This window comes from Tenrec ecaudatus, chromosome X (genome assembly GCF_050624435.1).
Source record: "Tenrec ecaudatus isolate mTenEca1 chromosome X, mTenEca1.hap1, whole genome shotgun sequence".
Classification (NCBI taxonomy): domain Eukaryota; kingdom Metazoa; phylum Chordata; class Mammalia; order Afrosoricida; family Tenrecidae; genus Tenrec; species Tenrec ecaudatus.
In genome coordinates this window covers 71530275-71602363 of record NC_134548.1, presented here as the reverse complement: position 1 = coordinate 71602363, position 72089 = coordinate 71530275, and the positions used below count along the sequence as shown (strand labels likewise).

The 72089-nt window shown below is 41.5% G+C and overlaps 1 protein-coding gene, 1 non-coding gene and 1 pseudogene across 2 annotated transcripts; all 3 read right to left on the bottom strand.

Annotated features, from left to right (window-relative positions):
* Positions 1 to 31475: 31475 nt before the first annotated feature.
* Positions 31476 to 38157, bottom strand: MAGED2 (MAGE family member D2). Its single transcript, XM_075539230.1, is given in 12 exon segments — positions 31476 to 32383; positions 32776 to 32890; positions 33941 to 34003; positions 34312 to 34354; positions 34447 to 34526; positions 35203 to 35297; positions 35780 to 35859; positions 36125 to 36188; positions 36312 to 36620; positions 37219 to 37368; positions 37371 to 37754; positions 38089 to 38157. Coding segments are annotated over 12 exon segments (1812 nt in total). The 5' UTR covers positions 38134 to 38157; the 3' UTR covers positions 31476 to 31999.
* Positions 33065 to 33192, bottom strand: LOC142435501 (small nucleolar RNA SNORA11). The gene has a single exon (XR_012781546.1). It is a non-coding gene; the product is annotated as a small nucleolar RNA SNORA11 (small nucleolar RNA).
* A 4469-nt stretch (positions 38158 to 42626) lies between the features above and the next one.
* On the bottom strand, positions 42627 to 45978 carry LOC142433415 (septin-7 pseudogene; annotated as a pseudogene).
* Positions 45979 to 72089: the final 26111 nt, after the last annotated feature.

The following is a 72089-nucleotide window of genomic DNA, read 5'->3' as shown; positions in this document are numbered from 1 at the left end:
TTTGTTTAATAGCAAATGTAAAACTTTATAAAATTATTTTCAGATACTATTTCATTTTCCATCATGAATTTTAAGTTTTATATCTATAGTTGGAATTAATTTTTACCTAAGCCAAAAGGTTTCATATAAACAAAATTATATCCTCAAATGTTAAATGTTAATAGGACAAAATATTACATCCCTTTTAAACTAACACTGTTAAACAAAGGACGTATCATTCAAGATATTGGTTTTACTAAATCTGAAAATGCCAAATACCTATTGCCATCAAGTCAATTTCAACTCAAAGCGATCCTCTAGAACAGAGAATTCTACATAGGGTTTCTGAGATTGTGAATCTTTATGGTAGCAGACAAGCTCATCTTCCTCCCACGGAGTGGCTGGTGGTTTTGAACTGCCAACCTTTATTTATTTTGAGAATGAATGGTGTCTTTTCTGATCACAGCATGCATGTGGAGGCCCAGTGTGACTAATACACACTGAAGTGGTTTTACTCTCCATCCTGGCTGCAAGCCAATGTCAAAGGGCACTATGGGAGAACCCGCCCTTCCAAAAGTGCAGTCACACTGTCACATAGGTGCTGGGGGGTGGGAGAGAAAAGGGTCTGGTATGTGTCATGTACCTTCTGGGCCAGATTCTTCCCCCAGTACCCTGCCAATATAACCTAACACGATCGCCATCTCAGGAAAATAGCTACACATCAAAAGCAAAACAAAAAACTACAGTGTTTTATTTCAAAAGCAATGGCACTGCAGTCCCTAGAGCAGACAGTGCCAGGCCATGGGCCATGGGTTCAAGCCAACACGGGTCCCTCCACTCTGATCCTGCCAGTCTGGGGTTCACCCTCATCTGAGCCAGGAAGGCTGGACAGCCAGACCGGACCAGGGAGGACATCAACTTATTCTTTTTTGTCTTTACTACTCCCAAAAAGAAGAGCTTAGAGAAAATAAACCATAATCCCCAACTCTGGAGCCACAATTGTGACCCTTCTCCAGAGGGGTGAGAGGCCACCCCAAGCCCAGAGGAGGCTTGGGCTTAAGTGCACCTGATGCCCAGTCCTGGGCTGGCTGCCCATGTGGCCAATGGCAGCTGAGGGTCACAGGGTTCCCACCCAGGAGGGGGCCATCAGGACAGCCAGCCAGTGTGGTGGAGGTGTGTGGGCACACACTCACCGGATGTCCCCCCAGAGTGGAGGGGCTGCTGCTTAGAGAGGACACTTTGTATAAAGGGTTCTAGGTTACCACGGCCATGCACACTGGTCCACCAGCCCCCACCCTTGTTATCACACCGAGTCCACACGGGGCAGGAGAGTCCTACTCCTTCAGAGTACATGCTCCCATCTGGCCTGTCCACAAGTTGGTGCTTTTACCGGCTACTCACTAGGGAGGAAGACTGCTCTTGTCTTCACATCTGGCCTTGTCTCAAGTAGCTGGCTGGTCCAGGGAGGGAGGGGGGGCAGTGGAAGACTCTAGTGTCCTGGTCAGTAGAGGCCCTAATCCCAGAGGCTTGGCACCTGTGGGAGCCACAGTGGATCCTGAGGAAGTCTGCCTAGTTGCAGCCTGGTCCTTGTTGTAGGGAGGCAAGAAAAGGTCTTTCTGGAGGAAGCTCTCCATCCCCAAGTGGGAGCCCAGAGCTTACGTGCTGAAAGGGCTGCGAGAGGCAGCTTGGGCAGGGAGGGGTTGTTCCAGGGCAAAGGCCCGGTGTTCCTGCCTGGAGGATGCAGCAGAACCTACCCTAAGGGCGGGCCTGGGAAGTAGCCATGGGAAGGCTACATCCCCTCCAACAATTGTTGCTCTCTGATTTTCTGATATGGGCTATCTTTAAGGGTGTTGGGTGGTATCTCAGAGTTGTTTTAATTTGCATTTAGCTGATGGCTAATGATCAGGAGCATTTTCAGGTATTTTTCCCATTTCTTCAGGGTGTTAACTGTTTTCTTCTTTTTGCAGCCTAGACAGGTATTGTCGATTTTAGTAATAAGCCCTTTGTCTGTTATGCCATTGCTAAAATTCGTCTCCCAGACCGTGAGTTCTCTTGTTACTCTCTTGGTGAAGTCCTTCTATGCACACAGGTGTTTTATCCTTAGTATATACCACTTGTCAATTTCAGCTTCATCTCTGTGGGTACCCTTCCCTATTACAGTTAGCCTATATATTCCCTGCACCAAGGTTCTTAGGTTTGTCCCGATTCCTTCGTTGATGGTCCTGATATTTTGGAGTTTTACTTCTAGGTCTGTGATGCACCTTGAATGTGTTCTTGTGCATGGGCTGAGGTAATGGGCTTATTTCATTTTTCTACATGAAAATATTCATTGTTTCCAGCACCGCTTGTTAAGGAGGGCATCCGTCTCCCACTTGATGCTTTTGGGCCCCTTGTCAGAGATCACTTTTCGATATGCTTGGCGGTGATTTTATTTCTGGGGTTGCTGTCCTTTTCCAATGGTCTGAATACTCGTCATTGTGGTTGTATAGTAGTATGTAAACTCAGGAAATGCAAGACCTCTGACTGTCTTTCTTCAGGAGTTCTCTGCTAATTCTGGGTTTCTTCCCTCTTCATATGAAATTGGTGGTCACTTTGTCCAATTCTTTGAAGAAGGTTGTTGGTATTTGAATTGGGATAGGATTAAATTTATATAGTACTTTGGATAAGATTGACACCTTTACTATATGAGTCTTATGATCCATGAGTGTGGGGGGAGGTCAGATGCTTACAGACATCCTCCCTGAAGACAGTCAGTCACCAGACTACTGCAGGCCCAGATCCCTGCTGTTAAGGACAATGGACAGGCCCACAGTCATAATTTGATTCCTGTAGGTGGAGTTCACACCCTACTGATAATGGTCTCTATCAGTTGAGCCAGGGAACAGGTCACACCGGCTCTGTGACATCCAAAGTTGGGCTGCCATCCAGTATCTATGTTCCGCCCGTCTTGCCACATGTATACCCCCAATCCCTCCTCTTCCTATTGCCAAGATACCACTATATCACCGCCTCTCATTACTGTATTACCTATAGCATAACCCCTTCCTGTGATGTATGTCTTCACCTGTAATTAGGGGGTTTGCATGTCCCCAGAGAATATAAAAGCCTTGGTTAGCATTAAATCTCTCTCTCTCTCTCTCTCTCTCTCTCTCTCTCTCTCTCTCTCTCTCTCTCTCTCTCTCTCTCTCTCCATGTGGACCACCAAGCGGGGCTGAGGTGAGCACTGCTACCATGAATTGTGTCTGACTCCGTTATTTCAATCTCTGTCTTTGATCTCTCATGCTCTCTATGACTTTACTATAATCTTTACTTATCATCACTGTACAATTGAGCCGACTTGCTCAATTGATGTGTTAGGGGAAGGTACCCTAGCACACGAGCATGGGATATTCTTCCATTTGTGGAGGACACTTTTGGTTGCCTGTAGTAGGGTTCTGTAGTTTTCCTTGCATAATATTTTGGGTTTTTGGCTTAGACACATCCCTAGATATTTCAGATTGTTCTTGGCTATTGTGAAGGATACTACCTTCTTGATTTCCTCTTCTGTAGTCATTTCCAATGTATATAGCAATCCAATAGACTTCTATTGTTGATCTCTTCCACATTCTTCTATCACTGACAGTACTCCTGTTGTGGGGCTTTTGGGTTTCAATGTATATAATTATGTCATCTGCAAATAGCAATAGTTTCACCTCCTATTCTCCCGGTGTGATACTTTTAATGTTCTTCCACTACCTTATGTTGTTAGCTAGGACCTCCAGTGCAATGTTGAATAGAAGTGGGGGCAAGGGACATCCTTGTCTGGTCCCCTTTTTCACTGGGATTGTTTTAATATTTTCTCCATTGACTATGATGTTGGCTATTGGCTTTCCATAAACAGCTGTATTAACTTGAGGAATTCTCCTTCCATTCCTGTTTTCTAGAGTGTCTTATTTAGGAATGGGTGTTGGATATTCTCAAATGCTTTTTTTACGTTTATCAATGTTATCATGTGATTCTTATCCTTTTTCTTATTAATTTTTATTATTCAAATAGTGATGGGCTCTCAGATCTTAGACTATCCCCGCATTCCTAGAATTAATCCAAACTTATGTTTTATATACTTCTGTATTCCTTTGGTCAACATTTTCTTAAGAAGTTTTGCTTCTATGTTCTTTAGAAATATTGATCTGTAGTTCTTTATTCCTGTGGGACCCTCGACCTGTTTGGGTATGAAAGTTATACTGTCGTCCTAGAACGAGTTTGGAAGTTTGCTATCTTTTCCTATGCTCTGGAATTTTTTGTGGGGCATCGGTGTCTGCTCTTCCCTGAATGCTTCTTAGAATTCTCCTGTGAAGACATCTGGTCTTGGAGCTATTTTAGTTTGTAGCTTCTTGATGACTGTATCTATTTATTCCTTTGATATGGGTCTATTAAGGCTCTGGACCTCTATCTGGGATAGTCAAGGGAGGGATGGTTTTTCCAAGTATTTTCCCATGTCCTCCACGTTGTTGAATTCATTAGAATACAGACTTTCATAGTACTTTGTGGCTATCCTTTTAAATCTCATTGGGGTCTATTTGAATCCCCAGTTTCATTCCTCATCCTAGCTATAGATGTTTGCTCCTTCCTTTCCTTGGTTAAGTTTGCCAACAGTCTGTCAATTCTGTTGATACTTTCTTTTTTTTTAACAATTTATTAAGGGCTCATACAACTCTTATCACAGTCCATACATATACATACATCAATTGTATAAAGCACATCTGTACATTCTTTTCCCTGATCATTTTCTTTTTTTTTCTCCTCTTTTCTTTTTTTACATTTTATTAGGGACTCATACAACTCTTCTCACAATCCATACATATACATACATCAATTGTATAAAGCACATCCATACATTCCCTGCCCCAATCATTCTCAAAGCATTTGCTCTCCACTTAAGCCCTTTGCATCAGGTCCTCTTTTTTTCCCCTCCCTCCCCACTCACCCCTCCCTCATGTGCCCTTGGTAATTTATACATTGTTATTTTGTCATACCTTGCCCTATCCGGAGTCTCCCTTCCCCCCCTTCTCCGCCGTCCCTCCCCCAGGGAGGAGGTCACATGTGGATCCTTGTAATCAGTTCCCCCTTTCCAATCCACTCACCCTCCACTCTTCCAGCATCGCCCCTCACACCCTTGGTCCTGAAGGTATCATCCACCCTGGATTCCCTGTGCCTCCAGCCCTCATATGTACCAGTGTGCAACCTCTGCCCTATCCAGCCCTGCAAGGTAAAATTCGGATCATGGTAGTTGCGGGGAGGAAGCATCCAGGATCTGGGGGATAGCTATGTTCTTCATCAGTACTACCTCGCACCCTAATTAACCCATCTCCTCTCCTAAACCCCTCTATGAGGGGATCTCCAATGGCCGACACTTGGGCCTTGGGTCTCCACTCTGCACTTCCCCCTTCATTCAATATGTTTTATATATATATATATACACACACACACACACACACATATATATACATATATATATACACACACACACATATATATATATACATATACACACATATATGTTTTTTTTTGCATGATGCCTTATACCTGGTCTCTTTGGCACCTCGTGATCGCACTGGCTGGTGTGCTTCTTCCATGTGGGCTTTTTTGCTTCTGAGCTAGATGGCCTCTTGTTCACCTTCAAGCCTTTAAGACCCCAGACACTATCTCTTTTGATAGCCGGCCACGATCAGCTTTCTTCACCACATTTGCTTATGCACCCAATGTCTTCAGCGATCCTATCATGGAGGTGTGCAGTCAATGATATGATTTTTTGTTCTTTGATGCCTGATAACTGATTCCTTCGGGACCAGTCATCACACAGGCTGGTGTGTTCTTCCATGTGGACTTTGTTGCTTCTGAGCTAGATGGCTGCTTGTTTATCTTCAAGCCTTTAAGACCCCAGTCTACGGCCATACCACCCTGAACGCGCCCAATCTCGTCTGTTGATACTTTCAAAGAACCAGTTTTTGCTCTCTTGACTTTTTGCACTGTTCTCTCTTCCCACTCATTTAACTCTGCCCTGATTTTCATATATCTTTTCTTTTGCTTTGGAGGGGCTGTTCTTTTGACCCTGTTCTAGTTGCTGGAGGTTTTGTGATAGTGTATGAGTCATAAGTCTCTCCTCCTTTTTAATATATGCATTAATTGCTATAAACCTTCCTCTGATAACTGTTTTTGCTGTATCCCATAGGTTTTAGTATGTTATATTCTCATTCTCATTAGTTTCTAGTAATGTTCTAATTTCTTCTGTAATCTGGGCTAGTACACATTCAGGTCACAGAGATCATTATTCATCCTCCAGCTTTTTGCACTGTTTTTCTGGTCGTCTTTTGATCTCCAGCTTTATGGAATGATGGTTTAAGAGGGATGTCTGAGTGATCTCTATGTGCTTGAATTTACTTAGGCTCAACTTGTGTCCCAACATATTTTTGAAAATGAGTTATGTGCACTTGAAAAGAATGTGATTTTTTTAAAAAAAATTTGGATGGAGAGCTCTATAAATGTCTATCAGGTCGACTTGCCTAATTGTAGTGTTTAGCTCTGTAACCTTCTTGCTAAGCTTCTTTTCCAGTCATCTCTCATTCTCTGATAGCGGTGTATTAGAGTCACCTACTATGATTGTTGAGTTTGTAATTTCTTTTTTCATCTTGTGAATGGTTTGACGAATGTCACTGATCTCTCGTTAGGTGCATATATATTTATTATGCTCATTGTTTTCTGATCTAATGATCCTTGGAGCATTATATAGTGCTCATCCTTGTCTCTTGTTGTGGTTTTTATGTTGGGGTCAGTTTTGTTGGAGATTAGGATGGAAACCTCTGCTCTCTTTAAGTTGTCATTTACCCAGTATGTTTTCCACCATCCTTTTATTGTTAGTCTACTTTTGTCTGCAAACTTAAGATATGTCTCTTGCAGGTTGATGGGTTATGTTTTCCGAGCTAGTCTGCTAACCTATTTTTTAATGGGCAAGTTCAGGCCATTGACATTCAGAGTTATTACCACCATCTGTGGATTCATTGCTGTCAACTCATACCTTTTGTGTTGGGTGTTTTCCTATCTCAATTCATATAAGTGTGCTGTGTTTATATGGAGGAGGTTTCATTCATGCCTCCTTTTCACTCTGAGGCAATGCTAGCTTGGCAATTATTTTGGTGGATTGACTTCTGGATGGAGTTGCGCTATATGGCGGTCTCCTGCTTGTGCTTGGTGGATGTTGGTATTCTGATCTTAGTGAGTCAGCAAGGATTGTCTGCAGCACTGTGCTTCTTATGGCGTAATCTATGAGTCTTTCCTTCTATGAGAAGACTTACCTTGTTGACTATTGTAATAGATAATTTGACAGGACAGTGGATTCTCAGGTTGGTAACTTTTCCTTTCATCTTTTGGAAGATGTTATTTCACTCTCCTCCTCTTTGTGGTATCTGTCATAGGTGTAAACATATTTTTACCTGAATATCATTGTATACGACCACCTTTTATTTCTCTTCTTGCTCTTAAATTTTTCTCTTTCTCCTTGTAGTTAGGTAATTTAACTATTATGTGCCTTGATGAGTTCTTCCTGGGGTTCAATCTAATTCGTGTCCTCTTTCCGGTATAAGTATTTGCTTCTCATTCATTAACGTGGGGAAGTTTGCTTCCAGGAATTCCCTTATTAATTTAGCTGTTGACTTTTCAATTCTGTCATGTTCTGATAGACCAATTATTTGAATATTGTTCCCCTTCATAGCATCTGATATTGTTCTCAGGTTTTATTTTGTTTGAGTGTCTTTCCTGTTTGTTTGAGTCTGCCTGATTGTCCTCGAGATTGCTGGTATGATTCTCTGCCTCTTCTAGCCTGTTGGTTATGTCCATGATCTTCTGTTCTGCTTCTGTTACCTCCTCCATTAGTTCTTGTATTTCCCTTTGGTGTGTGTACTTCTTCCCCTCTATCATGGACTTCATTTCCATTTTGTGGACTCAATCTCCTCTTTCATTGTGTCCTCATTCTGTGTTGGTTTCCTTATATCCTGGATTACTCAAAGCAGCATTCTGAAGGTTTCTTTTTGTGGCAGATCAATTTCTGATTCTTCTATGAGAGTTGATAGGTTTAGGACTTCCTCTACTGTTGTGTTATGTTTTTTCTTGTTTAGGGTGTTGAAGTATATTGCTCTTTGCATGTTATTTTGGAAAAACTGGGCGCCATGATCCTGGGAGACTGAGAAATTCTGAACTCTTTCTTTGTGTGACTGGTAAGAGTGTTTCGACGACTGTGGCCTACTATGGTGGTGGGTCGAACAACTATGTGGGGTGCTGCAGCAATACAGTGGCCAGCTGTGGTGGTAGCATCAGAGGATGGGATGAAGCAGGCGAATATAGGTATGCCACTGGGCTAGGTTGGGGCTGGCCTACAGCTCTGGGGTGGGCCTGAAGGACGGGCATGGACCTGGTCTGGACTGTCTGGTCACAGTTTGCTGATTTTTAAGGACTCCGTGGAAACCCAAACTGGTAGAGCCAGCTTTTGCATTGGGATGTGGCTATCAGAATTTGTTGGCTTTTCCTGTTTTGTTATGATAAAATCCTTAACTGTGCTCTGTTTATTTGAGTATGGCTGTCTTGCTATGTTAATATTATTCTAATAGAAAAAAATTCTAGTTGATTACATTCAAAGTTACACATAGGAACACAGAAAGGAATTCAAAGTGTTTATTAAAATGTTTCTCATTTTTATAATGGCCTTTTGGGGTGCCCTGGTATTTGGGTTGTGCCACTATTCCCCACCCAGGGAAGCTGGGCCAGCTGAGTGGAGCGGGTTAGAGGCTGATTTGATCTGAATTCTCCCTTGGCTGCACTCCTGTGTCATTCCTGACACTGTCCCGCACAACACTGCAGGTTGTGCTCTGGGGAACTGCATTCTGTCATAGGCAAATATCCCAGCGGCTCTGCAATTGCTGCACATTAGTGTCTAGTTATCTAATCTTACCCACGATGGCAAGTGTGGAATTTCAGAGAGGGGGAAAGAGGATGGTTGATGTAGCAACTCCGTTCCTAAATGGGGAGAGAAGTTCAAAAGTCTTAGCCTGCAGGAATAAGGTGAATACCAGAGAGGAACTCTGGTGTAAAGTTTTGTGGCTAGTTCTTGGAGGCTTTCTGTGGGCCTTGGATTATGGTCACTTTTAGACAGCAGCCTGAGGAAATTACTGCTCACTCTGAGACTCCGTTCTTGGAGGCGCTCTGTGAGCCTTGGATTATGGCCACTTTTAAACAGCAGCCTGAGGAAATTACTGCTCATTGTGGGAGTCAGTTCTTGGGTGCAGGAAGAGGTGTTGGATGCCATCCTGCTGGCCCTGGCATGGGGTTAGTGGAGCCTGCAAGGTAAACACAGTGAACTTTAGAGCGTTTCAACAAGTTCTTGACTTGATTCATGGGAGAAAATCTCAGGGGGAACCTCTGAACCAGACCCTAGTACAATGAATCTATTTTTAGCATCCAGCCTCCCAGTACTGGCCTCCTTATCTCTTATTTTCTGGTCTTACAACAGGAGTTCTGGGTGGGTGATTCTACCTGTTTACCATCTTGACTCCCTCCATGATTTCTTGAACTGTGGTGATTATTACACAACTCTTCCTTATATGATTGAACTATTAGATTTAGTTCTATGTGAATTATATGTCAATACAACTACTTTCAAAAATGATGAATAAATAAATATTTTAAAGCATTTCAAATATGCATTTTAAATGCCATACATATTTCACTTATTAATTTTTGTGTGCTCTTATGATTTTTCTACTCTGTACACATGAGGTTGCCATGTTGAAGTTAACTCAACAGCAAACTGGTTTGTTATTGCTTTTTTAGATAATCTGTATATCAGTGTTTTGCTTCACCCAGCCTGTGATTTGCCTTTTTATAGTATCTTTCAGAGAACAGAAATTTATAATATTTAGGAAGTCCACTTTACAATGTTCACCTTTTAAGATTTATACTTTGGTTTCCTATCTGTAAAGTTCCTAGCTCCACGTTCCCAAATGTTTTATTATAGAGTTCAGACTTTAACTTTTTCGTTTACGTCTGTTGTTCATCTTAACTTTGTTGTTCCAAATTGAGTGAGATAAGGATGGGTTTTATTTTTAATAAGGATATTAAGTTGTTTTAGAATCATTTGTTAAATATGCTATCATTTTTCTATAAAGGTGTTTGCCTTAGCATCTTTCCTGAAAACAATTGATGATATATTTAAGTTTAATTCTGGAATTTCTAATTTACCCTGCTGATTTGCATGTCTATCCTTATGAAAATATCACAGTGTCTTGATTATGTTAAGCAGTAAAATCAGGTAGTAAAAATCCTTTAACTTTATTCTTCTTTTCAAGAATTGTGTGGGTGCTTTATATATCCATATATACTTTAGAATTAGGGACACTCATGTGTGTAAGAGAGAGCTTTATAACAAAAAGCAAATATATATTGATGAACCAGTCCAGATCAAGTCCATGAGTCCAATATTAACCAATATGTCTGATATTTGTCCCTGAATTCCTCTTAGACTCACACAGCACATGTAACAATGTGGAATGCAGGGCGATCACAAGTCAGTGGGTCCAAAGTCTTGTGAATCCAACGCTGATGGAAGCATCTCAGGGGTGGCATGTGTCTCCACGTGGCTCCTCCAGTTCTCTGTGTGTGACTCCTCAACAGGGAGGTGAAGCAGACAGAGAGAGAAAATTCCCAGAATTCTCCCGGTGAGAAGGCCACACCCACAAGGAATCATTATCAAGCTATGGCCTGATGAACAGGCTAGACTCCATCCCTTCACTCTAAAACCCTCAAGTTGACAGGAGATTATGTAACTACCATAATGATTAATGAACATATATTTCGGTATTACTATATTCCTTCTTAAATTTCTCTAAACAATATTTTGTAATTTTAGTACATAAGTCTTATGTAAAGTTATTGAATTAATCCCTTCAATTAATATGTTTAAAGATGCTTTTCCAAGTAATACATTTACATTTTATTTTTAGTAGTTCAATGCTAGTATATAGATAGATACACAGTTGATTTTGTTTGTTAATGTATTTCTTGAAAATGCAAATTCAAATATTTCCAGTTATTTTTCTGTATTCATTAAGATTTTCTATATACATGATTTTGTCATAACTGAATGAACACACTTTTTTCTTCCTTTTGAATCTGTGTGATTTTAATTTTTGTATTAATTTTTATATTATTTCTTGATTTATTACATTGCCTATAGAATATATGCCTATAGAAATATTGCCTACAGAAAATTCTTTAGTTAATGGTGAGAATATATCTCCATTCTTTATTCTAAAGGGTAAAGTTTTGGATTTTTCACTATTAAATGTGGTGTCATCAGTAAATTTATTATATAGGTTGAAAAAACTTGTTATTCTTATATGAAGCTTGTTAAGCATTTTTATCATGAATGAGTGGTAACTTCTGTCAAATGCTTTCTTTACATCTATTGAGAAGATTATGTGATTTTTCTGCTTTTAATCTATTTCTTAATTACTTAGTGCTGCTGGAGCAGAAATACCACAGTATGTGGCTTTAAATTACAGCAATTTTATTTTCTCAGAATTATATAGGCTGGAAGTTCAAATTAGGGTATTAGCTGTGATGATTTCTTCCTTTAACGTAGACGTCAGCATTCCTTTGTCTTTGGTAAACCTCACATGGCATCTGCCTTTCCTCATGTATGTGTGCATCTGTATTTAATCTACTATTTTTTATTAGTCATAAGTGACTAGATTTAGAGGCCATCATACTTTGGTATAATCTAATAACAAAGATGACCTTATTGCAAATGGAACTGCATTCACAGGTGTGTTAGTCTGGGTAGACTAGAGAAACACAATTTATAGACACTCGTGTGTATAGGAAAGAGGTTTATATACAAGGGCAATTGAATATTAAGAAAACATCCCAGCCCAGTCCTGATCAAGTCCATAAGCCCGATATTAGCCCTTATGTTCGATACCAATCTATACATTCTTCTTCAGACTCATGAAACACATGCACAGATACCAAATGCAGGAAGATCACAGGCTGGTGGCTGGGCAATCTTGTGGATCTAGTGGCATTGTTTACATCTCTGCACTAACAGGAGTGTTCATGTGGCTCCTCCAGCTCCCAGGGCTCTGGCTGCATCAGGGTAGCTTCATGTGACTTCTCATAAAAAAATGTCTCACAAGGAGTTAGCAAGTGTTCCTCCTTCAGTGAGTTATTTATCTCCTTAGCACACCCAAATGAGATCATCAAGCTGCAACTGATTGACAGGTAAACCCCACCCCTTCACTAATGAATCTCAAATTGACAACAGATTATGTCACTACCACAACAGGTATACACGTACACACTGCCATTGAGTTGAAGTCAAATGCCAACTCATAAGAACCCTGTAGGCTAATGTAGAACTGTTATATAGGGTTTCCAAGCTGTAAATCTTTGTAGGAGCAGACAGCCTCATCTTTCTCTCATGGAGCAATTGATAGGTTTGAACAAATGACTTTATATGGTAGAAGCATAATGTTTAATCCACTAGACCCCTAGGGATACTACTACAGGTGTATCTACTACCATTAAGTAGATTCCATTTTATAGCCACCCTATATAGGGTTTAGGAGGCAATGAATCTTTACAGAACAAGATAGCTTCTACTTTTTCCCAAAGAGCAACTCCTAACCTTTCAATTAGTAGTCCAATGTTTAGCCAACTGCACCAGGGCTCCACAGGGTTAGAATTTCAACATACATTTTGGAGGGGCACAATTTACTCCGTGATAATCTATTAATGTGGTCAGTTACATTGTTTTGATTTTGAATGTTAAAGCAATCTTGCATGCTGGGATAAACCCCATTTGGTATTGGTATAGTATTATGGATTGATATATTAAATTTAATATTTTATTTTTAAGTGTGTTCATGAGAGATTTTTAGTCCGTATTTTTTGTTATGTAATTTCAATATAATTTGGTACCAGAATAAATTAATTGGGAGGTGTTTTCCTTCTCCTCAATTTCTGAAAAGCTTGTACAAGTTAACATTTGATAAATGTACCATTAAATATATCTAGATCTTGAGCTATTTTGTGTGTGTGTGTGTGTGCGTACTTTTTATTTTGAACTCAGATTTTCGTGGATTTTTCCCCTTTTAATTCCAGTTTTGGTAATGTGTCTTTAAGACATTGATTAGATTTTGAAGATTGAATCAAGCTATCATTTCTGGAATAAGCATCTCTTAGTCATGATGTATTCTTTTTTCCATATCAAGGGAATTCATTTGAAAATGTCTCAGATAAAATTTTTGCATGTTCAAAAATATGCTTTTAAAATTTATGATGCATTTCGTATTAATGTCAATCTAGCATCATAAACAATTTTTAAAATGTTTCTTTATTGAATTCTTAGAAAGAGTTTATAATATTGGTAGTACTTCTTTCTTTAGTGTTTCACAGAAATACAGTGTAATCACCTGCATTTGAGCTTTTGTAGTAGAAATATTTTAATTACACAATCAATGTACTAAACATAGAAAATTAATCTCATTTTTACTTTACTCTTGTGGATTTTTGTTAGTTATGTTTTCAATAATACATAATTTCATTAAACTCATTAATTCTACAAGCATAATGTTGCTCATAATGAAATTATTTCACTGATTTATTTAACTTGGTTAAAATTATTATTTTGAGCTTATGATTCTTATTTTCAAAAACACATACAAATATGTAACTAAAATCACAAGTAAAACAGAACAATTCCATCACTTCAAAATTGTATGTTTTTCAATGGAGTTCCAGTGAGTGATGCTCGATGGTGGAATTCAAATAACTAAGGACCCAGAGCAGGCTGGAGATCCGAAGTAGACCCAATATCTTGTCTTCCCTTGGCTATGGATACTGAGCTAAGTCAGTTTCTGAGAAAATCCTCAGCCGATGATAGCAAAGTGGTCAAACTGCCCACCCTCACATCCCCTTCCAAACCTAAGCATCAGAAATGCAGCCAGTGTAACCCCTGAACAAAAAGAGGAAAAGAAGAATTATGTACAAATTGTTTGTTGTTTCTCTGTAATCTTCCAAATAATCAATAAAATACTAGTTGCAAATAAAAATGATTCTTTTCATCAAACAGTTTTTCAATTATGAATTTGGGGGGGGGGTGTATCTTATACCATCCATTTGTAATCAACTCAATGCCTAGCCCCAGAGATTAGCAACCACAGATCTGTTTTCAATGTTTTTGTTGTTAGTTGCCATTGATTCAGTTACAACTCATAATTAGTGAAACATTGGCTAATTCTACACATCTTCACAGTTGTTGATACTTTTAAACCTATTATTGTCATCACTGTGCCAATCCATCTCATTGAAGGTATTCCATTTTTTCACTGACCTTACATCTCACCACTCTGTGATTTAAAATCAGGAAAGATGTGTTTCAGGGTCGTATTCTTTTGCCATAATTATTCAAAGTGTGTGCAGAGCAAATAATCCCAGAAGATAGACTTTATGAATAAGAACAGGCCATCAGGTTTAGAAAAATGTTTACTAACTAACTCCAATATGCATATGATAAAGCCTTTCTTGCTTATAAAGAGAAGCACTTGCTGATGAATATCAAGAACTGCAACTTCTATATGCATTGCAACTCATGGTAAAGAAAAACAAAATCATTACAACCGAACCAATAGCATTGTGAGAAATGGATAAAGGTTTGAAGTTGTCAAGAATTTTGTTTTACTTGGACTCACAGTCAATGCTTATAGAGGCAGTATTCCACAAGTCAAACCACATAGGCAAGTCTGCTGACTAAGAACGTGTTAAAGTATTAAAGAGAAAGGATGTCAATTTCAGGGCGAAGGTTTGCCTGACCCAAGTCATGACATTTTCAATCGTTTCATATGCATGTAATAGTTGATAATGAATAAGGAAGACTGAAGAAGAAAAATGCATTTCAACTATGTGTTGGTAAAAAATATTGAAAATTCTGTGAGCTGTGAGAACAAACAAATATGTCTTGGATTAAGTACAACCAGATATTCCTTAGAAGTGAGGATGATGAGATTTCAGAAAAGACTATTTTTTAAAAATCGTTTTATTGGGGGATCATACAACTCTTATCACAATCCATATATCCATCCATTGTGTCAAGCACTTTTGTATATTTGTTTCCCTCATCATTCTCAAAATATTCTCTTTCTACTTGAACCCTTGGTCTCAGCTCCTAATTTTCCCCTCCCTCCTCACTCCCTCATGAACACTTAGTAATTTATAAATTATTATCATTTTGTCATATATTACAATGTCCGATGTCTCCCTTCACCCACTTCTCCACTGTTCATACCCCAGGGAGGGGGTTATATGTAGATCCTTGTAATCTGTTCCCCCTTTCTCCCTCACTTTCCCTCCACCCTCCCCGTATTGCCACTCTCACTACTGGTCCTGAGGGGTTCATCTGTCCTGAATTCCCTGTGTTTCCAGTTCTTATCAGTACCAGTGTACATCCTCTCTTCCATCCAGATTTGTAAGGTAGAATTGGGATCATGATAGTGGGGGAGAGGTTGCATTCAAGAACTAAAGGAAAATTGCATGTTTCATCATTACTGCACTGCATCCTGACTGGCCCGACTCCTTCCCACGGCCCTAATGCAAGGGGATGCCCAATTGCCCACAGATAGGCCCTGGGGTCGCCATTCCGCACTCCCCATCATTCACAATGCTATGATTTATTTGTTTATTTAATGGAGTATTTGATGCCTGATACCTGATCCCTTAGACGACTCGTGATCTCACAGGGTGGTGTGTTTCTTCCATATGGACTTTGTTGTTTCCAGCCTATAGGACCCAAGCCTCTATACCTTTTGATAGCCAGGCAACATCAGCTTTCTTCACCACATTTGCTTATGCACCTGCTTTGTCTTCAGTGATCATAGCTAGATAGGCTGGTGTGCTTCTTCCATGTGGGCTTTGTTGTTTCTCAGCTAGATGGCTGCCTGTTTATCTTCAAGCCTTTAAGACCCAAGATGCTATAGCTTTTGATAGCCAGACACTCACAGCTTTCTTTTCCACATTTGCTGTCCCTGCATGTCTACCCAGAAGGGATAAAGGCTGGATAAAAACAGCCTGAAGAGAGAATAGTGGGATGACAGTTCCAGGGGAACATGGAGAGGGGAATGTGCGGGAAAGGAAGTGGGTGTTAACAAACCCAGGGACAAGGGAACAACAAGTGATCCAAAATCTGTGTCAAGGAAGGTATAAGGGGTCTGGCAGGGCTGGATCAATGGCAATGTAACCAAGAGGAATTCCTGAAACCCACATGAAGGCTGAACATCATGATAGTGGGACAAGAGGAAAGTACAAAGAAATAGAGGAAAGAACTAGGAGGCAAAGGAAATTCATAGAGATCTAAATGCAGGCATATACAGATGTAAATATATTTATATACGATGAGAGGGAACTAGATCCATGCACATCTATTTATAGGTTTAGTATTAAGGAAAAAGATGGACAGTGGGCCCCTACTTAAGTTCTCCCTCAACACAAGAACACTTTGTTCCAATAACTTGGAAGTCTGAGATGCTCACCTTCCTGGCACAATCGCTAAAGACAACAGATGCACAAGCAAATGTGGTGAAGAAAGTTGATGGTGCCCGGCTATCAAAAGATATAGCATATGGGATCTTAAAGGCCTGAAGATAAACAACTGGCTATCTAGCCGAGAAAAATCAAAGCCCACATGGAAGAAGCACACCAGCCTGTGCAATCACGAGGTGTCAATGGAATCAGGTATAAGGCATCATCAAAAAAAAAAATCTTAACATAGTGAATGAAGGGGGAAGTGCAGAGTGAAGACCCAAAGCCCATTTGTTGGCCACTGGAGATCCCCTCACAGAGGGGTCTAGGCGAGGAGATGAGTCAGTCAGTGAACGACGTAGAACCGATGAGGAATACAGCTTTCCTCCAGTTCCTAAATGTTTCCTCCCCCGCCACCCCCTGACTACCACGATCCGAATTCTACCTTGCAAGTCTGGATAGAGCAGAGTTTGTACACTGGTGCAGATAGGAGCTGGAGGCACAGGGAATCCAGGGTGAATGATACCTTCAGGACCAGGGGTGTGAGGGGCGATACTGGGAGAGTAGAGGGTGAGTGGGTTGTAAAGGGGGAACCGATTACAAGGATCTACATGTGACCTCCTCTCTGGGGGATGGACAACAGAAAAGGGGGTGAAGGGAGACGTCAGACAGGGCAAGATAATAATTTATAAATTATCAAGGGTTCATGAGGGAGGGGGGAATGGGGAGGGAGGGGAAAAAAGAGGACCTGATGCAAAGGGCTTAAGTGGAGAGCAAATGCTTCGAAAATGATTAGGGCAAAGAATGTACAGATGTGCTTTATACAATTGATGTATGTATATGTATGGATTGTGATAAGAGTTGTATGAGTCCCTAATAAAATGTTTTTTTAAAATTATTTGGGATCATGATAGTGGGGGAGAGGATGCATTCAAGAACTAAAGGAAAATTGAATGTTTCATCATTACTGCACTGCACCCTGACTGGCCTGTCTCCTTCCCGTGGCCCTTCTGCAGTGGGATGTGCAATTGCGCACAGAAAGGCCCTGGGTCCCTAATCCACACAGTCCCTCATTCACAATGCTATGATTTTATTTTTTTGTCGTTGATGTCTGCTACCTGATCCTTTGGATGCCTCGTGATCTCACGGGCTGGTGTGCTTCTTCCATGTGGGCTTCATTTTTTTTTTCCAGCTAGACAGCCGCCTATTTATATTCAGGCCTTTAAGCCCTCAGATGCTATATCTTTTGATAGCCTGCCACCATCAACTTTCTTCACCACATTTGCTTGTGCATCTGTTGTCTTCATCGATCCTGCCAGGAAGGTGAGCATCTCAGACTGCCGAATTTTTAGAAGAAAGTGTTCTTGCAATGAGGGAGTACTTGATTAGGGACCCAATGTCCATTTGTTTTCTTAATACTAAACCTATAAATATATGTACATAGATCTAGTTCCCCCTCATCATATAAAGATATATTTACATCTGTATATGCCTGTATTTAGATCTCTATAAATTCCCTTTGCCTCCTAGTTCTTTCCTCTATTTCTTTGTACTTTCCTCTTGTCCCACTATCATGTTCAGCCTTCCTTTGGGATTCAAGAATTCCTCTTGGTTACATTGCTCTTGATCCAGCCCTGCCAGACCTCTTACACCCTCCTTACCACTGATTTTGAATCACTTGTTGTTCCCTTGTCCCTGGGTTTGTTAACATCCATTTCCTTTCTTCAGCCTCCCCTTCTCCCATGTCCCCGCTGGAACTGCCATCCCATTTCTCTCTCTTCAGGCTTGTTTATCCAGCCTATCCCTTCCAGGTAGACATGCAAGAACAACAATATGTACCATCGCAAGACTAAGTACAACAAAGAGATAGTAGAAATTTAAAAAATAGCTACTACAACAACACAAAAAAAATCCCTATAAATAGTTCAGGGTATATTTCTTGTCCTTAATGAGTGTTTTCTAGTCGCCTGTGATGGGGTTCTATGCCTTAGCCCTATTTCTATCCCTGGGGACTTCATTGCTCTACTCCCCCCACTGCTCTGCTGCATGCCCCCAGTGGCTGTGTGGGCTCAGGGCAGGCAAAATTCCTGCCTTGTGCCTCTAGTGTTGTCCCCAGGGGTGCTATGGGTCAATGAGGAATGCTGTGTCCCATGGTGAGGCTGGTCCTGTGGTTGTCTCTGTGTATTGTTGCTCTGAGCAGAAACGTTATCCTCAGGGCTTGGTGAGTCAGGATGTGCTTCATTCTCTTTTTCCCTCCCCCCTCGTTGGTTCCTGTGTGCTCTGATCAGACAAGTCCCACTTCTTGAGCTGCAGCTTCAGTGCTATCCTCTGAAGTGAATTTTTCTGGTGGGGAGGGTGATGCTGTCCACTTAGTTGGTAATTGGTCAGCACCTCAGCCTCTCTATGTGTTCCCTGCTTCATGTCAGTGTGTTGCGTTCTTGTCTTGGATCACCGGGTTGAAATCTGGTTCCTCTTTCCCTGTGAGAAACAATCAGCACCCTCCCCCTGTGTAGGTTAGTTCCCTCTTCCTCCAGCTACCCATGCCTTTCCCCCCCCTCATTTTTTAGTGGGCTACCATATGTATCCCATTTGTGTCCCTGAGTTTAGTCTGGCCCCTGTCATATTACATGGACCTCACCCCAGGGACGTATGTATACAGTAACTTCTTCCCTATGCCCCTTTTGAATTTTTTTTGAGCTTACCTCAGCTGACTCATATAGTACTTGTCCTTTGTGCTTGGATTACTTCACTTAGAATAATTTCCTCCAGTTCTTCCCATGCAGCGATATGCTTCATGCGTTCATCACTGCTTTTTTGGAGATGCGTAATACTCCATTGTATGTATGTACCACAGTTTTTTTTTAATCAATTCGTCTGTTGATGGAAATTTGGGCTGTTTCCAACTCTTTTCAATTATGAACTGTGGCACAATGAACATTGGGGCACAAATGTCTGGTTGTGGTTTGTTTTTTGTCTCTTCTGGGTATTTGCCTAGTAGGGGGATTCTGGGTCACAGGGTAGCTCAACTTCCCTCTGTTTTAGATATCACCAAATCGATTTCCATAATGGCCGTACATAGCTACAGGTCCACCAGCAGTGGACAAGGGTTCCTGTCTCTCTGCATCCCCTCCAACACTTGTTACTTTCTGACTTCCTGATTTGTGATATCTTTGAGGGTGTTAAGTGGTATCTGAGAGTTGTTTTAATTTGCATTTCTCTTATGGCTTGAGATCTGGAACATTTTCTCATATATTTATTGGCCATTTGGATTTCTGCCCTTGAGAAACTCCTGCTTAGGTCCTTTGCCCACCTCCTGAGTGGACAATTTGTTTTTTTCTTGATATAAATTAGCAGAGCATTATAAATTTTAGTAATAAGGCCTTTGTCTGATGTGTCATTGCTAAAGATTATTTCCCATTCTGTGGTCTCTCTTATTACTCTCTTGGGGAATTATTTCAAGTACATAAAATGTTTTATCTTTAGTATATGCCACTGGTCAATTTGTGCCTCCTCTGTTTTTGTGTCCTTCCTGATTTCTGATAGCCTAAGTAATCCCTGTGCCAAACTTCTCAGGTTTGCCCCAATTCCCTCATTAATGGCCCTAATAGTTTGGGGTTTCACCTCAAGGTCTGTGATCCATGTTGAGTTTATTGTTGTGTATGGCCTTGGTTTATTTTTGTGGAGATATGTATCCATTTTTTCCCAGCACCACTAATTGAATAGGGCATCCGCTTCCCATTTGATGCTTTGGGGGCCCTTATCAAAGATCAATTGTCTGTGTATGCTGATGATTTTATTTCTGTGTTTTCAATCATTTTCCATTGGTCTGAATGCCTATCATTATACCAATATCACACTGTTTTGACCACATTGGTGCTTAAGTGGGGTAAAGCAAGCCCTCCAACTTTGTCCTTCTTGAGGAGTTCTCTGCTAATTCTTGGTTTCTTCCCTATCCATATTAAGTTGGTAATCTGTTCTTCCAACTCTTTGAAGAAAGATCCTGGAATTTGGATCAGGACAACTTTGAACTTATATAGTGCCTTGGGCAAAATTGACATCTTTACAATATTGACTCTACCGATGCACTAGCATGGGATGTCCTTCCATTTGCTGAGGTCACCTTTTATTTCTTTTAATAGAGCTTTGTCAGTTTCCTCGTACTGATGCTTTGTTTTTTGAGTCAGGTATATCCCTAGATATCTCAATTTGTGTTTGGCTATTATGAAGCGTACCCCCTTTTGATCCCCTCTTCTGTGGCCTTGTCCGATGTATACAGTAGTGTGATAGACTTCTGTTTGTGGCTCTTGTAACCTGCCACTTTGCCATATTCCTTTATTGCCACCAGTATTATTCTCGTGGAACTTTTAGGATTTTCCATATATAAAATCATATCATCTGTGAATAATGATAGTTTTATTTATTCCTTTCCCAGACAAATACATTTGATGTCCTTTCTTTGCCTTATATTGTTAGCTAGGACCGATGTTAAATAGGAGCGGGGACAAGGGAAATCCTTGTCTATTCCCCTTTTTCAGAAGAATGGATCTCGTCTTTTCTCCGTTGACTATCACATTGGCTGTTGGTTTTTCATATATATATAGTATTATATTGAGGAATTTTCCTTCCATTCTTTTCTTCTTGGGTGTCTTAAACATGAATTGGTGTTGGATGTTGTCGAATGCTTTTAATGCATCTATCGATATTATCATGTGGTTCTTATACTTTTTCATTTCAATGTGACGAATAACACTAATGGTCTTTCATATGTTGAACCATCCCTGCATCCCTGGTATGAATCCCACTTTGTCATGGTGAATTACTTGTTTTATACACTTTTGTATTCTGTTGGCTAGTGTTTTGTAAATGATTTTTGCATCAATATTCATTAGGGAAATTGGTCTGTAGTTCTCAATTCTTGTGGGATCCTTGCCCCGTTTAGGTATCAGAGTTATACTAGTAGCTTTATAGAAGGAATTTGAAAGTTCACACTCTTTTTCTATGTTCTGGAAGAGTTTGTGTAGAATTGGTGTCAGTTCTTCCTTGAATGCTTGATAGCATTTTCCTTTAAGCCCATCTGGTCCAGGTGATATTTTTGGTTGTTAATCCCTTGATATCTTTGTCTATTTCTTCTATTGATATGGGTCTGTTGACCTTCTTGACGACCATTAGGGATAATCTAGGGAGGGATTGTTTTTTCAAGAATTTGTTGATGTCTTCCAAGTTTTTTAATTCATTGGAGTACAGTCCTTCTTAGTACTATATAATTATCCTTTTGATTTCACTATGGTCCATTGTAATATCCCCTCTTTTATCCCTCATCCTTGCTGTTGAAATGCGTTCCTTCCTTGCTTTGGACAAATTCGCAAGAAGCTTGTTGATTGGATTTATCCGTTCAAAGAACCAACTTTTAGCAGCACAGATTTTTTCCCACAGTGTTAATATTTTCTCTCTCCTGAATCTCAGATCTAATTTTTCTTATTTCTTTTCTTTTGCTATTAGTTGGATTGTCTTGTTGACTCTGCTCTAGTTGTAAATTTTGTGCCAGTGTATCAGTCATAAGCCTCTCCTCCTTCTTTATGTGTGCATGTAATGCTATGAGACTTCATCTGACGACTGCCTTTGCTGTGTCCCATAAGTTTTGGTATGGCGTGTTTTCATTCTCATTGGTTTCTACAAATTTTCTAATTTCATGTCTGATCTGAGCCAGTATGCACTCCTTTTGCAATAGAGAGCTATTCATTCTCCAATTGTCTACCCTTCATTTCTTTATCTTCCTTTTGTTGCTTTCCAATCTTACAGCAGAGTGGTCAGAGAACGGTCTGTATGATATCAATATGGTTAAATTTATGTAGGTTCAACTTATGTCCTAGCATGTGGTCTATTTTCATATATATGACACGTGGGCTTGAAAAGAATCTGAATGGTTTTGTATTTAGATGGAGAGCTCTGTAGATATCTTTCAGGTCAAATTGTTTAATTATAGCATTTAGATCTTTAGCCTTCTTGTTGAGTTTCTTTCCAAGTGATCCGTCTTTCTCAGAGAGTAGTGTATTGAAGTTATCTACTATAATTGTTGAGGCTGTGATTTCTTTTTTGATCTTTTCAAGTGTTTGATTGACATATTCCGCTGAACGCTTGTTCAGCAAGTAAATGTTTAGAATGCTTAATGGTTTTTGGTGTACTGTTCCCTTGAGCATTATAAATGTCCATTCTTATCTCTTTTTATGGTTTGCAATTTGATGTCAATTTTATTCGAGATTAATTTTGCAACTCCTGTTTTTTTTTTAATTTCTGTTTACTTGGAAAGTTTTTCTCCAGCCTTTGATTCTCAGCCAATTTTTGTCTGTAATCTTGAGATGTGTCTCCTGTAGGCAGCAGATAGAGGGGTTGTGTTTTCTAGGCTAGTCTGTTAGTCTCTGTCTCTTAAAGCCTGAGTTCAATCCATTGATATTCATGCTTATTACATCTATCTGTGGACTCTGTGATTTCATTTTATCCCCTTTGTGTTGGGTGTTTTCCTACCTCCATTTATTTTCCTGGTTTGTGCGTATGTGTGTTTGTGGTTCATTCTTGCCTTCCTTCCATGTTGAGCCTGTGTTATCTAGGGAATTGTTTTCCCTTTGGTGGACTCTGGGTGGAGTTGTTCTTTGTGGCGGTCTCTTGTATATGCTTAATTAGTGTTGTTCTTCTGCCCATACTGGGTCAGCGAGGATCTTTTGTAGTGCTGGGTGACGTTTAGCATATTCTTTGAGACTTTCCTTGTCTGGGAAGACTCTCACTTCACCATCAATATTGATAGCTAATTTGACTGGCTAGAGTATTTTTGGGTTTGCATTATTTTCCTGCAATTTTTGGATATGCTGCTCTACTGTCTCCCCTTCTTCATAGTATCTGCTGATAGGTCTGAGCATATTGTTATCTGCTTGCCTTTATATGTGGTTGCCAGCTTTTCCCTAACTACTCTCATAATTTTCTCCTCTTGCTCATAGTTGAACAGTTTAAGAACTATATGTCTTGATAATTTCTTCTTGGGATTCACTCTAGCTGGCATTCTTTCGGCCTCCTGGATACTTTTTTAAAAAACATTTTATTAGGGGCTCATACAACTCTTATCACAATCCATACATATACCTACATCAATTGTGTAAAGCACATCTGTACATTCTTTTCCCTAATCATTTTTTTTTCTTTTCTTTTTTAAAATTTTATTAGGGGCTCATACAACTCTTATCACAATCCATACATATGCATACATCAATTGTATAAAGCACATCTGCACATTCCCTGCCCCAATCATTCTCAAAGCATTTGCTCTCCACTTAAGCCCTTTGCATCAGGTCCCCCTTTTCTTCCTCCCTCCCCGCTCCCCCTTCCCTCATGTGCCCTTGGTAATGTATACATTGTTATTTTGTCATATCTTGCCCTATCCGGAGTCTCCCTTCCCCCCCTTCTCTGCCGTCCATCTCCCAGGGAGGGGGTCACATGTGGAACCTTGTAATCAGTACCCCATTTCCAACCCACTCACCCTCCATTCTCCCAGCATCGCCCCTCACACCCTTGGTCCTGAAGGTATCATCCACCCTGGGTTCCCTGTGCCTCCAGCCCCCGTATGCACCAGTGTACAAGCTCTGCCCTATCCAGTCCTGCAAGGTAGAATTCGGATCATGGTAGTTGGGGGGAGGAAGCATCCAGGATACTTGACTGGTTTTTGTTGATAAAGCTAGGGGAGTTTTCCTCCAAGCATTCCATCACTATTTTGGATGCTGGTTTCCTTGATGTGCTTTCCTCTGGCAAGCCAATAATTCTGATGTTGTTCCTTCACATAGCGTCAGACATTGCTCTGAGGTTTTCTTCAGCTTCTATGATGGACTTGTTAGACTTTTTCTCACGTTTATTAATTTCTGCTTGCGAATCCTCTAGGTCACTGGTGCGTTTCTCTGCCTCCTCTGTTCTCTGGGCGAAGTCTGTGAGCTTGGTATTAGTTTTTGTTATCTCGCCCCTTAACTCATATATTTCCCTTTGGTGCATGGCCTTTTTTTCTTCTATCATTTTATCCCTTTTCTGTAATGCTTCCCTCATGTCCTGTCTGACTGTAAGCAACATTCCGAAGATTTATTTTTGTGACTGTTGTTAGGCCCAGGTGGTCCTCTGGCATTGGATTTTCTCTTTTCTTGTTGAAACTGTGGAAGCAGCTTGCTGTTTTGGGGTTGATTTATTGGAAGTAGGTGCCATTTTGCCAGGTGTCTCAGAGCCCTGGCCTCTCTCTTTGGGAGGTTGGTGTTTCAGCAGGATTTCTTTAGCCAACTGCCTTGAAGGGTTGTGTTTCACCTTTGTCCTGCTGAGGTTTCCCTCTCCCCTTGGCTTATGCTTTGTGCTCCTGTCACCTTCAGGTCTCCTTAGGGGCTGTTTGGAGCTGTGCATGCTGCGGTATGTTAGAAAGTGTTGACCCCAGTGCAGGGAAGCACATTTATGGGATGGCTTCGGGATTTGGGTGATCTGTTTCTGTTTAGGGGCACTTTCCACAGATAGGCTGGTGGGAGGGTGGCTGACACTGGCGTGTAGATTCTCTGCTTGGAGCACAAAAGGTGGAGCGGTGTGAGCTGGGAGAAGGGAGAATGCAGTATGCAAGCCCCAAAGGCATGGGTTCCTATGCCACAGCTGGAGAAACTTCTGCCAGACTTGTGTCTGCTTCCTGGCAGGCCTGAAGCAGTGTGGCAGGATAGAGACCTCTGTTTGCGTGTGGGTGTGTATGTGGGCGGGGGGATGTCCAGGTAGGAGGCTGGCTGGTGGGTCTGCGAGGAGCACAGAGATGGGGCAGGCACCTCTGGGTTGAGACCTCTGAGTGTGGTGTAGGTCTAGTTGGCAGTTTTCACGGAACACAAAGGCAGTGCAGCTTCCTCTGCCATTGGCCTGTTTTCACTGTGGCACTGGGCACGCACCTCCAGGGAGGAACAGGGGAGGGTATGGCTGGCTGGTCCACGAGGGGAGCCCAGATGGGGAACGAATCTCTGCCGTGGGGGTGGGGTGTTGCCTGCTGGAGCACCCACATGGGATCCTGGGCACCCTGAGACAGTGTGGGGGATACTGGCTGGAGATTCTGGAAGGAGCGCTGAGGCCCGATGATGCCTCCATCATGCACTTGGATACCCTGTGGTGCCGATCAAGGTAGAACAGGCTTCCTGAGCACCGCAAGAGAGACCTTGGGTGTCCAGAGGGAGTGCTGGCAATGGGATGGGAGTCCACTTCTGGTTCAGAGAAGTTCTCTGAGTGGTCTTGGCAATCAACAGACAGGCTTGATACCTCTACTCGGCCCCCAAATCTCCCCACTCACCAATCTCCATGGAGCTCCAGGCTTGAGCTACCTATCTCGTGTCCATCTTCCCCAAACCGTCATGATATTTTCAATCAACTTGTATGCATGTGAAAGCTGGACAATGAATAAGAAAGACTAGAGAACAATTCATGTATTTTAATTATAGTGCTGGGGAGAAATATTTAATGTACCACAAACTATCATAAGAAAGTGTTCAAGGAAGTATAGCCAGAACACTCTTTAAACGCAAGGATGACAAAGCTTTTCATGTACTTAGAACATGTTATCCGGAGATATCAGTCCCTGGATAACTGCATTATACTTGTTAAGTAGAGGGTCAGTGAAAAAGATGTTGACAAAGTGTCTACAACTATGGACTCAATCATAATAACAATTTTGAAGATGGGCCTGAAACAGACAGTATTTCCTTCTGTGGTACATAGAGCTCCTATGAGTCAGTGCCAACTCAATCACATCTAAGAAGAAGAAAAAACACATTTTCTATGATTACAAAAGTTTTTAATTATGATTCCCCAATAAGCTTCCAAAACCAAACCAAACTCACTACCATCAAGCTATTTGCAACTCATCATGACACTATATAGAGTTTATCTTGAATTGTCATTGAAAGAGCACTTTTCTGTGTTCCCTGTATACAGTAAGTAGGATCTGCCTGTGTGTCACTAGCAGGTTCCCAAAACCAGCCAGCACTGGGCAAGGGTGCATAAAATGTTCTCAAATTTTATGTGAGCCCATGGATGTAAGAGAGCAATTGCTGGTAAATAGCTCACTGTGAAAAGGGAGTTAATGATGGGCTATGACTTGGTTCCATTGGGAATGGTCTCATTTGGAGCATGAATTAATGTATACAGATCTCTAACTCTTTTACAGAGCAGAAGTGCCACTGAAGCTGTAAATCTGGGTGTCTCTAAACATAATCCTATTAGTGTTCCCTAGTCCTCAGATGTTCCTGGAAAACCAGATCATTTCATTACCTGTCTGATTCCAAAGCCTAACACTTCACACTTTGCTAGAGTCCTCAGTTGTACTTCTCCAATGACCACATGTTTTCCTAGACACAGGGTTAGTGCTATACTTTTCACCCCTACTCCAGCCACAAGTCCATATACGTTCCTCAATTGTACCACACCAAGTACAACTTTCGTCTGCTTTCCCTCTCTCTCCTTTCTCCCAAGGACCAGATGGCCTGTTTCAGGAAACCCTCCCTAAACTTTCCTCTTCTTTCTATCTATCACCTGGTCCTAGGCTCCATCTCTACTAGCTGTGGCCCACCACTGATTCTCCCAAAATATTGGTATTTTCTTAAAAAATGAACATATTCTACTGGTTCATAATGACTGTTGGTTAAACTATGGGAACCATTTTCCCCAGCATTTGGGCCTATCCCTGGGTTTTGAGAGGATCTCTGGTGGTTTGAGAATGGACTGCAAAAACTAGGGTGATATCTCATCTACTTGATACCAACTGTACAGTCATTCATGTGTGGCATCCTTTAAACTTTATAAGAGCTCTGTAGGGTGGGCATTGAAGGTTTTATGGATGAGGAACCTAAGGTCAAAGAGGAGCAGAGTGGCCCCAAGTAACACAGATGATGAAGGATAGCCAGGAATAAAAACCATATCTTACTACCTACCCTACTTAGCATTACTCACTATAGATTATGAGGTACCCCAGGTAAGGCACAAGATCAGAAGATCCAGTGCGCATGGCTCCCTTTCTGTTACCTTCAGCCTGGCATCCTCAATACATGATTCTCACCTCTCCTACACTTTCAAGTAGAGTTGGAGTCCCACTGAGACAATCATTCCCACTTTATGGAACTACTTACAATCAAGAGTGTCTTGGTTTCTGTTTGGCCCCTGTTGGAGCTGTCCACATTTCCCTGCTCACACACTCCAGGGCAAAGTTTGGAACTGTAGCAACCCCACCTGATGTGCCTCCACATACACATATTCACATGTACATGCACTTACTTGGCTCCTAATATTCACTCCTGTGGATTCATTACACCGTGCATTATTTGCACATTTTTATTAATGGTCACCTATAATCACAGTAGCTATCACTTGTGCAGGACCTATTTTATGCTTGACAACAGGAGCATTCCAGCACTCACAATAAGGACATGAACGCTGCAGCCATTCCAAACACATATTAAATGAATACATGTCTGAAAAGAGATAAATATCTGGCAGATTAGGATAGATCCTGTATGAGGGTTCCCTGCCTGATCAACCCCAACTGAAGAATCTCAGGACAAGCATTTATGCTCTTAAAACAAAAGTCATGCTCTCTTTGTGAAAAACAAACAAGCAAACTACTCTTCTTTTGAGAAACAGCTCCTGACACCTAAAATTAACAAAGCAAGGTTAAATTACTAGGCCCGAGTAGAGTTTGAAGCTTCTTACTCCCATAAAATCTTGGAAACCCACAGGGACAGTTCTACTGTGCCTTTTAGGGTCATTATGGGTGGCAATAAACTCAGTGAGTTTTTAAGTAGAGTTTAAATGCCTCACCATGAGACACCAAGTGACCATAGAATCTGAGCTACTCATTGGGGGGAAGGTGCTCTCTGATACACCAAATCATATGCAGGAGACAACACTTCTATATCAAAAGGCAGTGGCATCAGGATTCGAGGAAGGCTTATTAACAACCTTTGATATATAGATGATGCAATATTGCTTGCTGAAAGTGAGAACTTGAAGCATTTATTGATGAAAATCATGAACTGCAGCCTTATGTATGGATTACAACTCAATGTAAAGAAAATAAAAATCCTCACAACTGGTCCAATAGGTAACATCATAACAAACAAAGATTGAAGTTGTCAAAGAATTAGTCTTGCGTGGTTACACAATCAATGCTCATGGAATCAGCCATAAAAAGGTCAAATGGTACAGTCCATTGGGTAATTATGCTGCACACGACCTCTTTGAGGTGTAGAAAAGCAAAGATGTTAGAGGACTATGGTACACCTGAGCATCCCATGACATTTTCAATCACCTCATATGCATGTGAAAGTTGGGTATTGAATAAGAAAAAACAAAGAAAAATCAATGCATTTGAATCATGGTGCTGGTGAATAATAATAAAAGTACCATGGACTGCCAAAAGAACAAACAAATCCGTCTTGAAAGGCGTACAGCCAGAATGCTCCTTAGAGGCAAGGGTAATGAGTCTTCATTTCATGTACTTTGTACATGTTATCAGAGGAGACCACTCCCTGCTTGCTGGTGGTGGGATGGGGGAGGAGGCAGCAAAAAAGAAAGCCCTCCACAAGATGTATTTGACCCAGTAGCTGCAACAATGGGCTCAAGCATAAAGACAATTACGAGGATTGTGCAGGCTTCTGCAGTGTGTTGTTCAGTTGTGATGACTCAGAATTCACTCAACAACACTTAACAACAGTGTTGACTCAGAAGCCCTTGTGGTATGATAGGATATGCATTAAGCTGCTAACCACAATGTCAGCAGTTTCTCCATGAGAGAAAGATGGGGCTTTCTACTCCAATAGTTACTCCTACTCCCAGAAAACTCACAGGGCTAGTTCTACCCTGTCCTATAGGGTTGCTATTAACTCTATGGCCTTGAGTTTTATCAGTTATATATATTGCTAATTGCCATCTATAATATGATCCATTACAATATAACTATTAGCAAAGAGTTGTAAAGTTACAATATTAACAGCTTTCCAAAATCTAATTTTTGAAATGTCCAGTTATTATATACAGCATATCTGCAATATTAAGATTTAATGGGGAGCTATTAAAACTAATACTATGCAAAAAATAGGCTACTTAAGGGGCAATGATGAAAAACATGTGGAGAAATTGTTCTAGCGGGTCTGCCAACTGGTAGATACATGCTACCATCTGGATTTGTAATTTTAATGAGCCACTTAAAGACTGAAATTTTTTAGTTCATTTCAGGCCTCTAAGCTGATAAGGTGGCAGAAACATGAAGCAGAGTCTACATTTTCTCCTGCCAGTCTCTTCCCACTACTTCCTATACAAAAGTTAATTGGGACAAGACTTGCTGTTTCTCCTTGCCCCACCTACTTTATCTTTTTATCTGGGGTGTGCAGAACAGCCAACCCTTTTCCTGTCAAATTCTAGGCCTCATGGGAGGGGGAGAAGGGGTGGACAGCCCTACAAGCTTGATAGCCTTGGGAAGGAAGAGAATTGGGAAAGGTAGAGCAGTGTGTAAAGATGGTTCATATTCACCTTTATCAAGCATTTTGAAGTAGTTTTTTGTTTAGACTCCTAGTCCCTGATTTCCTCACCACCTATTATCAGCTATCCTATCCACTTTTAAATGTATCCCCTTGAGGGGAGGGTGTCACATATATTTATATGTATGGTACCCATCCTCTAGAGTCCGCTATAGAAGGCCAAAGCTATCTGAACTTTCCTCTATCTTTTTCCCTAAGGAGACTATGACCTATTCTTCTATAAGCCTCTTCTTCCATAAAGAACACCTCAGTGACTAAAAGCAAGTTTCAGTTCATGGCCATAGATAAGGAGTTGGCTGGGTGTGGATAATGCTCTATTTTAAAATCCTGTTTCCTAAGCAATAAATTTTCTTTTACTATAGAGTCTTCAGAACGGGATAGGTGCCTATTACAAGAACCTCAATTATTCTACAGTAATTAGGCCCAGAACTGTGGGGGTAAAAGACGGAGTAGACTTCCTAGAAGGGCAATCCTTCAAAAATAGCAAGTGGGCCTCTACATAAGGGTCCTGTCTCTTACAGAGAAGTACAGTAATAGAGATATGACCTTCAACCACACAGAAGGGGATTTTAATGCCTGCTTCATGTTTTAATGCCTGCTCTCACCTGACTCCTACCACCATCCAACTAACTTCAGTTCGTGTGGATAACCCAATTAGCACCCACAAGTCTCAGGCCATCAACTCCTCATCTCCAGGAACTATACATTTTTTTTTCTCCTCAGTCACACACAACCTTGAACTTGGACGCTATCATCACTTAGTGCCCTCTTCACTGTCTTAAATTTACCATACTATCATCAGCTTTACCAGCCAACCCCCTCTATTTAACATTCTTGTTCTTGATCCTTATATTAAGATTTTTGAGTGCCCTTCCACAGAGAAAAAAGGGGGAAGGGACCAATGTCACTGACCTCATATAAAAAATTTTGAATGGGAGCCTAAATTGCTGTGCAAACCTTTACTGAAAGCTCAATAAAACTATTTTTAAAATCATGAACTCCGTCCTTTCTATTGGGCCTCCCCACTGCCAGCCATTCTTCTATTATCTAAGTCCTTTCCAAAGAGTACCTTCTCTCATGCTCCCGGCAACCCACTTACTGGCACTTTCTCAAGAGACTGGATGATATGAGTCAATCAACTTCTCACTCTATTGACTCCTGCTCTGGTGAAGTCTCTCTCCTTCCTCAAGAAAACCTTCCCTTATTCCTTTAGCTACCTACTGTTCTCCTTCCTGTCTGTATCCACATTTTTTAAAGAATGGTCAAATTTTTAATTTCAGCCTTTAATACCTCTGCTTTCTTCTCCTGACTTGCCTATTTATGGGCTTTTTGCAAAGTACCTACATGTCTCTATGAGTTCACCCTACTGAAATTCTACCTGGTGTGTAGGCTAGAGCTTAGGCCCTCTATATCCTAGATAGTCAAGTTAACCTCACTCCTGAGAATCCAACAAAGCACAGATTAAGGTAAAAAATATTCTCAAGTTATTTAAAACTGGTATCAAAATGTGACAGTATATCAAAAAATGCAATAAACTCAGAAACAGCAAATAGATTTAATGAATAATGTTAGTTTCAATTGATAGTGACTGCCAAGAGTGTTTTGTTGAGTAGGTTTCTGAGAATACACCCTGGCTTGAAGAGTACGAATGTTGGGATTAGCAATATCTGAAAACATAAGTAAAAGAAAATTAAAAAGTCAATGATATCCACCAAACAAAAATAGATATAGTATCCCACATATAAAATGTTCCACATCTTTTTTCATCCTCAACCCTGGCCATTTTGTAACAACCCAATTCCTTAACCCCTCCCTGGTTTCTCATATGTAAGATGACGTAGATACCTGAAATCTCATTTGTAGGAGAAACTACAGGCACCAGAGCTGTTGTTGGTGCCAGCTCCACTAAGTCCAGAGAAAAGGTTAAATGTGAGTGTGGAGGTCAGGCTTGCACTGGCATTGAAACCATTTGTGCTAGCGCCAGCACTGGTACCACCACTCTCTTGGGATTTTGTTTTAGCTTCAGCTCCTGCCTGGATCCAGGCTTTAGCCCAGGGTCCAATATCTGCTTCATCCCAGTTATAGGGTCCAGCAGCATTCTCAGAGCCAAACCCAATACCCATTTGAGCTCTAATCTCAGCCCTGGCTTTGGCTTCAGTGGCAGCATCAGCTGCAGCCTTCAAATCTGCTTCCTCTCGATACTGAGCTGCCCATTCCATGGGATCCTTCTTTTGTACCTGAAATGAAGAAATAATAACCATTAGAAAGTTTGTAATCAGTATACTGAACACTTACTGTGTGATAAGCAGTATACTACATGTGACATACAATAAAATTGAATAAGCACTACTGGTAATTATGCACTTAATATTGCACCCCTGCTCTGATACTTACTAGTTCTGAGATTTTGAACATATCATGTAAAAACTACTCTGGGCCTCGTTATTTTCAATAATGGGAAATCTAAGGGAATAACAATTAAATTATTCAGATAAAGTATCTATTACAGTGTTTGACACATTAGCAATGGCTTCTTAATGTTTATACACAAAATGCAGGCCATCTGATCATATTCTGTCCCTGGGAGGGACACACATTATGTGTCAAGCTCAGGCAGTTTTCGAATTACCTTACATGCAAACTTGAGGACTTTCATCTTGCTGGTCTCATAATAGGAACGCAGGCCCCAACAGAATTCATATTCAGGGGGATTGCTATTGGGGACTCTGGCATAATCCAGGTACCTTGAAAAGAGAGGTTCAAAACATTTATTGTTAAGATCTCTCATGGCCCACAAAAGCATGACCGGACAGGTTCTAAGTGGCAATCTCCCCAACTAAATATTGCAATGTTTCATCCAATACTGAATTTCTTACTGTTATCCTTACCCATAAGCTACTTGGAGTTCCAAGGGAGATATACGTAGGACATTTGTTCTTAAGGAGTCTATAATTGTGTGCTCCCTATCACAATGAATTGAGATTCCTGTTGGGTGTGTTATACACAAAGGAGCCATTCTTTAAGTCTCCCATTTTCAGCACACCTCACTGCAAGGGTCTCATCCTTGGTTTGGTCAAGCCCTAGAAAGGTCCACCATAAAAACCAATATAAAGGGAAGATACAGTCAACCAAAAGCCATGTATTCCATGGGGATTCTGCATTATTTTCCTGTTGTGTAGATGCCTGGTTGAATACATATACATTGCACAAGGACCAAAGATGGAGCAGACCCTGGCCTCCAAACCAGGAGAGCTGGCATCGAAGCCTAGAGGTTCATCACTAGCTATGAGCCATGCTGAGGTACTTTCCCCTCTGAGCTCCACACTCCTTAGATTAAAAAATAAGGATGGGTTAACAGCACACTTCAGGGCTGTAATGAAAATAAAGTGAGAGATACAAATTAATATTAGCATTGCACCTGAATAGCCTGAAGCTATTATTCTATGACATTTCTTTATGGCATGTCTACAATGTCTTGGCTGGCATCATAAAAAGAAGCAAAGCTTTGAGGCTAGGTTCTAAACATAACTCTTCCATTTACTGCCTGCAAACCTGAGCAAATGAGTTCACCTGAGCCTGAACTTCCCCACATGCATATTACTGATGATGATAATCTCCTCCTGTAGAATTGTTCTTAAAAATTGTGAGAATGCATGTAATAAGTCACAGCTCCATTAAATTACTACCCATGCATACACACACACACACACACACACACAAACCATGGCTTTAACACTTGGTTCTGAAAGATGACACATATATAGATGGCACCAATGCCATATAAAGTCACTTACTTCTGTTTCACAAATTCATCAGTGATGAGCTTCTTCACATCCCCAAAGAGTGAGTGATGGACCCTGATATCAGAGAAAGAAAGAACACTGGTACACACATAATCAGGGCAGTGCCCAGATGTGAGTAGAGGCAGTTCCAACATGGAAAAGAGGTTTCTAGCACAGGAAGTTGCAGAGAAGCCTAAGAGATAGTGAGAGAGGGACAGAGTTTATGACCATTTCACATCCACCACCAATGTCAGAACCCTAGACAGTCTACCCAATCCAGAGTCACCCCCACCCACTCAACCAGACCACCATGCTGATATGGGGCTATCCTCTCTTTCCGAAGGACAACACGGACAGCAAGCACTGAGAGAGCTCAATCATACCCAGGGCGTAGCCCTAACTTGCACAGCACCTCCCAGATGACAGCTGCAAGGGAGGCAAGAGGAGACAAGGACAGAAAATAAACACATGGAACTCATACCATAACCACCCATTCAGCTAAAGGTCCAGTCACTCACCCTCACTGGACCGATTTCCATTCATGAAGATGATGCTAAGAAGCACCATAAGGAGACCCAATTTGGGTGAGTCCTTGGTCCTAAGGCAGTAATAGGAAATAGAGAAAATGTATGTCTAGCAGTCATTTGCAAACAATTTATCAGTCGTTTACTAGGCTAACCTCTCCTAGATTCTTATGGTATTGGAGAATTCTCTGCTCAGTGTATGATCCAGGTTCTAACTTTAGGGCACTTAGGCTCATTTAAAATGGAAGAAATCATATCCTCTGCTCCTCAGGTTGCCAAGATAGAAGAAAGCCTATCTGTCCGGTACAACACAGGCACTCAATCTCCTGGCTGCCTCTTTTTCTCACATGTCCCGCAGCCTGTGAGAACTCTGGGCACAGTCCATTGATGGCTCTCTTCCCCTTCTAGCACCATGATCGACGTGCCCTCCTTTGAAAACCACCCTACACAGCTCGGTCAGGAAACAGGAGAAAGAGACAAGCAATGATAGTCCTGCTTTCCTGGGAAGCTCCTGGGGAGAGAAAAAATCTGACTGCAGGAATGCCCCACGCCAGACCTCCATATACCCTTTAAGTAATCACAACCAGGCACCACTACTGTGTGTAGTACCACAAACACAGGTGCAGGAGTTGGACCAGGGTTTTTTTAAGCTGCCTTTCCTGACTATCTAAAAGGATGATGGAAGAGAACACAGGAAAGGGCTAGTACCTTGTACTAATTCCCCCTCCCACCCTATTCCCTTTTGCTTACGTTCCCAGTATGCCTGCATCAGTGGGGTCTAGAGTGCTGAGAAGAATGTAGAAGTGGTTACTCTTATCAATTTCCTTCAACTGGATTCCAAATACCTGTGGATGGGGAGGGTAGTTTGTGATATCATGTAAGTCAGCTTCCTGGGTATCTCAAAGCTCCCTGTATACCAAGGGTGTGTGTGTGTGTGTGTGTGTGTGTGTGTGTGTGTGTGTGTGTGTCTCAGAGAGACAGAGGGAGAGAAATCAGTGAGATGATGCAAATAAAACACTAGGCTAAGTGGAACACAGTAAACATACAATAGATATACAAATTTTTGAAGCCCATTCATATATTACAAGACATATCCAGCAGTGGACAGAAACCAGGGATAGTTGAGTGTTTTGGGCCATACGTGTGCTTTTACCACCAACTTGCTGTGTGACCCATGGTTCACTTATACCCCTCCTTAAGCCTGTCTGCCCATCTGCACAGCAGTTGAGCTGGATCACTATCTCTGTAGTCTCTCCCAGAAGGAACACTTGTACTTTTGTTCATTCAGATTTCCCACTGTGCCCATTTCCCATGGCTGCCCCTTCACCTTCTCCAAGGAATAGCATGCTCGTTCAATGATTTCAGGGTACACATCAGTGTATTCTTTGATGATGTCCTTCAGCATGTCTGAAAGGGGAGAGTGTTACCAGTACCTGAGCTAAAAAAAAGCCAAGCCAGGAGGCCCCCATGCCCAAGTTATAGATCCTTTTTCCAACCCTATTATGGATGGCAAAGCCAGAGTTCTGAAATAATAAATATAGAGATGCTAGCACTGACAAATTAGAACTTTGGGAAGACAGCGTTAGAACATAAGAACAAAGATTATCCCTAGCACACGGAAGAGAGGGCAAAGGACAGCACAGCTTGGGGGGAGGGATTAGTAGGACTCTACCTGAGCGCTTGATAGGGATCTTTGTTTGGTCTTTAGCCAGAAGGTATTTCACCAAATCATTTGCCTGGGACAAAAGGTAGAAAAATAGAAAGATGAATATATATATATGCAGAATATTTATGAGGATAGCAAAGAAGAGGTAGGTAAGACAGTGAAAAAGGTAGAGTAAAGAGGGCATAATCCTTACCCTCCCTTGCATAAGGGCCACATCCCGAGGCAGTGGTGCTTCAGGTTCTTGAAATGATTGGAGTTTGGCAGCTCTACAGCGAGCCTTGCCCCTACGTGCCTTAGGTGACCTCAAGGAGAGCAAGGCTCTTCTAGCCCAAGCAGCCAACCGAGTTCTTGATGCCCTATGGGCCCAAAAGGCTATGGGGCCCCTCAAGGCTCTTCGGGCCATTGAAGTCATTAGGGCCTTTGAGACCCTTCGGCAACCTGTAGTTTCAGAAGGTTGATTTTGATCACTGTTGCCCTCTTCTTCCCAACTCAAGTGTTTCACCTACACCAATAACGAGATGCAACATCACTAAGTGAAGGTGAAAGTCTATTTTCCTCACTGAATCTCTTCCAGGAACCAACCATCCTTTAATCCCACCCCTATAGTGATAGTCTAACTCATTAGCCATTAATTGCCCTAAATCCTGGGCAGGAATTTCTTTTTTTCTATCAGGCCAGAAACACCACTGGTGGTAGTGGTGGGAGGGAAGGGGGTGCATCAGGCTTCTCTTCCTGTGACAACCACTAGCTCTGTGTGTTACCTCCCTGGAAAATGACCTCACCTCGCTGGGAGTCAGAGTCCTTCTCTATAAAACTGAGATTATGATCCCTACATGGCAAGAACTACTTTCAAGGTTATGTGAGAAAGTCTATGTGGTATATCTAGCTGAAAGCCTAACACATAGTTGTTTCTAGGTAAATATAAACTCAATTACATAAATCACAGCTCTGCATATTCTCTGAAGATAGAAAACACATCACATTCAGTATTCTTTAAAACTTTGATGAGCACAAGGAAATTAATAACTTTTTATATAATAAATTAAACAACTGAGAGGTCAGAAGTGGTAAGGCAATGGTAGTAATTGCAGCATGCTTACCTTTCGAGCCTTCTTGGCCTTGACTTTTGGTCGAACATCCTGATTCTCCTGTGTCTCAGCCGCTGCACCATCAGGCCCAGGTTCATCTGTAGAAAACTGAGACACAGAAGCTTCAGTCTCCAGGGCTTTTTTATTGACTTGGGTATCTATCAGGCACAGAAGAGACTTTTTTTGGTCTCAGTAGCAGGCATTGGCACAGCCTGCGGATCAGCATTTTGCATCTTGATGTCAGTTGCTGGACTCTTGTTTTCAGCTGTCAGGATCTGGATATCAGTATGCTGAGTGGTTGGTGGTGCCTGGGTGGCAAATGCCTCAGTAGCCTTTTGGGCCTTTGAGGCCCTTTTGGCCTTTGGGAGCAGTGTTTCTTTGGAGTCTTTCTCTGAGGCCTTTGAATCCCCTGGAATGCTTGAAACCTTCAGACATCCTAAAACCTCTGGTGCATTTATAGTCTTAGGTGCCTCTGAGACTTCCAAGTTCTGGGTCACTGTCAATAGAATCTGCATCACCAAGCTACCATCTTCTTCTGGAGCTCCAGCCTGTAGGAGGAGTAAGGAGAGAGGCTTACAAACCTTCTCATCACCCTGAACTAGCCAAATGGCTCCAAAATTCCAGAGTCATACTTCTCTAACTGTGCCAACACACCTGCAGTATTTTCAGATTACTTCAGCCCATGAAAGCCTCCTCTGGGCAGGAAGTGAAGGCTAAAGAGGGGTGGGCAACTGGCTACACTGGTAGAAGGGGAGCAGGGAAGCAGGCCAGTAAAGTGGGTGGAGAAAGACAAAGATGGGATGGGAAGGGCCAAGGGATCTGGGACAGCAAGAGGGACTACAAAAGAAAAGAAGTTGGGAAGAGGACAGACTGAGGGCTTACCTGGAACTGAGTTAGACCAGTACCACTCTTGTTTGTGTCAGACATGTCTGAAGTTGTCTGGCAAGAGCTAAGCCTGAAGAAGAGAAGGCCTAGATCAAGAAAAGCAACAACTGCAAGTCATCTTTCCTATTATGTCTGGAGACTGCTCCTCACCTTCTTGGGGTTCCAAACCCAAGTACTTTACCTCCTCCTCCACCCCATCTCGACTCTGTTCACATACACAGGAATTGAGAACCTCTAAAGCAGTGGTTCTCAAACTGTGGGTCAAGATCCCTTTGGGGGTCAAATGACCCCTTCACAGGGGTCGCCTAAGATCATCGGAAAACACATATTTACAATAGCCTTAGGAACCGAGACACCTCTCCTCTATCCGTCTCCAGGAGGGTCCACCCACATGCAGATACACCCACCTAGAAGTACCCAGCTTGAAGACTGTTAGCCATGATACACCATGCTTCAAAATTTCATTTATTTGTAATTAGAAATAAATATTTCACAATATATAATTGCCTATTGCTTTTGTGACGAATCACTATGCTTTAATCATGTTCAATTTGTAACAATGACAATACATTCTGCATATCAGATATTTACATGACAATTCCTAACAGTAGCAAAATTACAGTTATGAAATAGCAATGAAAACAATTTTATGGTTTGGGGTCACCACAACATGAGGAACTGCATTAAAGGGTCAAGACATTAGGAAGGTTGAGAACCACTGTTCTAAAATCTGAATCTTGTGCAGCCACGCCCTGCTTTCTCCAGGAAGACATGCCAGCAAGGCAGCTGAGGACCCCGCCTCTTCCCAATGCACTCCCAATGTAAGGTCGACAGTGCGCATGCGCGTCTGATCCAGGGCCCACAACAGCTCTGTCTACTGTCCCTGCAAAAGCTCTTTCTTTTATGTCCACTGTACACATGCGCATTTGGCAATTGGCGCCTTGCTAGACTGGCCTTTCCCTATGTGCCCCTTTCAAAAGATCCACAGTGCGCATGCGTATGGTCTCAATCCAGCACCCTTTCCCAACACCCGCCTCTCTTCTGGTCCCCAGTACCATTCGGTTCCGCCCCTTCCCTAACAAGTTTCCCTCCCACCAATAGCAGTGATTGGTGGTGGTAGCCCCTACCCAACATGTACCTATTGCACCAAGTGCACAGAGCCATCAGGTCCCGCGACCCAGTTTCCTATCACACCCTGACCCAGCCCAGGCAAAGCATATCTTAGTTCTCCTCCTTCCCTAACACACCCACCCCTCAACTCGGTTTTGAGCTAGTGATTCCGTCTTAGGCCCAAAGTAACTGGATCAGTCCCCTCCGTTCCCAGTCATCTAGATCTGGTAAGATCTGTTACTTCAGGCAGATATTTCTCCAGCTCCCAGAGAGTGAGGCTGATGATCCCCATTGGACCCCCATCCAAAGCTAGGATCCGATACTCACCTTGTCCTCCAATCCCTGAATGCGACCGCGCTCTCCAAGCCCCTCAGAAACTCAGAGACTGCCCTCCCCCCTCCTGGCCGGAAATGGTCCCGCCCCTTTCCGCCTCCCTTGGGGGCCTCCGTTCTAGCCCATCTTCCCCTCCCCCACCTGGTCCTCATTCGTTATTCCTCCGTTTGCTAAACTCCTCATTTCCTCATTGCATTTTGTTTACCCCACCAAATTGCTTAACCCCATTACCTATGTCTCCCCTCGGAGTTACCTAGGTGCTCCCATACCCCATTATTCTCTAACCTCTGTCTGCACCTCCTAAGAATCTACATTTCCCCTCTCCTTCATGTCCCGGGCCCTTAACTCTCAATATGCTAAACTCCCCATTTTTCTCCTCTTTAGTCTCTGCTTCCCAGTCCGCGCAGCCTACTACTTTCTCAGCTTCCTTGCTGACTACACTCCCACTTCAGATCGCCTCCCCCTCAGCTGCCTTGGTGCACAGTAAGAATTGCCTCCTCCCTGGCTATGGGTTAGAAGGGACTAGAATTAGTCTGGCTGCCAGGGCACCCCAATAGCTATGCCGCTCACCTTGTCCTTGAGAGTCCAGGAGCCGTTTTTTTCCTCTCAAGGCTTCGAAGAAGTCTCAGCCTAGAGATGCAGCCAGCACCGCCCAGCCCCTTTCCACAGGCCCCTGCTACCCAACCCCCTTCCCTTCGCTACTCTCCTTGGAGGTGGGGCAGTGGGCCCTGCTCAGGGTTGTCTGAAGCCAAATCCAGTGTTTATGCCACTGTACCATGCTTGATCTCACGGTGATATCTTTGCCCTTTAACACTTTAAATAGGACTTATGCAACAGATTTATTCAATGCAATGTCATTTGATTTCTTGACTGCTGCTCCCACGAGCATTGTTTGGATACAAGTAAAATGAAATTCTTGACAACTTTAATCGCTCTCCATTTATCATGATGTTGATTATTGGTGAAGATTTTTTTTCTTTAGGTTGAGTGTAATTTGTATTGAAGGCTGTAGTCTGATCTTCACCAGGAAGTGCTTAGATTCCTTTTTACTTTCAGCAAGCAAGGTTGTATTATTTGCATATCTCAGGTTATTAATGAGCCTTCCTCCAAACCTGATACCAAGATCTATTTCATATAGTTCAGCTTCCAAAATTATTTGCTTAGCATACAGACTGAATAAGCATAGTGAACGAATACAACCCTGACATACACCCTTCCTGATATTAAACTCTCATGCTCTATTCAATGTCCAATAATTTATTTAACCAATCCAGAATTCATAGACATGTTTTTCCATTTTTCTTTTTACTATTATGAACAGTGCTACAAGGAACATCCTTATAGCTGTTATCTTTCTGTACAATATTTATGTCTGTAGAATAAGTATTTAGAGATGGAATTGGTAAATCAAACACTAGAAAAACACCTTTTCATTTTGATATAAGATTTGCAAGCTTACTCCCCCAAATGAATAAACTGATTAACACTCCCACCAACCCTGTCTATCATGGTTCTATTTCACATATGATAAGTTTGTGTCATTTGTAGTATTTTTGTAAATTTAATTGCTTTAAAACTCTCTTATTTGAATACAACTTGTCAACATACTCCCAAAGTGGTACATGAAATAATATTACCACCAGCAATGTTTCCCAAATGTTCACAAGTCACATATAAATATTTTTGTGTTACTTATGAATTTATTTATCATTTTTGCTGTACAAAAGAGTTTAACAATTACTTAATTAAATGTATTGGTTTTTTCCTTCATCACATCTGGTTTCTGCATTGTGCTTAAAGACGCTATTTACACTCCTATATTTTAACAATCCCTGTTTATTCCAAGCCCTTTAATAATTTTATTTGAATATTGATTATTCAAAACTTATTTTGTATCAGGAGTTAGGTATGGATTCAGCTTTATTAATTTACATAATTATAATCACATATACTTATACTAAGAACAAGAAATGTATCCCCTCAACTGATTTTTAATTATACCATTATCATATATTAAATCACATAAGCCTATTAAAGAGCAATATAAGATGTTTAAATAGTAGAAAGTAGACAAAATTATCATTGACAACAGAATGCTTCTCTGGAAAACCCAAAGTATCAACTAAAACCTTAGAAATCATAAAATTCGGCACTCTTGTCAGTCATAAAAATAACTACATCCATATGTAATGCAAATGGCTATAAGCCTTTTTTTAACATCACAACATTGTTTATTATGTGAATTTTTAAAACACAAAAAATACAGAAATGCAATATATGAATACAGCTCAATACAAAATGGTTACTTTTTTATCTTTTAAGAGGCTATGATTCCCATATCTAGTAAAATAAAGAGACTGCACATAGGTTGAAAGAGGTTGATCAATAACTTCACAAATTTGCCTAGAGATGATCTATAAATTCATGCCCCTCTCCCCCACCCACTACTTAGCCATGGAGTATAAAAAGGGAGATAAAGGAAAGTTCCCTGTTTGTTTCTAACACATGAAAGATGCTATATTTCATTATAGTAGGGTCAATATAACGAAAACATCTAAATGTTATTACAAAAAGAGTGTATATATGCGTGTGTGTGTGTGAGATTCTGGCTAAAGAGGGTGCTCAATAAGAATAATATATATTTAAAGAATCAAAAACAAAAATGATTGTTATAAAGATCTAGGTGCACTGTAAGCATATAGGTTTTTTTTGTTTTTCCATGTGTAATTTTAAACAATGGAAGTGTCAAAAATAGGGTCAACTGTGTTAAACTATAATGTATTATTGTCTGCACTGAATAGAACTTCTGCATTATAATCACCACAGAGAAGCAGAGTTTGCATCATATTATTTATTTATCCTCAATGAAAACGTTGCAAAGTCATTTTATTTTGTATTAGCCTGTAAACAATCAAACTACCTGAATATGGTTGTACAACAGCAATATGTTCTCTTTCATTAAATTGAAACATCGGTTTAATAAAAAATAGAAAAGCTGGAAAGGGTACCTGAAGTTGTTACTTTCTGAGTACAAAATAACCATCAAGAACAACAACAACAACAAATATTTTGTCATGCTGTTAGATCCATCATTATGGATAAAACTGGTGCAAATTGGTCAAACGGATCCATTCAACAAACACTAATGTCCAAGTTGACATACTAGCAACTAATACAAAACTGGTGGTCAAGGTTCTCAAAGAGTTCTGTTGTTCTAATATATGTTGTTACTCTTGCCAGTTTGTTTTCTTATCCTCAAACCGAAATCCCTTTCCCTCTAAATATTTGTACTGTGCTTCTAAATTCTTTTTCATTTTCACACGACGCTCATAAGCTTCTGGAATGCAGTTTAAGAATCCTTCAGTTTCTGAACTTTTTCTTTGACCTTCATCTCAAACACTTGCTCCATCTAGATCTCCATCCCCATCCCCATCCCCATCTCCATCTCCATCTCCATCTTCTTTATCTTGGTTACATGCTCCCTTCTTTCATCTTCCACTTGTACCAGAGAGCTCTTTGTGAGTTGTCTTTTATTCTCGTCGTTCTCAACTCCATTATAAGTTACAGCTGCTAGTTTACAGTTTCTGTAGTTCTCATAATGTGCATTATTAGTGACATCTTTCAAGTCCTGCATGTGTGTTCTTATCAACATATTTCTTAGAATTGTAAAGTCACAATATTTACCATTTTCAAATTTAGCAACACCCCAAGGATACTGCCTTCCTCCAACCCTTTGCCATTAACTTCAATGATAGTATTACTACTTACCACAGCAAGAGGTAAGCGGCCTTTTATCTTTTTAATAAGCTTATTTTTCCTTCATAATCTGTTTCTGGAAATCATATATTTTAACTTTATAGTTTTGAATTTCTTTTATTATCTGTTTTTTAAACCTCTGGTGTGAGTGTCCGCTTTGGCAATAAGTGTGATGATATTCATTTTTTCATATAATTGTTTCATAAACTGAATATCCAGTGTCCTAATATTCCATGTCCAATAGTCCATGTCCTAAAGGAACAATGAAGTGTAAACAACACTGCACTCTGTTGTCAAGCATCATCTATTCACTTGATATTCTGCGTTTAGGTAATCCTCAGATTTACTATCAGTGGAACCAATAGCAGGCTACTAGCAATTACTATTATCTACTACATCTCCAAATCCTCTACTATTAGTCCTGGTGAGCAGTAACTGAACTCCTCCTTCTTTGATTAAAACTTTGAATTCTTCCACCTGTACAGTATTTTTTATCTTATGGGAAGAGTTGGGATACTCTGGAGAATACAAATCTGTGAGGAATAATGAGTTGGTTAAAGTTGATTTCCCCAGTCTAGAATCGCCTTTTAACATAAATGTGAATTAAAACCCAGTCTTCACTAATTTTCTGTGTATTTGATTTGAGAGATTTGCAAATCTCACATAGCCTTCAAGGCTGTTGAGCTACCGTGGTGCTGCTGTTGACGCCACTCTCCTCTGCAGCAGTCTGGCTACAAGTCGTTATGCTTTTGGAAGTCACATTTTCCTTTACTAAACAAATAAAATATAATAAGTTCCTCTTTATCTGTTGATAAGTCAACACACAGAAATATTTTCCCCAGGAATCTAAAGTGGGCCTCTGTTTTCCTATCTCCAATTTCTCTCTGAGTTGCTGTTCCCTCCAAGTTTGTTTAGCTCATAACTCTCATGCAACATTTCCCCTGGTTTCCACTGAGCTTTATTTTACACTAGGTACCCCTCTCCTTCCCTTCCAGTTTTGGTACCCCCCCAATTCCATCTCTTCCAAATTATGACAAGTCATGACCATTGGAGTAAGGACCTTGAGCATGACCTGAGGGCACAGAGGGGTGTTAGGAATCAATCAATGGAGTCCCTGGTTGGTGCAATCAGTTAAGCTACTTGGCTGATAACAGAAATGTTGGAGGTTTAAATCCACCTAGAGATACCTTGGAAGAAAGGCCTGGGGACCTACTTCTGGAAAAAAAGCCATGCATTAAAAACTCTATGGAATGTAAAAAAAGAAAAAAAATCAATGTCTAGAAAATAATGATGGCAACATATGTACAAATGTGCTTGATACAACTGATGTATGGATTGTTATAAGACCTATAAGAGCCCTCAATAAAAATGTTTTTTTTAAAGCAAAAAACTCTATGGAGAACAATTCTGACACAAATGGGGTCTCAATCACTTGGAGTCAAGTTGTCAACTGATTAGGCATGGATACAACATAGATTTGTGATTTTGAATGATCCTAGCTACTATATTGTGTATGCATTAAATACGTTATCATTTGATCTCCTTTTGACTCATTTTTTTTTACTCATTTTTAAGTTGTTCTAGTTTTCAATATTTTCTACTTTCTTTTAGATTGAGGTATTTTTCTGTTGTACTTTGTTATTGTTGTTAGTTATTTTGTTTATTGTATATGAAATCCAGTATAGGTGAATCTATAGAGACAGTAACTGTACTAATGGTTTCTTGGGAGTATGGCAGAGGAGTTCTGGGGAAAATAGGGAGCTAATAACAAAGAGTACAAGAAAGAATATAATGTTCTAAAACTGATTGTGGTAATTATTGTACATCACTTCTGGATATGATCTATTGGATTGTATTATTTTTTGATTATGTGCCAATAAAATTGTTTTAAAAAGTAAAAAATAAATGGGGAGAGCAATTAGGACCTCTGTAGTCATCCAAGTAAGCAATGATTGTGGCTTGACCTAAAGTGTTAGCAGTGGTGGTCATGAGATGTGAATGAATTAAGGAGAAAGTACACAAAAGAAAAATAAAACTTGGCTTAATGTGAAGAGAGGGGAAAGGGAGGACTAAAGTATTAAGAGGGACTTTGTGAGATCTTATTTGAAAGACTGTCCAGTGGTAATCCCTTTCACTGAGATATAGAAAACTGAAGGACAAACAGGTTTAAGAGAAATCAACCATTGATTCTGAGGCACCTGTTGGGCTTTCAGGTGCAAATGTTCCATAGGCAGTTATTAAACATATAAATATATGTCTGATGCTCAGTAAAGGTCTGAACTGTGCTTATAGACATAGGCATTGTCCATACATAAATGACTCTTTAATTCATGGGAAAGAGAACTTGGAAGAATTTGTTGTGTCAAAGAGAAGGGGCCCAGGAAAGAATCCTATAGCCCAGTTATATCCATGATGTTGGTGGAGTAAAATGAATCTGTTAGAAATTAGGTTAATAGTGACCAAAGAAAGCATGATAAAAGTAGCGTGTCACAAAATAAAAGGGAAAGTGTTTCTAAATGAGAGAGATGTCAAAAGTATTTAATTTGGCCAACAGATTAAGAAGAGTAAAGCCCAGAAAGACTTGCTAGAAATTTTTATAATCAGGTCATCTCTGGTAAACTTGGAGAAAAGAATTTCAGAGAAGAAGTTTGTGGCATAAATTGTTAAATTGTTTACTTGGATATCCATTATCCTCTTTTTCCTCAATAGCAGAACATAAAATTTTTATCTAAATACACAACCTTCTTGAATAAAGGTCATGAAGACAGGGGTTAAATCTAAGGATAGTGGAATAGTAAACTAAAAGGAACTTGGATCCCTAAAAATGTCATGAATCCATCATACATAGCTTTGGATTGCTCATATCTGGATTTCTTTTAGATGAGATTAATAAATGTATAGCTTATATAAGTCACTGCTATCTGAGAGTTTTCTACACCATGCAGTACTTGCATAATTACCCTGAGTCAAAATGTGAAATGTTAGGTAAGGTAGTCAAGATAATGAGTACAGTATAGACTGCTATTTAAAGAAACTCTTGAACCTGATTTCGAGGATCTCTCAAAATCCAGTCCTAGTTTCCAAGCTTTTTCCTGCTGGTTTTCTAAGTAGCAAACGTACCCTGCCTTTTCTTGCCTAGGAACCTGTGGAGTTACATAACTTCATGTCAACTTAATGTATAAAAGTGTAGGGGTGGAGTCTAGCCTGTCAATCGGGTCACAGTATGATGGTTATTCCTTGCCAGCATGGCCTTCACATAAAGAGGGTCTTAGAACCTCTCCCCTCTCTCTCTCTGCTTTTATCTTCCTGTTGGTGAGCCACGCTGAGACTTGCCAGAGCCCTGTGATGTTTCCACCACCATTGGATCCACAAAACATTTCAACCACTGGTCTTTGATCTACCTGCATTTTGCATCATTGCATGTGGCTGTGTGAGTTTAAAAAGGGAATTATTGACTAGTATCAGACTTCTGGACTTGAATTGGACTGGGCTAGGATATCTTCCTGATATACAAATACTTTTTAATATAAAGCTCTTTCTTACACATATATCAGTATCACTGGATTTGTTTCTCTAGTCAACCCAGCTTAACACAGAATCTTTGTCCATGAGATTTCTTTCCATAGAACACCCTCTGTTATATCTACCAATGTTTTAAGTTCCACAATGTTTTACCATCAGTTATGGTTCTTGGAAAACCTGGGATAACTTAAAGGAACTCAGAGCCAGAACTTTGGGAGGTATTATTGAATTCAAAGGTAGAAAATCTCAGTCCAATCCTATTAGTGAAAAATTCCAAGTGATTTCCAAAACCAGACTTTCCCAATACCTTATCAGTTCCATCACTCTCTCACAACACTGATTAAACCTAAACTAATTAAAGTAACTATACTAAACTAAAAAACAAAAATATTGCTGTCAAGTCAATTTCAACTAAAAGCAACCATGTAGGAGAGAGTAGAACTGTCTCATAGGATTTCCAGGAACAGCTGCTGTGTTTACACTTTGAGTTCGCAGCCAAATTTTAATCACTGTGAACCGGGGCTGCATACCACAACCACTGTTGTAGTGAAAGGGGGTGAGGTAGTTAGTTTACTGTGCCAACCTGGAAGATAAACATATGTGGGGTTATTTGAAGGGCAAACGGATACATGGCTCACTGAGCCTAGTCTTTCTAGTTCTTGGGTCTCTTGCTTTGTGATGGTCAGACCAGGGTGCAGCTGCCTTAGCCAGTTCTCTGCTTCAGCAGGCAAGGCTCACTCTCCCAAGATGAAGCTGCATGGGCTTATCCCGATAAAGCCCTGGGTGCTGAAGCAGCTGTATGGAGACCCCTGCCAGCGCTGAGATGCTAACATATTCACTGACTCGGATTTCCTCCTGCAGTAGGTGTCATAGTGTGTGTTTTGTGAGATGGAGGAGGACTTTGTGGATTGGTGTTGGACATATAGGTTAATGTTGGACATGTGGGCTTGGGCAGCACTGGGTTGGGATGTTTTCTTGATGTGGACTTAACCTTTATATAAAACTCTCTTATACATGAGTTTTTATGGGTTTGTTTCTCTAACGTATCCAGACTAACACACGGGGAAAAATCTTGAATATTATTTTAAGGTATAACAAAGAGGTTTACTAAAGGGTTTACTGAAATTAAACCATGAAGTGTGAGGCATTATAATTGAATTTTATACCTGCGGATTATATGAGGTTTAGACCAAAAATTGGGTCTTATGATATCTGGAAGTTAGGGTAAGCTCTTTTATAGTGGGGCTGTTAGTGAGAGAATGGAGTCTAGCCTTAAATCGTAAATTGGCAATTTTACTTATGCCAATTTTGGGCAAATCTTCTGCACAAGAAAAGCAAGGATGTTACTTTGAGGACTAAGGTTCACTTGATATAAGCCATGATAAGTTGGACATTGAATAAAGAATACCAAAGAAAAATCAATGCATTTGAATTATAGTTTGGTCAAATAATATTCAAAGTACCATATATATTCAAAGAACAAACAAATCTGTCTTGGAAGAAGTAAAGCCAGAATGCTCCTTAAAGATAAGGATTGTAAGATTTTGTCTTACATGATTTGGACATGTTGTCAGGGGAGACCATTCCCTGGAAAAAACACATCATGTTTGATGAAGTAGAGGGGTAGTCAAAAAGAGGAAGCCTCTTGAGAAGATTAATTGACACAGCGGCTGCATCAATGGGCTCAAACATAAAAACAAATGTGAGGGTGGTGAAAAATGAATCAGAACTGACTTGACAGCACCTAACAACAACAGTGACTTATGCCTACTGCTTTATCTGAAATACTTTTGATCACTACTCAGGCCTTGTTTTATAATCTGAGGTTCAAAGGAGAAGAGACTTTATCAGCAGAGAAAGAACACATTTAGTTCACAATCTTTACTCCTTGTGAACTCTTGAAATCTTTTAGCCTCTAACATCCACCCATAAACTCTTAAGAATCTAGGTTACTGGATCCTAAACCATTTTTCACATCATTAGATCAGCAGGTAAATGCCTGAGATAATATAGAGCCACACATCAACTAAGAAGAAAGATAATATATTGAGGCGTTAACAAAAGACAAGCTAAACATTATTTATTGAAGAATAAAACTCCCTAAATGTGGAACAGTTAAGATTCCAGATCCCTGAATTCTAAGTGGGAACCCCAGCCTACTTTGTTAATCCTATTCTACCATATTTCCTTTGCCCAAAACTATAAAAATTGAACATTTTGCAAAATTCAGAGGTAATGCAGAGAGAGGATTGCAAAGATTTTCTTTCAAGACTGCCTATTACATCTTTGATCATCCAAATTATACAGAACAGCTAGCAATTAACTTCACACTGAATATCAGATTTTCCTATTGTTGAAATTTCATCAGCCATTCCTATCATTGTCTCTTCTCCTTGGGCCCGATACCTCATTCCTATTGGGTCTTATTTCTACACCAACATACTCTCAGTTCCTCTCTTTACAATTTCCAGCCTCCTATATCTTCCTTCTTTCTTGATCCACTGGAGGAATCTCAGCTTCCCCCGCCCCACCCTTTCATATGAAGAAAAGTTTAATTCATTTTTTACCACTATAAATCTTTTTCCACAATAAAAATGACTCCATTTTAAAAAACAAAAACAATTTTCTCATAAATGAAATCTGGTACCTAATCTTTGAATTAACTCACATTCTCCCCTGCACTTTGTACATTGACTCATAACAAATCTGCAAGGTAGGTACTGGCTATTCAACAGAAATTGAGCACCAACTATATATTAGGCACCTCTTCCCAAATGCTCTTGCCTTTGAAGGGCTTACATTTCTATTATACTAGCATTAACCTCAATTTACAGAGCATAAAATCAAGATATTAAGGAGGTAACTTGCCCAAACCGAAACATTTAGTGAATGAAAGAGGGAGGACTTGAAGCCAGCTCAGTGTGATGCCAAATACCAGAACCTTAAAAATTATACCGAGGAGCCCTAATAGTGCAATAGTTGAGTGCTTGCCTGCTAACTGAAACTTCCATAGTTTGAACCCACAAGGCATTCTGTGGAAGAAAAGTCCTAGAGATTTGCTCTCATAAAAATTACTGCTTAGGAAATCCTAGGGGTCACTTCTCTGTCATACGGGGTCTCTATGAATCAGATTTGACTACATGGCACACAGCAACAAGGCTCATTTCAGTATAATTTTCTATCTATGGAGGCAATAAGTTGAACTGGATAGTTGTAGCCTATTTCAATATTGTAATAAAATGTCATAACCAGATACAGTTAAGTCTGACGCATAGTGACTCCATGTGTAAAATAGTAGTGTTGTATTTCAAAAGGGTTTCAATGGATATGATTTTTTAGGTAAATGATCAGGTCTATTCTTCTGAGGTGACTCTGAGTGGGTTTGAACAGACTATCTTTTTGTTACTAGTGGAGTTCTTCACTGTTTGTGCCACCCAGGAGCTCCTAAAATGTCATAAGATATATAATTATTTCTATGTTGTGAGATCAAGAAAGATTCTAGCATTTTTGTTAAAGTCATGCATAAACATGCCAACAAATAATACAGAAAGATATATCTTAAGTACCATTATTCCCCTTCCCTCCTCTCCAAATTTCCATGCCACTCCAGAAGCAATATTTACAATTTTCGTGCTTCTTTTCGTAACTCTTCAAGAAATGCATATACTTTGGTTCTTGATTTATGAAATTCAAACAATATCTTTTTTGAAAAAAACCATCCTCATTTATTGAGAACTTGTTTGAAAATGGATCGTGACAACAGAAATATTTGATTTCTGAGAGCAAATAATATAATACCTGGAGCCACAAGGTGGCAGTCACAACACATTTTTTTCTCTTCAGGGATTCTTTTTTTTTTTCTCTTTTTTTTTCTTCTTTTTTTTTAAATTTTAACAATTTATTAGGGGTTCATACAATTCTTATCACAGTTCATACATATACATACATCAATTGTATAAAGCACAACTGTACAGTCTTTGCCCTAATCATTTTTTTCTCCTCTATTCTTTTTTTACATTTTATTAGGGACTCATACAACTATTATCACCATCCATACATATACATACATCAATTGTATAAAGCACATCCATACATTCCCTGCCCCAATCATTCTCAAGGCATTTGCTCTCCTTGCATCAGGAGATTAAGCACCTTGCATCAGGTCCTCTTTTTTTTCCCCTCCTTCCCCTTTCCCCCCTCCCTCATGTGCCCTTGGTAATTTATACCTCGTTATTTTGTCATATCTTGCCCTATCCAGAGTCTCCCTTCCCCCCTTCTCTGCTGTCCCTCTCCCAGGGAAGAGGTCACATGTGGATCCTTGTAATCAGTTCCCCCTTTCCAACCCACTCACCCTCCACTCTCCCAGCATCGTCCCTCACACCCTTGGTCCTGAAGGTATCATCCACCCTGGATTCCCTGTACCTCCAGCCCTCATATGCACCAGTGTACAGCCTCTGCCCTATCCAGCCCTGCAAGGTAGAATTCGGATCATGGTAGTTGGGGGAAGGAAGCATCCAGGATCTGGGGGAAAGCTGTGTTCTTCATCGGTACTACCTCGCACCCTGACTGACCCATCTCCTCTCCTAAACCCCTCTATGAGGGGATCTCCATTGGCCGACACTTGGGCCTTGGGTCTCCACTCTGCACTTCCCCCTTCATTTAATATGGTGTATATATACATATACATATACATATATACATATACACATACATACACTCACTTATATCTTTTTTTTATGATGCCTTATACCTGGTACCTTGGGACTTCGTGATCGCACTGGCCAGTGTGCTTCTTCCCTGTGGGCTTTTTTGCTTCTGAGCTTGATGGCCGCTTGTTCACCTTCAAGCCTTTAAGATCCCAGACACTATCACTTTTGATAGCCGGGCACCATCAGCTTTCTTCACCACATTTGCTTATGCACCCATTTGTCTTCAGCGATCCTATCATGGAGGTGTGCAGTCAATGATATGATTTTTTGTTCTTTGATGCCTGGTAACTGATCCCTTTGGGACCACTCGATCACAGAGGCTGGTGTGTTCTTCCATGTGGACTTTGTTGCTTCTGAGCTAGATGGCCGCTTGTTTATCTTCAAGCCTTTAAGGCCCCAGTCACTATCTCTTTTGATAGACGGGCACCATCAGCTTTCTTCACCACATTTACTTGTTCATGCACTTTGGCTCCAGCCGTTGTGTCGGGAGAGTGAGCATCATAGAGTTCCAATTTAATAAAAGAAGGTATTCATGCATTGAGGGAGTGTTTGAGTAGAGGCCCAAGGTCCTTCCGCCACCTTAATACTTGACCTATAAATATAGATGCATAGATCTATTTCCGCATCCTCCTATATATATTTGCATGTACATGTCTTTGTCTAGACCTCCATGAATGCCCTTTGACTGCTAGCGCTTTCCTCCATCTCCCTTGACTTTCCTCCTGCCCTACTACCATGCTTCATCGCCACCTGGGCTAGAGTATACCTCTTCTCTAAGCAACCTTACCCTTGATCATTTCCCACCATGCCTGCCACTCCCCCTTCTCTACCATTTGAGGTCCCATGTTTTTCCCTTGTCCCTGGGTTTGTTAACACCACTTCCTTACCCCCCCTACCCCCCACCCCAAGTCCCCCCGGAACTGTCGGTCCCGTTGTTTTTCCTGCAGATAGTTCATCCAGCCTGTCCTATTCAGAGAGACCTGTGGAGTCACTAACATGCACGAAAACAAGACAGAGGAAAAGAAAGCAACAGTATACAACCAGACAACAAAACAACAAAAACAAATCACTGACAAAGAACAGAACAAAACAGTTCACAAGATAAAAACTTGTAGTTAGTTCAGGGATTGTTTGCTGGCCCTTAGGAGCGTTTTCCAGTCCAGTCTGTTGGGGCACCACGCCCTGGCCCCAAAGTCCACTTTCAGCATTCCCTGGGGACCTTGCCACTCCATTCCCTTGCTGTTCCGCTGCACTCCCCCAGTGATTCGCCTCCGTGTGGTGGGATCAGGTCAGGTGCAATTCCCACACTGTGTCTCCGGTGCTGTCCCCTGTATCGCCCTTAGTCACTGAGGGGCATCATGTCTCATAGTAGGGCCAGCCATGTTGTTCTCTCTGTGGACTGGCTGCTCTACTCAGGAACATCATCATCACGGCCTGGTGGGCCAGGCTGTGCTCCACTCTCTCCTCCTGCCCCTTCATCTGCTCCCGTGTGCTCTGATCAAATATGTCCATCTCCCATAGCTGCAGAGTCAATGTCGTCCTTTGGAACAAATTCTTTTCGGGGGAGGGGCAGGAATCCACTTAATTTATGGTGCTGGGGCCAGCCTCCCAGACCTCTCCACTGGTTCCCTCCTTCACGCCGAGATATTGCATTCTCACCTTGCGACACTGGGTTGAAGTCTGGTCCCACTTTCCCTGTGGAGATATAAACAATACCCTCCCCTTGGGTGGATTAATGCCTCATGACCCCACTACCCTTTTCTTCCTTGTATTCATCCTTTTGTTTTCCTTTCCCCCCCTCCTCCACCATTGTCTACCATGTACATCCCTGGTTTTGGTCTGGTCTCTTCCATACTACACCGTCTTCACCCCTAAAATGTTTGTATACAGTAGCTTTTATCCCTATGCCACTTTTGCTTTTTAAAAAAATTTTAAATTCTTACCTCAGCGGACTCAAGTTGTACTTGTCCTTTTGTGCCTGACTTACTACGCTTAGCATGATTTCCTCCAGTTCTTCCCATGCCGCTATGTGCCTCATACATTCATCACTGCTTTTTAGTGATGCGTAGTATTCCATTGTATGTATATACCACAGTTTTTTAATCCAATCGTCAGTTGATGGAATTTTGGGCCGCTTCGAACTCCTTGCAATTGTGAACTGTGCCACAATGAACATTGGAGCACAGATGTCTAGTCTTGGTTTGTTTCTTGCCTCTTCTGGGTATATGCCCAGTAGGGGGATTGCTGGGTCTTATGGTAACTCTATTTCCATCTGTTTTAGGTATCGCCAGATTGATTTCCATAGTGGCTGTACGTACTTACAGTCCCACCAGCAGTGAATGAGAGTTCCTGTCTCCCCACAGCCCCTCCAACACTTGTTGCTTTCTGATTTTTTGAATTGGGCTACCTTTGAAGGTGTCAGGTGGTACCTCATTGTTGTTTTAATTTGCATTTCTCTTATGGCTAAACATCGGGAACATTTTCTCATATGTTTGTTGGCCATTCGGGTTTCTGACACTGTGAAACTTCTGTTCAAGTCCTTTGCCCACCTTTCAAGTGGGCTATTGGTTTTTTTCTTTTTGGAAGCTAGCAGAGTACTGTAGATTTTAGTAATAAGGCCTTTGTCTGATGTGTCATTGCTAAAGATGTTTTCGCAGTGTGTGGACTCTCTTATTACTCTCTTGGTGAATTCTTTAGATGTACACAAGTTTTTTATCTTCAGTATATCCCATTTGTCGATTTGTGCCTCCTCTGTGTTTGTGTCCTTCCCTATTTCTGATAGCCTGTGTATTCCCTGCGCCAAAGTTCTCAAGTTGGTCCCAATTCCCTCATTGATGGCCCTAATAGTTTGGGGTTTAACTTCAAGGTCTGTGATCCACCTTGAGTTTATTCTTGTGCATGGAGTGAGATAAGGGTCTTGCTTCATTTTTCTGCATGTTGATATCCATTTTTTTTCCAGCACCACTTGTTAAAGAGGGCATCAGCTTCCCATTTGAAATTTTTGGGGCCCTTGTCAAAGATCAGCTGTGTGTATGCTGATGCTTTTACTTCTGGGTTTTCAGTTCTTTTCCATTGGTCTGAGTATCTGTCATTATACCAATACCATGCAGTTTTGAGAACTGTGGCTGCATAGTATGTGCCAAAGTCAGGTAAAGCAAGCCCTCCCACGATGTCCTTCTTCTTGAGGAGTTCTCTGCTAATTCTGGGCTTCTTCCCTCTCCATATGAAGTTGGTAATCAGTTTTTCCATTTCTTTGAAGAAAGATGATGGTAATTGTATCGGGATAGCATTAAACTTATATAGTGCCTTTGGCAGAACTGACATCTTAACTATATTAAGTCTCCCAATCCAAGAGCATGGAATATTCTTCCATTTGTTGAGGTCGCTCTTGGTTTCTTGTAATAGTGTTCTATAGTTTTCCCTATATAGATCTTTTGTTTTTTCAGTCAAGTGTAACCCTAGATATTTCAGTTTGTGTTTGGCTATTGTGAAGGGTACCACCTTTTTTATTTCTTCTGTGGTGTTATCTGATGTGTATAAAAGTCCGATGGACTTCTGTTTGTTGATCTTGTATTCTGCCACTCTGCCAAACTCCTCTATTGCTTCCAGTACTCCCCTTATGGAACTTTTGGGATTTTCCATATATAAAATCATATCATCTGCAAATAACGATAGTTTCACCTCTTCCTTCCCCAGACGAATACCTTTAATGTCACTTCTTTGCCTTATGCTGTTAGCTAAAACCTCCAGCACGATATTAAATAGGAGTGGAGACAAGGGGCATCCTTGTCTGGTTCCCTTTTTCAGTGGGATTGTGTTAGTCTTTTCTCCATTGACTATGACTTTGGCTGTTGGTTTTTCATATATAGCTTGTATTGTCTTGAGGAACTTTCCTTCCATTCCTATTTTCGCTAGTGTCTGAAACAGGAATTGGTGTTGGATGGTGTCGAATGCTTTTTCTGCGTCTATTGATATTATCATGTGATTCTTATACTTTTTCATGTCAATGTGACGAATAATACTAATGGTCTTTCGTATGTTGAACCATCCCTGCATCCCTGGTATGAATCCCACTTGGTCATGGTGAATTATTTGTTTTATATACTTTTGTATTCTGTTGGCTAGTATTTTGTTAAGGATTTTTGCATCAATATTCATTAGGGATATCAGTCTGTAGTTCTCGATTCTTGTGGGATCCTTGCCCGGTTTGGGTTTCAGAGTTATACTAGCTTCAAAGAAGGAGTTTGAGAGTTTGCCATCTTTTTCTATGTTCTGGAAAAGTTTGTGTAGGATTGGTATTAGTTCTTCCCTGAATGCTTGATAGAATTCTCCAGTGTATCCATCTGGTTCCGGGGATTTTTTTGTTGGTAATCCCTTGATAACCTTTTCTATTTCTTCTATTGCGATGGGTCTGTTGAGATTCTTGATGTCCACCGAGGATAGTCTAGGGAGGGATTGTTTTTCCAGGAATTTGTCCATGTCTCCAAAATTGCTGAATTCATTGGAGTACAATCCTTCATAGTATTGTATAACTATCCTTTTGATTTCATTAGGGTCTGTTGTAATGACCCCTCTTTCATCCCTTATTCTTGCTATTGAGATTTGTTCCCTCCTTTCTTTGGTTAGGTTTGCCAATGGTCTATCGATCCTGTTTATCTTTTCAAAGAACCAACTTTTAGCGATATTAATTTTTTCCATAGTTTTTTAATTTTCCCTCTCCTGAATCTCAGCCCTGATTTTTATAATTTCTTTTCTTTTGCTATTAGTAGGGTTGTCCTACTGACTCTGCTCTAGTTTTTGTCAATTTTGTGTCAGTGTATCCGTCATGAGTCTCTCTTCCTTTCTCAGGTTTGCTTGTATTGCTATGAACCTTCCTCTGATGACTTCCTTTGCTGTGTCCCATAAGTTTTGGTACGTCGTGTGCTCATTTTCGTTAGTTTTCGAGAAATTTCCTGATTTCGTCTCAGATCTGCAACAGTATGCACTACTTTTGCAGAAGAGAGTTATCCAGCCTCCAATTATTTGCTCTTATTTTCTTTGTCTTCCTTTTGTTGATTTCCAGTCTTATGGCACAGTGGTCAGAGAGAGAGGTCTGTATTATTTCAATGTGCTTAAATTTATGTAGATTTGCCTTATGCCCCAGCATGTAGTCTATCTTCGAATATGTGCCATGGGGACTTGAAAAGAATGTGAAATTTTTTGTATTTGGATGAAAAGCTCTGTAAATATCTATTAGATCAAATTGTCTAATTGTGGAGTTTAGCTATCTAGTCTCCTTGTTGAGTTTCTTTCCCTGTGATCTATCTTTCTCAGTGAGTGGTGTGTTGAAGTCACCCACTATAATTGTCGAGTCTGTGATTTCTTTCTTAATCTTTTGGAGTGTTTGGTTCACGTATTGAGCTGGTTTCTCAATCGGGGAATATATGTTTACAATGCTTAGTGGTTCATTGTCTATCATTCCCTTGAGCATTACATAGTGTCCCTCCTTATCTCTTTTTATGGTTTGCACTTTGAGGTCAATTTTATCCGAGATAAGGATTGCAACCCTTGCTTTTTTTGTATTGCTGTTTGCTTGGTAGGTTCTTCTCCAGCCTTTGATTCTCAGCCTATTTTTGTCTGTAGCCCTGAGATGTGTCTCCAGTAGGCAGCAAATTGATGGGTTGTGTTTTCTAAGCCATTCTGCTAGTCTCAGTCTTTTAATGCCTGAGTTCATGCCATTGATATTCAGGGTTATTATCTCCATGAGCGGACTCTGTGATGCCATTTTATACTTTTTGTGTTGGGAGTTTTCCTACTTTCCTTTATCATTAGTATGTGTTTTGTGTGTGTTTCATTCTTGACTTCTTTCCATCCTTAAGCCATTGCTATCTTGGGGTCTGTTTTCTCTTTGTTGTGCTCTGGGTGAGGTTATTCTATGTGGTGGTCTCTTATTTGTGCTTGGTGAGTGTTGTTCTTCTGCCCATACTGAGTCGGCGAGGATCTTTTGTAAGGCTGGGTTTGTTGTAACGTATTTTTTGAGTTTTTCCTTGTCTGGGAAGACTTTTACCTCTCCGTCGATCTTGATCGATAATTTGACTGGGTAGAGTATTCTTGGATTTGCGTTGTATTCCTTCAATTTTTGGAATATGTTACTCCACTCTCTCCTTTTTTTTATAGTTTCTGCTGATAGGTCTGAGCATATCCTTATGTGGGAACCTTTATATGTGATTGCTTGCTTTTCCCTAGCTGCTCTCATGATTTTCTCCTTTTCCTCAAAGTTTGAAAGTTTAATTATTATGTGCCTTGGTGATTTCTTCTTGGGGTCCCGTCGTGCTGGTGTTCTTTCAGCCTCCTGGATGGTTGCTTGGTTTTCATTCATTAAGCTGGGGAAGTTTTCCTCCAAGAATTTTCTCGCTATTGTTGCAGATTACTTCTTTGTTGTGTCTTCCTCCGGTAGGCCAATAATTCTAATGTTGTTCCGCTTCATAGCATCAGACATAGCTCTTAGGTTTTCTTCGGCTTCTCTGATGCTCTTATTAGATTTTTGTTCACGTTTATTAAAGTCTGCTTGGCTGTCCTCCACGACACTGATGCGATTCTCTGATTCCTCCAATCGATTCTCAAGGAACATGATTCTGCTATTGTTTTTCGTTACCGGCTCCTCAAGCTCCTGTATTTTCCTTTGGTATATGTCTTTTATCTCCTCTCTCATTTCATCCTTTTTCTGTAGTGTTTCCCTCATATCCTGCATGGCTCCAAGCAGCATTCTGAGAGTTTCTTTGTATGGCATCTCAATGTCTGCTTCTTCTATGTATGTTGTTATGTTCAGGACATCTTCTTCTTTTGCCTTTTGTTTCTCCTGTTTTTTCGTTGAGGTCGTTGGGGCTGATGGCTGTTTGCGTTGAGTTGTTTTTGAGGGACCAGGTGCCATTTTCTAGTCTCTCTCTGCAAGACTTATAGGAAGTCTTCTTCGATCTGCCTACAGCTGATTTTGCTATGGGATTAACCTACCACTTTATCTTCCTGTGGCTTCCCTATCAGGGGAGTGCCCCAGATGGCAGATCGACTGCCTGTACCAGTGTTGCAGAGGCTGGGCTGAAGTTCCCGCTCTTGGTTTGAATATTGATAAGTGTTGGCTGAGCTGCCTTATGTCCCCAGGTACACAGGCAGGAACTCCCTGGTGAGAAGTCTGAGGAGTATCCCCTGGAGAGCAAGCAGGCCTTACCCTAGCCTTGGGCTATCTATGCAGGGTGGAGCTCACCTAGCTGGGTGTGACCCAGGCGCAAATGCCCTAGGGCAATGGGAGTGCCCCGTAAATCCGCAATGGAGTGTGAGAGAGCAGGGCAGGAACAAGGGGGGGTGAGAAAAATCAAAAAGTGAGACTAGACTGTGCAGGGGTACAGGGAAGCGAGGGAAGCAAAAGAAACTATGTAGCTGAGTCCCACTCCCTGCCTGTGGATCTACAAGGTCTTACTCCCTGCCCCAAGCCCCAGCGGTAGTTCGCAGCTGAGCCCCAAGAAGGTTCGCAAGAAAACTGCTGAGCCGCCCCCAGAGAAATGGGGGGACAGAGAGCAGAGATGTTAACAGACGCCGCCGTGTAGCTGAAGCTTGATCCCTGCCTATGGAGCTGTGGGGGTTTGGGTTTATTCCCTGCTCAGACCATGCGGCGCGGCTGCGGCTGCGGTTGTGCCTTGAAAAAGCCCCTGCGCAGCCCTCCAAGGCTGTGTGGGAATATAAAGCAGAGACGCAAACAGAAGCAACAATGTAGATGAACCCGATCCCTGCCGGTGGAGCTGCAAGCGTCCTGTTCCTGCCCTGAGGCAGATAGGGAAAAACTGTGGCTGTGCTGAGACCAAGCCCTGCTACAGGCTCCAAATGGTCCCGGCTTGTGCAGATCCGGCAACTGGACTAGGGTCGAGCCCCAGCTGGCTTCCACTGAGGTAAGCCAAAAGCCCCCAGCCCCTCAAAACCCCGTGGATCTGTGCCTACTTATCTTTATGATGCACCTCCTGCGATCCAGTGGCGTTGAATTTCACTCTGAGCAACTCTCCTGGGCTGGATTCTGCGGAGTCCCTCTGGTGTGTGTCACTCCGTCGCCATCTTCCCGGAAGTCTCCTTTTTTTTTAATCGATAAATCTTTTTTATTGGGGGCTCATACAACTCTTATCACAATCTATACATACATCAATTGAGCAAAGCACCCTTATACATTCGTTGCACTCGTTATTCTCAAAATTCACTTGGGTTCCTGGAATCAGGTCGGTTTCCCTTTTTTCCCCTCCCCCTAACTCCCCGCTCCCCCATTCCCCCTGGTCCCTTAATAGGTTATAAATAATTATTATATCTTATCTTACACTGCCCGGTGTCTCCCCTCATCCACCTTCCCATTGCCCATCTCTCAGAGAGGAGGTTGCACATAGATCACCAAGATAGGTTCTCCATTTCTACACCCCCTTCCCTCATGGTGTCGCCACTCCTACCGCTGGTGTTGAGGTTGAGGGGAATTACTGAAACCAGAATGAAGGCTGAATATGGTAGTGGGACGGGAGGAAAGCGAAAGGAAATAGAGGAAATGAGTAGGAGGCAAAGTGCATAGAGAGAAGCCTAAATACAGACATGTACATATGTAAATATATTCAAACAATATCTTATTGACTCAACAAAACAGCAATGAAGATGTTGTTTATGTAAACAGCCTAACTTTTACCTCCACTCCCTTTCAATGTTTGATATTCTTTTTTTTTTTTTTTTGCTCCTCTCTTGGTTAATTTTATAACATAAATATATTCAAACTTCTATTGTTTGTTACACCTATTTTAGTTTGTTTTATTTTTATTATTGTTGAGAATATGCATAGCAGAACGTGCACCAGTTCACATTTCTACATATACCACAGTAAGTAAAAAAAGTGTTGTTACTTACTAGGTTTCTGGGTCATATATACATGGGTTTATTCTAAAACAAAACATGTTTAAACATGCTTCTGTGATCTGTGGATGGCTGTAGACAAGTTATCTTAGTAAGAAACTTTTCTTCATCTATTCAGGGTGCCTTAAAAAAAGGATACTAAAAATAAGCTTTGCAGGAAGATAAGTTAATTCAAATATCTAACCTTTGCATAAATCTTTAAAGCAAGAAAGAAACCAATGGAGATGATTTTATGGAATGAATTGAAACCATGGATGAGTCTTGGATTTACCAATATGATCCAGAGAGTGAAGTCCAATCAAGCAATAGCTTCTTGAGATGATCTGCGGAACCAGGGTGATTCACGGCAGAGAGGCTCAGAAAGTTTCGTTGATTATTTGGGGGGATATGAAAGGTGTAATCTGGATAGATAATTTTGAAGGATACAGAACAACCATATTACTTAACATGGACAAGTTTTAAGAAAATAGAAAACTGCATTGCAGAGAAAAAGAATGGAGAATTTGCAATGAGAATTTTTTTTTCCATCACGAAATGCATCTGTTCATTCTTCAAGAGTAGCAAGAGCTGTCTTAGATAATTTCATTTAGAGATCTTAACCCATTCAGCCTAACAGCCATGATTTTGTCCTTTCAGACATATTTTTGCTTCCCAAACTTGAAAACATGGGAAAAGAACACGATTTAATTCTCCCAGGGGTGCCAAAACTGACATTTTGACAAGGTATAAACATTACATTGTAAATTGAAGAGTCACTGGGAGTAGTGCCTTCAAAGAATAATATATACACCTAGATAGATGATATGTTGAAAAAATAGCTGCATAGTTTGATATTTTTGTTTAATAAATATTTCTATGATTTTGTAGTTCAATGTTTTTTTTTTTAACATTTTATTGGGGCTGATACAATTCTTTTCACAGTTCATACATATACATACATCAATTGTATAAAGCACATCTGTACAGTCTTTGCCCTAATCATTTTTTTTCTCTTTTCTTCTTTTACATTTTATTAGGGACTCAAACAACTCTTACCACAATCCATACATATACATACATCAATTGTATAAAGCACATCCATACATTCCCTGCCCCAATCATTCTCAAGGGATTTGCTCTCCACTTAAGCCCCTTGCATCAGGTCCTCTTTTTTTTTTCCCCTCCCTCCCCTTTCCCCCCTCCCTCATATGCCCTTGGTAATTTGTACCTCGTTATTTTGTCATATCTTGCCCTACCCGGGGTCTCCCTTCCCCCCTTCTCTGCTGTCCCTCTCCCAGGGAAGAGTTCACATGTGGATCCTTGTAATCAGTACCCCTTTCCAACCCACTCACCCTCCACTGTCCCAGCATCGTCCCTCACACCCTTGGTCCTGAAGGTATCATCCACCCTGGATTCCCTGTACCTCCATCCCTCATATGTACCAGTGTACAGCCTCTGTCCTATCCAGCCCTGCAAGGGAGAATTCGGATCATGGTAGTTGGGGGGAGGAAGCATCCAGGATCTGGGGGAAAGCTGTGTTCTTCATCGATACTACCTCACACCCTAATTAACCCATCTCCTCTCCTAAGCCCCTCTATGAGGGGATCTCCATTGGCCGACACTTGGGCCTTGGGTCTCCACTCTGCACTTCCCCCTTCATTTAATATAATATATATATACACATACATATATACATATACACATATATACACATACATACACACACTTATATCTTTTTTTTTTTTGCATGATGCCTTATATCTGGTCCCTTGGGCACCTCATGATCGCACTGGCCGGTGTGCTTCTTCCATGTGGGCTTATTTGCTTCTGAGCTAGATGGCCGCTTCTTCACCTTCAAGCCTTTAAGACCCCAGACACTATCTCTTTTGATAGCCGGGCACCATCAGCTTTCTTCACCACATTTGCTTGTGCATCCATTTGTCTTCAGCGATCCTATCATGGAGGTGTGCAGTCAATGATATGATTTTTTGTTCTTTGATGCCTGGTAACTGATCCCTTTGGGACCACTCGATCACACAGGCTGGTGTGTTCTTCCATGTGGACTTTGTTGCTTCTGAGCTAGATGGCCGCTTGTTTATCTTCAAGTCTTTAAGACCCCAGTCACTATCTCTTTTGATAGCCGGGCACCATCAGCTTTCTTCACCACATTTACTTGTTCACCCACTTTGGCTCCAGCCGTTGTGTCGGGAGAGTGAGCATCATAGAGTTCCAATTTAATAAAAGAAGGTATTCATGCATAGAGGGAGTGTTTGAGTAGAGGCCCAAGGTCCTTCCGCCACCTTAATACTTGACCTATAAATATAGACACAAAGATCTATTTCCCCAACCTCCTATATATATTTGCATGTACATGTCTTTGTCTAGACCTCCATGAATGCCCTTTGACTCCTAGCTCTTTCCTCCATCTCCCTTGACCTTCCTCCTGCCCTACTACCATGCTTCATCGCCATCTGGGCTAGAGTATACCTCTTCTCTAAGCAACCTTACCCTTGATCATTTCCCACCATGCCTGCCACTCCCCCTTCTCTACCATTTGGGGTCCCATGTTTTTCCCTTGTCCCTGGGTTTGTTAACACCACTTCCTTACCCCCCCTACCCCCCCACCCCAAGTCCCCCCGGAACTGTCGGTCCCGTTGTTTTTCATCCAGATAGTTCATCCAGCCTGTCCTATTCAGACAGACCTGTGGAGTCACTAACATGCACGAAAACTAGACAGAGGAACACAAAGCAACAGTATACAACCAGACAACAAAACAACAAAAACAAACCACTGACAAAGAACAGAACAAAACAGTTCACAAGAGAAAAGCTTGTAGTTAGTTCAGGGATCGTTTGCTGGCCCTTAGGAGCGTTTTCCAGTCCAGTCTGTTGGGGCACCACGCCCTGGCCCCAAAGTCCACTTTCAGCATTCCCTGGGGACCTTGCCACTCCATTCCCTTGCTGTTCCGCTGCACTCCCCCAGTGATTTGCCTCGGTGTGGTGGGATCAGGTCAGGTGCAATTCCCACACTGTGTCTCCGGTGCTGTCCCCTGTATCGCCCTTAGTCACTGAGGGGCATCATGTCTCATAGTAGGGCCAGCCATGTTGTTCTCTCTGTGGACTGGCTGCTCTACTCAGGAACATCATCATCACGGCCTGCTGGGCCAGGCTGTGCTCCACTCTCTCCTCCTGCCCCTTCATCTGCTCCCGTGTGCTCTGATCAAATATGTCCATCTCCCATAGCTGCAGAGTCAATGTCGTCCTTTGGAACAAATTCTTTTTGGGGGAGGGGCAGGAATCCACTTAATTTATGGTGCTGGGGCCAGCCTCCCAGACCTCTCCACCGGTTTCTTCCTCCACGCTGGGATATTGCATTCACACCTTGCGACACTGGGTTGAAGTCTGGTCCCACTTTCCCTGTGGAGATATAAACCATACCCTCCCCTTGGGTGGATTAATGCCCCATTTCTGTCATGCTGATTGTACTTACCTCAGGGGACTCATGTTGTACCTGTCCCTTTGGGTCTGGCTTACCTCGCTTAACATAATTCCTTCCATCTCTTCCCATGAAATAACGTGTTTCATGTGCTCATCGGTGCTTTTTAGTGCTGCATAATACTCCATTGTGTGTATGTGCCAAAGTTTGCTAATCCACTCGTCTATCGATGGAAACATAGGCTGTTTCCAAGTCTTTGCTATTGTGAATTGTGCCGCAATAAACATTGGAGCGCATATGACTGGTCGTGTTTTATTTGCTGCTTCAACCGGGTATATGCCCAGTAGAGGGATGGCTGGGTCGTAAGGTAGATCAATTTCCATTTTCTTTAGGTATCGCCAGATTGCTTTCCACAGTGTCTGTACAAATCTGCACGACCACCAGCAGTGGAGGAGGGTTCCTACTTCACCACAGCCCCTCCAACACTTGTTGCTCTCTGATTTACTGAACTGGGCTAGCCTCAGGGGTGTTAGGTGGTATCTCATGGTTGTTTTGATTTGCATTTCTCTTATGGCAAGGGACTTCGAGCACTTTCTCATATATTTATTGGCCATATTGATCTCCTCTCTAGTGAAAGTTCTTCTCATTTCTTTTGCCCACTTCCTTAGGGGGTTAACTGTTTTCCTCTTTTTGCAGGTCATGATGGTGTTGTAGATTTTAGTAATGAGCCCTTTGTCTGACGTGTCATTACTAAAAATCTTCTCCCAGTCTGTGGGTTGCCTTGTCACCCTCTTGGCAAAGTCTTTCGAGGTGCACAGGTGTTTTATTCTTATTAGATCCCATTTGTCGATTTCCAGATCACCTGTGTGTGTCCCCTTCCCTGTTGCAGTGAGCCTATGTGCTCCCTGGGCCAGTGCTCTGAGATTAGTCCCGATTCCCTCCTTAATGGTCCTGATCTGTGATCCATCAAGATCTGTGATCCATCTTGAGTGTATTCTTGTACATGGGGTGAGGTAGACATCTTGTTTCAACTTTCTACATGTGGATATCCATTGTTTCCAGCACCACTTATTAAAGAGGGCATCTGCTTCCCACTTGACGTTTTTGGGACCCTTGTCGAAGATCAGTTGTCTATATGCTGATGATTTTACTCCTGGGCTTTCTATTCTTTTCCACTGGTCTGAGTGTCTATCATTGTGCCAGTACCATGCTGTTTTGACCACTGTAGCTGTGTAGTAGGCATTAAAATCAGGTAGGGCGAGTCCTCCAATTGTGTCCTTCTTCTTGAGGAGTTCTCTGCTAATTCTGGGTTTCTTCCCTCTCCATATGAAGTTGGTGGTCAGTTTTTCCAATTCTTTGAAGAAGGTTGATGGTAATTGGATTGGTATAGCATTGAACTTGTAGAGTGCTTTAGGAAGAACTGTCATCTTTACTATGTTCAGCCTACCTAACCATGAGCAGGGGAGCTTCATCCATTTGTGAAGGTCACTTTTAGTTTCCTGTAATAGGGTTTTATAATTATGCTTATAAAGGTCTTTAGTATTTTTTGTTAAGTATATTCCTAGGTATTTCAGTTTGTTCTTGGCTACTGTGAAGGGTACTTCCCTCTTAATCGCCTCTTCCATGGCCCTGTCCGATGTGTATAGAAACCCTACTGACTTCTGTTTATTGATCTTGTATCCTGCTACTCTTCCGTATTCCTCTATTGCTGTAAGTATTCCAACTGTGGAGTTTTGGGGGTCTTCAATGTATAGGATCATGTCATCTGCAAATAACGATAGTTTCACCTCCTCCTCTCCCAACTGGATCCCTTTGATGTCCTTCCGCTGTCTTATGTTGTTAGCCAGAACCTCCAAAACGATATTGAATAGAAGAGGGGACAGGGGGCATCCTTGTCTTGTACCCTTTTGCAGTGGTATTGTTCTTGTCTTTTCTCCATTGACTATGATGTTGGCTGTTGGTCTTTCATAGATGGCTTGTATGAGCTTGAGGAACTTACCTTCCAATCCTATCTTCATGAGTGTTTTGATTAGGAATGGATGCTGGATGTTGTCAAATGGTTTTTCTGCATCTATGGATATTATCATATGGTTTTTATCCTTTTTCTTCTCGATGTGGTGTATGATATTGATGGATTTTCGGATGTTAAACCATCCCTGCATCGCTGGGATGAATCCTACTTGGTCGTGGTGAATGATATGTTTGATGTTCCTTTGTATTCTATTGGCCAATATTTTGTTAAGGATTTTTGCATCTATGTTCATTAGAGATATTGGTGTATAATTCTCTACACCTGTGGGGTCTTTTCCCTGTTTGGGTATCAAAGTAATGCTGGCTTCGTAAAATGAGTTTGGGAGCTTGCCGTTCTTTTCTATGTTCTGGAATACTTTGTGGAGGATCGGTGTCAGCTCTTCCCTGAATGTTTGGTAAAATTCTGCTGTGTAGCCATCTGGCCCTGGGGCCTTTTTCCTTGGTAGGTTTTTGATGACACTCTCTATTTCTTCCTTCGCTATGGGTTTGTTGAGGTTCTTGATCTCTGTCTCAGATAATCTAGGGATAGATTGTTTTTCTAAATATTTATCCATGTCTTCCAGGTTTCTGAATTCATTAGAATACAAACCTTCATAGTACTTTGTGATTATCCTTTTTATCTCATTGGGGTCTGTTGTTATTGCCCCCGATTCATCCCTCATCCTGGCTATTGATGATTGTTCCTTTCTATCTTTGGTAAGCTTTGCCAGGGGAGTGTCAATTTTATTAATTCGTTCATAAAACCAGCTTCTAGTTGCGTTAATCCTTTGCATTGTTCTTTTGTCTTCCCACTGGTTTAACTCTGCCCTGATTTTTATTATTTCTTTTCTCTTGCTATTGGAGGGGTAGTTCTGTTGACTCTGTTCTAGTTGTTGGAGGTTTTGTGTTAACATATCTGTCATACGCCTTTCTTCTTTTTTCATGTATGCATTCAGTGATATCAAGCTACCTCTGATAACTGCCTTTGAAGTGTCCCATAAGTTTTGATATGTTGTATGCTCATTCTCATTAGTTTCTAGAAATTTCCTGATATCCTCTCTGATCTGGACCTTAACCCATTCATGTCGCAGGAGATCGTTGTTTATTCTCCAAATGGTGGCCCTTGCTTTTCTGGGTGCCCTCCTATTAATCTCCAGCTTTATGGCATGGTCGTCTGAGAAAGACGCCTGGATAATATCTATGTGTTTGAATTTACTCAGGCTGGCCTTGTGCCCCAGCATGTGATCTATTCTTGAGAAAGATCCGTGTGGATTGGAGAAGAATGTGAAACCTTTTGCTTTTGGATGAAAGGCTCTATAGATGTCTATCAGGCCCTGTTGCCTAATTACATTGTTTAGCTCTCTGGCCTCTTTGCTGAGCTTCTTTCCCTGTGACCTGTCTTTCTCTGATAGTGGAGTGTTGAAGTCCCCCACTATTATTGTTGTTTCCGTGATTTCTTCTGTCATTTTTTTAATAGTTTGTTTGACGAAGTTTGCCGCACCATTATTAGGTGCGTAAATATTCAGTATGCTTATTGCTTCCTGGTTTACTGAGCCTTTGAGCATTATGTAATGTCCCTCTTTGTCTCTTTTTATGTTTTGGATCTTGAGATCCATTTTGTCGGAGATTAAGATAGCCACTCCTGCCTTCTTGGAGTTACCATTTGCTTGGTAAACTTTCTGCCAGCCCTTTATTCTCAGCATATGCTTGTCTGCTCGCTTAAGGTGTGTCTCTTGCAGGCAGCAGATTGATGGGTTATGTTTTCTAATCCAATCCTCCAGCCTCTTTCTTTTAACATATGAATTGAGCCCATTTGTATTCAAAGTGATTATTACAATCTCTGGCTTCATGGTTGCCATATTCTGTTTTGTGTTTTGGGTCTTTGCCTATCTTCCTTCATATCAGTGTACTGCGTTTGAGTAGAGGGTTTCTATCCTGTCCTCTTTTCCATCTGAGACCGTGTTGTCCTGGTACGTGTTGCTGGCATGTTGGCTTCTAGATGGAGATGGGCTATATGGTGGTCTCCTGGTGGTTCTAGTTGGAGCTTGTTCTTCTGGCCATAGTGAGTCAGCCAGTATGTTCTGCAGGGTCGGGTGACTTGCAGTATATTTTTTGAGTTCTTCCTTGTCCTGGAAGACCCTTATCTTACCCTCTATCTTAATGGATAACTTGGCAGGGTATAGGATTCTGGGGGAGGCATTTTTCTCTTTCAGTTTTTGGAAGATGTTGCTCCATTCTCTCCTCCTCTTCATGGTTTCTGCTGATAAGTCTGAGCATATCCTTACCTGCGCTCCTTTGTATGTGACTGTCTTCCTTTCCCTTGATGCTCGTAGAATTTTCTCTTTTTCCTCTAAGTTGGATAATTTTACAATTATATGTCTTGGCGTGTTCTTCTTGGTGTTTAGCTTAGCCGGCGTCCTCTCTGCTTCCTGTATGAGACTCGGATTCTCCTTTGTTAGGTTGGGGAAATTTTCTTCCAGGAATTCCTTTGCTATCTTGGTGGTCGATTTGTGTGTTATGTTGTGTTCCGGTAGACTGATTATTCGAATATTATTCCTCTTCATAGCATCTGTCATTGATCTCAGGCTGTCTTCTGTTTCTTTAATTTTCCTATCTGATTGTTTTTCTCGCTTGCTTCGTTTGGTTTGAGCGTCCTCGAGTTCACTGATACGGTTCTCAGCCTCCTCAAGCCTAGATATAGCTTCTGTGACCTTTTGTGTGGCCTCTGCTACCTCCTCTGTTAGTTTCTGCAGTTCCTTTTGGTGGATAGTATTCATCCCCTCTATTGTGGACTTCATCCCCTCTATTGTGCATTTCAACCCTTCTATCGTTGCATCCTTATTTTGGTTTGCTTCTCTTAGCTCCTGTATTACTGCAAGCAGAGTTCTGAAGATTTCCTTTTGTGGCTGATCTATATCTGTTTCTTCTATGAGTGACGTTAGGTCTGTTAAAGTGCCTCGTTTTTCTGATTTTTTTGTTGGGAGTGATGTGGTCTGTTGATTTTTCCTTGATCCTTTAATAGGCCCCATGCTTCTGGGAGACAGGAGTAACCTTATTGTGTGGAGGCTCAGGCCACTGTGCCGTCTCCTGTGGTGGCTGGGGCGGGCTGCGGCAGGCTTAGGGCTGGCACTGGGGACCCAACAGGGCCCCAGGTGGTGAGAGCTGGCTGGAGCTCACTGACGGCTCCTCAGGGACTGCAAAGCCGAGACCCAGGCTCCACTGCAGGTGGAGTGTTTGATCTGCCCGGGCTGTGAGCGGGCGCGGGGAGGCCCCTTGGATAGCTGCGCAGGCAGCTGCGGGACACTGCAGGGAACAATGGTGTTCGCTCTCCGCCCTTTTGGCGTGAAACTGCAGGGGGTAATGGCGCTGGCAACGGAGGCTTGGCGCGAAACCGCAGGGGGCAATGGCGCCCTTCCTCTGCTCAGAGTCGCGGCCGGTGGGGTCCCCGCAGCACCCTGGGGAGGGCACCTACTCTTGTGCCTTGCACAGGGAGGGGCCCTTGGTGGGCAGACTCAGCAACGCGGGGCGCGGCGCTTTGCGGAAGCTCAGGTTCCGGGACAGGCGCGGGTTGGGCTATGGCTCCTGTTGGCGGGAAGTGCTCAGCGCAGGGTCCCCGCCAGGAGTGGAGCTGGCGCTAGGCTGCCAGGGGCTGGCGGGGGCGGGCGGGGGTGGGAGGCCGGCGCACGGAGGGCAGGTGGAGAGGTCCGCGGCAGCGTTGCGGGTGGATGGTCCCCCGTGGGGGTCGCCAGACAACCCGCGGGTCCGCTCCCCTGAGCTTGGATGAATGGAGGGAGGGACGTGGGCCCGAGGGCAGATCGCTGCCCTGCGGGGAGAGGGGAACTGCGGGAGAGGAAAGCTTCGCTCCCAGTGGGGATCCGCGAGTGGGGAGTGTGCCTCTGGAGTAGGGGATCGTGACCTGCTGCGCCTGTCTAGGCAGGGCAAGCAAGCGGCTCTGGGCTGGCGTCCGGTTTGGGGATGGAGCCTAGGCCGGTCGCCAGTGAGCTCACGGCAGCTTAGTGGCCAGAGATGTCCCACTAGTTCGGTCCTCTTTCACCTAGACCCCTGCTCAGGACAAATACGTGGGGTAGGACTGGGGTGCTGTCCCAGGGGGATATTTCACTCACCAGACTCTTACTATTCAGCTACCTGGTCGCCAATCCCGCTTTGTTTGGAGGAGCTCTCAGAGTATGCCGGTGTCCCTGTCGGCCATCTTCCCCCTCCAATTTCCTTCTAATCCCTTGATGGTGGGTTTTGTGCACCAGCTGCAGCCACTCGCTTCCTGAGACGCGCTCCCTTCCCTTTGAGCTGACGAGGGACAAGAGTCTCCGGGAGAAGGCACCGCTGGGAGCGCTGGCTACACGATGCTCAGATGGCCGGCGCTCCTCTGGCCCTAAAGTGAGTGCAAAGTAGGAGCCGTTGAAAAGCGACACTTCCCAGTTCAATGTTTTTACTCACCCTCATATTATTTAGTGATACTGATTACATTCTTTGAGTTATGTAATCATTCCCAACCTCTTTTTCTGAGTTATTATTCTTATCCTATTAAAATAAACTTAGTGCCCCTTGAATATCTTATCTAATTTTTCAAGTTCCACTTTTGACAGATTCTCTTGACGTCTGTTTTTAGGACAAGTATATTAGTGTCACTCTCTTCCTTCACCCAGCCCCAACTCACACACTAATCTCCCCAGCAGCCTCTTCAATACTCCACATTGTCAGTTTCATTTTTCCTTTAACATTTTCCAACTTAACATCTCCATTATGTTTGTAACCACAAGCAGGTCTCCCTGCTTTTTCTCCAGGATGATTCAAACCAGAAAAAAAAGCTTTAATTATAATCACTGTTTAAATATTAATTTAAACTCTGACAAGTAGTGAGCCAAGAATACATTTCCTTATCTACAAGTCCAGTGTCACAATCCTTAGTCCCTCAAATGTTTCCAGGATTGAGGTCAAGTGAAGTATCTTCTTATATACTTCATGGTGGTTACAATCATATTATAATCTATTTTGCTTTATATCTGAACCATCTTATTTTTGAAAAGTTACTTTATGCACCAATAATGAGATAAATTAATAAAATATATCACAAATTAAAATGTGATAAGTGTTTTGGACAAAGGGGTTAGTAAATGGCAGTGAGCGAGGGCAGAGTGATTTTAGTTTTAAATGGTTTTTGTCACTGAAAGACTCATTGAACACATAACATTTGATTAAATATTTGCATATGATAAGAGAGCTAACCAAGTGGATACCTGAGGAAGAACATTACAAGCAGAAATAACAGTCAGTGCAAAGGCCCTGGGGAAGGGCCATGCCTGGAATTTTTTAATGCTTGGTATTTTTAAATTCATTGAACTTTTATTTTGTTATTTCTTCTTGATTTATTTTTTGTAGTAAAAATATATACCAAAAAAATTCACTAACAGAGTAGTTACCATATGTACCATTCATGGTTGTGATGTAATTGTTACTATCCTTTTCTAAAATGACTTTCTACTCCTATAAATAGTTACAGTCCCATAAACCCAGTGGAGCAGTTTTACCATGTCCGATAAGGCTGCTATGAGTCAGCATCAAATCAATAGCAGTAAATTTAGCTTTTTAAAATTATTTCCCCACACAATTCAGTATTCCCTATAAAAAAATTCTCTTTTCCCCCTTCCTCCCTGTCCTGGGAACCATTAATAATTTTTCTGTTTCTATATATTTGCTTATTAATTTAAGTGATATAAAACATTTGTCCTTTTGCTACTGAATTGCTTCGTTCACCAAGATGTTTTTAAGGTCAACATATATTTTGCATGCCTTGGCATCAACATAAAGACCAATATGCTGCTAGAGTGATGGGGGAGGGAGGAAACTCATAAAAAATGAGGTCAAAGAGATAATAAGCGTCTTATAAAAGGTTTTGTGCAGAGGAAGGATAGAATCTTATTTGGATTTCAAAAGGACGCCTCTGCTGTTGTGAAAATGTACTGCAAGGAGGAAAGAAAGGCAGAAGAAAAAGACACATGAAGATCACCAAGGAATGCTGATTAGGGGCTTGCTCCTTTTTATCATAACAAACAGACTCAGCACTTAGGTTCATTTGGTTTCCAGTCAGCTTACAGCTGGATGAGGGAAAAACAGAAGCATGAAACTAGCCTCTCTCTAGATAAGATGCCAATCTCAAGACTTGGGCAATATTGGCTTGGGTCATATTAAAATCCTTCCTTATCCTTCAATATGAGCTC